A 72,089-nucleotide genomic window follows, 5' to 3' on the forward strand; every position below is an offset into this window, starting at 1 on the left:
CTTAGTGCATACTAGTTCGTAGGCGTGTTAGTCACTTAGCAAGTTGTGCTAGTGCAGATTGTAACAACCGTTGATTAGTGGATTACCTTCATTCGAAGAAGGAACAAATCACCTTGACGGCTGGACTGGACGTAGCTTGACGTTTTTCAAGTGAACCAGGATAAAATCATTGTGTCATTCTATCTTTTATCCTTTGCACCTTCTATCCTAAGAAACCGAAAGATTTTCTTGAAATCTTAAAGGGAAACGTTTTATTTGTGAAACCCTATTTAAACCCCCCCCCCCTTCTAGAGTTATTCATACCTTCAAGTTCTTCCGCTGATATTTCACCATCACTTGATTCATTGTCAGAATCACATTTCACATTAAGACTCATGACTTGAGGTTCTTCTTCTTCTTCTAAATCATCATTTGACCAGGTTGTCAGCATTCCTTTCCCTTGTTTCTTCAAATATGTTGGACATTCAGCCTTGATGTGACAATACCCCTCACACTCGTGACATTGATCTCCTTTGCTTTTGTTAGGTTTATCTTCTTCCTTCTTTCAACGAGCATATCGAGAGTTCTTGACAATGTCAGGCCGTTTGTCTGGCCCATTTGGTCTAGGTCTTCTATCAAATCTTCTCATGACTTTGTTAAACTTTCTTCCTAGCAATGTTATTGCTTCAGACATATTTTCATCAGAATCCTTCTCATTTTGATCATCATCTTCTGTATTTGACATAAAAGTTATGCTCTTATTCTTCTTGTCTGATCTCTCATTGAAAGACATTCCAAAAATTTGTATAGAGCCAATAAGTTCATCTACCTTGATACTGCCAATATCCTGAGCCTCCTCAAAAGTGTAACCTTCATATCAAATCTTTTAGGCAGTGACCTGAGAATCTTCCTGAAAGCTTTTCTTCTGATATCTGCTCTCCCAAGGCAAAAGATGCATTTTCCATATCACGCACTCTCATGTGAAAATCAGATATTGTTTTGTCCTCCTTCATCTTCAGGTTCTCCAATTGTGTAGTAAGGAGTTGGAGCCTTGACAATCGTACTCTAGTGGTTCCTTCATGAGCAACCCTCAGAATTTCCCAGGCATCTTTAGCAACCGTGCAAGTATTGACCAATCTGAACATGTTTTTTTTAACTTCATTAAAAATTGCATTCGGTGCTTTTGAGTTACCCAGTGCTTCCTCATCCTCTTCTTTGGTCCATTCTTCCTCAGGCTTTAGCTCAGTAGTTGAGGTTTCTTCTTTATTACTTTTCACAAGGTGCTTCCAGCCTTTGACAATTGATTTCCATATCTTGTTATCAATTAATCTCATAAACGCAATCATACGTGTCTTCCAGTAATCATAGTTGGTGTCATATAAGATTGGTGGCATATGAACAGATCCTCCCTCCTTGTCGTTGTCCATAATACTAGAATATTAATTTCCTAGATCTCACCCAAGCAAAACAGGGTGCCTACTCTGATACCAATTGAAATTCTAGCAACCGTATGAAAAATGTTCTACCAGATGTCTAAGACATCTTGTACAACATAACACAGATAACAGTGTTCAGATATGCAAGTTAATGAGCAGAAATAACAAAATCAACACAAGAGATTGGTAACTCAGTTCGGTGCAATATCACCTACGTCTGGAGGGTTTTCACCCGAGAAAGATAATCCACTATTATAGAGAACACAAGTAGGTCTTAACTGAACAGGGTTCACTGTCTTTTCTACCTAACTCTACCTATGGTTATTACTTAGACCTCTGCCTAAGTATGAGAGCCCCTCTCACTTTCTCACACACAATCATTGCCACACTGTTTGATCTCTTACACCAAAGAGCAAAGACAGATCTCAAGATCACACATCTGACACAAACAACCCTCAGCTAAAAGAACAACATAAAACTACTGAGAGAACAATCAGTATGAACTCATAATGAAACCCTAATAACACACACGAAGCACACCTAGCAACTGGGTCTTGGTTCTTCATAAGTAGCAATCATTCAGGGCCTTGTCTTCGATGGGCTTGAAAGATCAAAGAATCCATACACAAAACAGGACGTTGCTTCACTAAAATCAGTAACAAATATGCAACAAATCTTTTTACAAAAGATTTGAATCACAGATAACAACTTCCACATTTAACTTCAAATCAAATCCTCTCTGGACACGGTTTGATTACACTTGATATATTTCATGAGCGGCGCACAGAAGCTTCTTGAATAACCCTAAGTTGATTATCACGAAATCAACCCAAAGGTTCTAGAACAAAACAGCCAAGCACACAGCACGTTCTCAAGGACAAAAGTCACAGCACGATTGGACCGGGCGGGATATAAGCTATTTTATGCCCACCCATGACACCAACAGATTAGGGAGAGACATTGATTTTGTAGAGGCACGGGCGATGATGAACGGATTGTGGTTCATCGTCTTACCGGTGGTCCCTCTTGCCATTTGGCAGATTCTTTTGGGTTTGTCTAATTTGCATAGGAATTTGGGCCTTGATTGTAAAGGCCCAAATATAGGAGTCATCTAGATGAAGACCACACCTACTATAAAAGGGGGGGTCCTTACCTTGTTTCTGACACCTTTTTACAATTAATGAGAATATTTCCTTATAATTACATCATATCTATATTTGTGCTCTGCTAGGGTTTAGTCACTGTGTCTTTATGCTTAAGTAAGCCCTAGTATGGAACATTGGCGCCGTCTGTGACTCTGACCTAGAACTACTTCTGACGTAGAGAGGTGGGGTTGTCGCTGATGGAAACTCTATCGTATGGTGTCGGTCGTCGTGATTACCGCCTTCGTGGTGGTGGTCGTCATGGCGGACGTGGTGGCGATCAGATTGAACATCGGGTGGTACATTCCGAGCTAGAACAGGAGCCTTCCTCGGAGGATGCTCAGTCAGTGGCGCGCTTGCGCCCCTCTCCGGCATCTGGGCCTCCTCCGGGTAAACCCTCAGATCTGGTTGCTAAGTCTGATCCCCGTCTCCGGCGACGTCAGCCGGAGCCTGTACACATCAATTTGGACGATGTGAAGGCGAAAGATCTTGTGAAAGAAAACGAGGTCATAACAGGCATCACGCCAGTAGCTTTGAAACACATGTTGGATACCTTGCAAAACGTTCAACGCCAAAATGAACATTTACAAACTCAGGTCGAATACTTAAATCAGATGAAAGACGTTAGGCGGGGACTGCGCGTGGACGCTGAAGACATAGTTGAGTTCCAACCTTTTGTGCCCGCCGTTACGGTCATAGAGATACCAGAACATCTACAGATAGTGACTTTAGACGCCTATTCTAGCGATTCTGACCCCATGGAGCACTTAAGGTATTTCAATACCAAGATAGTTATTGGGGGGCGACTGATGCAGTGAAATGTCGGTTATTGCCATCAACATTCAAGGGTATGGCGATGACTTGGTTTATAAAGCAGCCACCATTTTCAATAGATAATTTCACTGATTTTTCTACAAAATTCTTGACCCAATTCTCGGCCAATCAAACTACTAAGACAACCATCTCTGATTTGATCAATATACATCAACAATCATGCGAGAAACTGAAGACTTGCATGGCGCGATTCAGCAAGATGGCGGTCCAGCTAGAGGAGGACAGTCCTGACGTATGCGTGGCGGCCTTCAAAAACGGGCTCAGGGTCGGGGCGTTAAATCGAGAATTGACCAGACGCCCAGCTCGCGACATGATGGATTTAAGGGCGAGAGTTCAAGAATTTATTCTGATCGAGCAGGATGATCAAAATAAAAAGGAAAGAGAGGATTGGAGGAAGAACATTCAGCCAGAAGCAATTCCGTTGGAAAAACCTAAGGCGGGAAAAGTTCAAGGTCGGCGTCTACCCCTCGCCAGCCTAGACCTGGACCTTACCAACATGCTAAGTCAGGATTTCAAAGTAATACTTGGCATAGGAACAATCAGGGAATTTCATCAGGACAAGCGGCTCAACCAGCTTCATCGCCAAATACAACACCATTGACAAAGCTGAATGCCCCACGAAGTACGATTCTACGAGCGGTTGGGCAAACAAACGTGGTACAATATCCACCGCCTCCTAGGCGGCCCCCGACTAATGTGGATGCTAACAGGTGGTGTGAATTTCACAAAGCTCTGGGGCACACTACTGACAATTGCTGGACTTTACGACGAGAAATTGATCGCTTAATTAAGGCAGGACACTTGGCCAATTTTATCAAGGATGCCTCTGTTCAGGAACCCGCCAAGGCGGCTCAGGGTGACAAGAAAAAGGGCAAAGAAGTGGTAGAGGAATTAGGTGATCCTATTGGGGAGTGTTCATCCATTGCAGGGGGATTTGGCGGAGGAGAACTGTCAAGCAAAGCTAGGAAGAGGCATGTTGCAACGGTACATTCAGTACATAAGGCGTCTGAGGGAGCATGCTGGTTAAATCATTCCCCAATCATATTTACTCCACAAGATTTTGCGCATGTGATTCTGCATGATAATGATCCCATTGTGGTCACCATCAGGATCAACAACTACAAAACCAAAAAGGTGTTCCTTGACCAAGGGTCCCCGGCGGACATCATTTATGGCGACGCATTTGATCGTTTGGGACTCAAAGAGTCAGATTTAAACCCTTACCCAGGAACCCTTGTTGGTTTCACGGGTGATCGTGTAAATGTGCGAGGCTATGTGGAAATTCCAACCGTTTTTTGCGAGGGAGATTTTGTAAAAAAATTCCAAGTAAAATACCTTGTCCTTGATTGCTGAGCAAACTATAATTCTTTGCTCGGCCGGGATACGCTTAACAAGTTATGTGCGGTAATTTCCACCGCCCACCTAACCATCAAATAACTGGCGTGCAATGGTTAAGTTGGAATTTTACGTGTAGACCAATAGGCAGCCAGAGAGTGCTACCTCAAATGTGTGGCTCTTTATGGAAGGGAGGCCGCTAAGGAAAGCCACAGAATCACCGAGATCTTTCCGCAAGAAGGATTTACTTTGGACCCAAGAGATGACATTGACGATTTCCACTCTCAGCCTCTGGAAGAAACTAAATCAGCAAAAGTCAAAGACAAGATATTGAAGATTGGCAGTGGGTTGTCAAAGGACCAAGAAGAAAGGTTAATCGCCCTGTTGGGTGATAATTTGGATTTATTTGCTTGGACAATCAAAGATGTACTTGGAATCGATCCCAATATAATCACCCACAAGTTGGTGAAGGTATGAAAAACGGTAGAAAGGGGGGGTTTGAATAACGTTTTCAGAACAAAGCTTCCACCTTAAAGATTTTGACAAATCTTTCGAGAACTTAAGTGCTAAAGATAAGAGATAGAAAAGCACACAAGGATTTTATCCTGGTTCACTTGATAAATCACTCAAGCTACTCCAGTCCACCCGTTAAGGTGATTTCTTCCTTCTTAGAATGAAGGCAATCCACTAATCAGGTAAGAGTTACAACTGCACTTGAAACCTACAAGTGACTAACAATTACACTGACTTAGCTCACACTAAGATTCACTCTCTTAGTCTTCTCTAGGATCCGATCAACCTTGATCTCCTAAAGGAACTAAACAAACTGTTTATCAAAGAATTGTTTACAAGAGATTTGCTTCTAAAAAGCTAATAGTAAACACAATGAATTTCAGATGAAAGAAAGCTTAGAATATTTTGAATATGTCTTGCGCGTATATGTGTTTTTTTTCTTCTTCTTCTCGCCGCTTCTTTCAATCTTCAGCCTCTATATATACTCCAAGGATTAGGGTTGAGCGTTGCATGGGAAATGCTACCGTTGGAGGGCAGTTCTGGAAAATCCAGCTTCTGCTGTGGCTGAGAACGTTAGGTAGGTCGTCAGGAAGGTACACTTGCTTTTGTACTTGGATAGCGACTTGACCTTTTAACCTAGGAGACTTCTGATCAGGGGAATACTTCATATTGGAACTTGTGAAGCCGGTTGATCAGAGTCAGAGGGAAAGCACAGATCCTCTGACCATTGTATCTTCTGATTCTGAACTCAGAGGGAAGAACATGGCCTTCAGAGTTTCTTGCTTCTGGACTTCAGAGTTTCCACTATTCAGCTTCTGGATCTTCAGAGTCTTCTACACCATCAGAACATCTGAACCTTCAGTGTTTCTTGGTTATCAGAACTTCTGGATCTTCAGAGTCTTCTACACCATCAGAACATCTGAACCTTCAGTGTTTCTTGGTTATCAGAACTTCTGGATCTTCAGAGCTTCTAGCGACTGAGTCCACATCAGAGTTTGTATAGCTTCAGAACTTCTGAAGCTTTTCCACTGTTCATACTGAACATGGTGAATGCGAAAGCGTTGCTTGGGTTACCCTTTATACACAGTGCTTCTGATTTGTGTGAGATTGAGTTGAGGTCAGAGCCTGTAAATAGCACACTCAGAAAAACACGTTAGAGTACCACAATTGTTCATATCAAAAGGTTAACTTGTAATCATCAAAACATAGAGTTGTACTACTAGATCAAAACTTGATCTTACAATCTCCCCCTTTTTGATGATGACAAAACTAAGATTTTTGATGAACAATTCTTAAACATTAAACTGAATTCACTCAGAGTTTAGAGATATAGAATAAGACTTATCCTGATGTGAATAGTTTATCTTGCTCATTCTGAATTCAAGTCACTGCTTGATTCTGAGCTTAGCTTTGCCCAGTGACACATCTATGGTCATGAAGGTGGAACTCTTAAAATCTCCAAAAGGAAAATGAATCACACTAACACATCTTACACATCAAAAACTGGGTTTACTCCCCCTTTTTGTCATAAGCAAAAAGCTTGGGGTGTGAAAAACTTAGCTTGAAGTACAAGGTACTCCCCCTTAGAGAAGGTCTAAGTTTAAAAGAAAATGAAAATGATGGAAGAATTAGAGTTAGGCGAAAATAAATAGAAGAGTTAATGCAAGGGATGAACGTTTACCACCGGTCAAGTGAGTAAATAGAAGGGTCAGTTACCAAGAACTTAACCTCGAGAAACTGTAAGAGCATTAACTTTCAGAGAGAAAGTGAAGCCTATAAAAAGCGTTGGAGAGAAAGGTAAGCTTCACACCTCGAATAATTTTCAGTAAAAAAAATGGCATCATACAACGTAGCACTAGAAGAGCTGAGGAAGAAGGCCTTTGAAGAGGACTTGTTCCTGAACATCAGGCATCCAGAGGGTGCAACTACCATCGCGGAGCTGACACGGACACTGCTGGAAGAGGACCTGCGTCCAGAGTTGGAGAGAGACCTGAAGGAATTTCTTGCCTTCGTGGAGGAGGTGCAAGAACGCAGCCGGCTTGAACTCAAGCTGCTGGAAGAAAAAGAAATCTTGGAAGAGAAGCTCAGGACTTCAGAAGAGATTCTGGAGAAAGATGAGCTAAAGGTCAGACTCAACAACATCCAGCATGTACTGGAGCGTCTGGAGAAGAATAGGTCAGAGCAGCGCCAGGAGTGCAGAAGAATGAGGAGAGATCCTCCATTCTAGATTATATGATGAAAAGAAATATGATGTAAACACAAAACCATTATGAATAAAACGAGTTTAGCAAACATATGTGACATAAGTATATAGTTATGCATATATAATCACAAACGAACAAAAGAGAACAAATAAATAAAAAAGAAACACAGTTTAAATAAAACAACGTTAGATAAAAGGAAAGAAAAAGAAGAGATCCTAAAACTAAGGTTTGTCAGTGCGGCGCAGAAGTTCCATCATCATTTGCTTCATCTCAATCAGCATGGATTCATGAGTGTCAAGACGTTGTTCCATGATGTCGAGTCTGGATGAGCTTGTCTGAGTAGAACTGGAAGGAACATTCTGAGCAGCTTGAGGATCTGGAATGGAAGCAGAAGCAGCAGGAGTAAACACAACTGGTGCAAGTCGCTCTGCCTCAGCCTCAGCTTCAAGACGCTCTGCCTCAAGTCTGGCTTGTTCAGCCTGAGCTGCTGCTTGACGTGCAGCTTCTTCTGCTTGTTCTTTCTTTCTCTTGGCTTCTTCAATAGCTTCAAGAAGCTTATTTCTCTGTTCTAGTTCGTGAAGAGCCACCCTCCTAGCAAGCCTTTGCTTTGCAGCCTCAATGCTCTGACTGCCCTCTGCATGCAGGAGCTGCATCATAATTGGAACTTGAGCCACTAGCCAAGTGCTCAGATTGTTCCACTCATCAGCCACATTTTCAGCATTCTCACTGAGATCAGTCTGACCGTGCACATTGCGGAGCCTCAAAGAGGCTTCATGATAGAAGATATTGATGCACTCAGAGAGAGATGTGGGTTGAAGGTGAGTATAGGGAATTATGGAGAGGTTGGGTGCAGGAGAGGCGGGGTGATTGCTGCTATGAGCTTCAGAGGCACCTTGTGGAGAACCAATGTTAATCATGGGAGCATTGGGTTCAGAGGTTCCAAGGTGAGGGTCTGAAGTTTCAACCAGAGGGTGAGGTGATCTAACCGAGGATTGGTTAGACACTGATTGTTCGGGTTCAGGGTCTGGTTGAATGGGCTCTTGTTGGTAAGGGACAGGGTGAGCTTGTTGAACTAAGGGATCTGCCTCTTGGATAGGATTGGCCAAGATAGGTTCATCTGGGTCAACTAGACGTTCAGGTCTAGGGCCAGGATATCTCCTAGGGCTTGGACAGGTAAGGTAATACTCTTCCAAGGCAGACACCTTCTCTTTTCTAACCTCCATGAATTTTCTAATTGATTCAGAGGTATTGGAGGGAGGAGAGTCAATAACATTGATTGGGAAGGATACAGGTGTGAAGGCTGTTGAAGAGTCTGTATCCGTGGTTCTGGCAGCAGGACGTGATGATGCTCTGGGAGCAGAGTGATCAGACGTTCTGGGTTGTGGTTCTGTTTGGTTGGGCTCTGGTTGGTCATGGATGATGGGTTCAGAGGATAATGGGTCGTATGGAATGGTAAGGAGAGAGGTTGGATCTTCTGACCTAGAGGTTGGGTTCTGAAGCAAATTCCAGAGTGGTGCTTCAGTAGGAGAAGGTTGAAAGAAGGAGGATCGTGGGGAATGTGGTGGAGAGGTGGTTTGTGCGGCTGGTTGGGATTCAGGAATAGGAGTGAGGGGATTTGAGGAGTGTTGAAGCAAGGCAGAAATAGGAAGTGCATCAAATAAATTCAAATCATCATCAGAAGCAAGTGCAGGCTTACTTGAATGTGCTGATGATCGAGTCACTCTGGCAGGAGGTTCAGTCCTTCTGACCACTGCAGCAGCTGGTTCCACCCGAGTAGGCTTCACCACGATTCTGACCTTCTTCTGCTTCTTCTTTGGAGGACCATCCTCACTATCATCATCATCACCATCATCAGGCTTGCTCTTCGTCTTCTTGACCAGAGGGACATCAGATTCTTCAGAGGATTCTTCCAGAACCATCTTCCTCTGAGCTTTCTTCTTGGGAGGAGAAGGAAACTCTGGAGCTGGTGGAAGTCTGCTGACGAAATCATCAAGGTCAATCTCGAATCCTTGAGCCCTGAGGTCTTCAACATAGCATCTGATGGCTTCAGGATTGTCTGCTTGAGTCCACAGTGGGTAGTCATTCAGAGGCATCCTTCTTCCTCTGATCTCAGAAGATGTGTCTTCATGAGCAGGAGCAATCTTCTTCTGGACCAAACCCATCTTCTTCAGAGAGTTGGCAGTGAAGACATCGCTGACAATTGTGCTCAAGTCCTCTGTGCAACCAGCATTGATCAAATCTTGCACCAAGTTGCTTTCAATGAGAAAGTCTGAGAGCAGCCTCCCAAAAGGGATATATTTGATTGCAGACTTGATGGAGGCAGTGGTGCGAGACTTCCGGATGCATTCCTTTAAGTAGGAGAACAGGAAGTAGGGAAGGCAAATCTTCTCCTTGTCTTGAATGAAGAACAACATCGCCTTCTGGTTGAAGTTGATGTAATCTGGGGAACTGCCCTTCGGTCTCTGATTGATGCAATTGAGCAGGATCTTGTGCCAGATTCTGAGTTTGGGATGAAGATCCATCACCTTGTAACTCGTCTTGCCCGGTTTGAAGGTGGTGTACAGAGCCTGGTTGACTATGTCCTTGGTGCTGGGTTTCAGCTTCGATTCCGTCAGTTGGAACCGATACCCATAAGCAGTTTCTGCACCTAGCAGATTCACGAATGACTTCTCAGTGATGATGATCTTCCTTCCAAGAATGTGAGAGACCACCTGAGTATCATCGCAGTCGGCGTGCTTCCAGAATTCCTTTACCAATTTCTCATACACCGGTCCTCGAAGTCGGTTGAAATAATTTCCCCAACCTTGAGCTTGGACTTCAGGACGAAGATCAAACCCATTTGCAGCCAAGTTGTCGAGGTTGAATCTCCATTCTGCCAGGACTTGGAGTTCCTCAGGAGGATAAACACAGTGAACGGCACAGCCCCGTTCTGCAATTGGAACAAACTGCTCTTGAGCTTGAACTTGTTCTTGTGCCGGGTTCTCAGAGCCCCTTTGACCCGTTGCCAAACCAACTTCCATGTGAGGGAACTGAGGTGCATCTGCAGTAGATCTTCTGGTTTGTCTCACCATTTTGAAGAGGTTGAAGGTTTGAGGTAGAAGATGAAGTTTGAAGGATGAAGAGAGATCGAGAGAGAAATCAAGAAAGAGGCGGTTTTGAAAAGCAGAGAGTGCGAGAGTGAAAACCGGAAGTGAACGAGAATCGTGTGTGTATAGTGGGTTTTATCAAATAACCGTTGTTGATTCAAAAAGCACTTTAAGATCAACGGTTGAAAATTAAAGATAGATAGTAACAGTAAAATACACAATCACACACAGGAGATAAGCATATCAACACGCAATCATAACAAACTGTCACACGGGCACAAGGAACTATGCATCAGAAATTCTAACGCACGTGTTGTTGTCTCAGCTTCAGAGTCAGTACCAGTGGACACACACGCTCTGATTGAGTTACCTTCTGGACTAGACATCTTCTGATCAAGAAGTATCATAGTCAGAGGTTCTGATCCATCTTCACTCTGGACAAAAGTCCATGTTTAGATTTTTCAGAATAAAATTAAATCTATCCTCTGCTAAGGGCTTTGTAAAGATATCTGCCCATTGATGGTCAGTATCAACAAACTTCAGAAGAAGTACGCCCTTCTGTACATAATCTCTAATAAAGTGATACTTTACCTCAATGTGCTTTGCCCTTGAATGCAAGATAGGATTCTTACTCAATGAGATTGCAGCAGTGTTATCACAATAGATTGGGATATTGCTCTCAAGGATCTGATAATCCTCCAGCTGATGTTTCATCCAGAGCATCTGAGTGCTGCATATTGCTGCTGAGATATATTCTGCCTCTGCAGTTGATAGTGCAATGGTTGATTGCCTCTTGCTTGCCCATGAGACTAGATTGCTTCCCAGAAATTGACAATTTCCAGAAGTACTTTTTCTCTCTGTTCTATCTCCAGCATAATCAGCATCACAATAACCTGAAAGCTTATACTCTGATGTTTTCTTATACATCAAGCCAAGGTTAGTGGTGCCTTTCAGATACCTTAGGATCCTCTTAACAGCAGTTAAGTGGGTTTCCCTTGGATCTGATTGGAAACGAGCACATAAGTGAACACTAAATAATATGTCTGGCCTAGATGCAGTTAAGTATAGAAGTGAACCTATCATTCCACGATAGAGCTTCTGACATACTTTACCACTTTTATCTTCTTTCTCCAAAATGCATGTAGGATGCATTGGAGTCTTGGCCACTGTAGATTCCAGCATATTGAACTTCTTCAGAAGTTCTTTAGTGTACTTGCTCTGATGGATATATGTTCCTTCTGGTGTTTGATCAACTTGTATTCCCAGAAAGTACTTTAATTCTCCCATCATACTCATCTCAAATTCAGCCTGCATCATCTCAGAAAATTCTTTGCATAGAGATTGATTAGCAGAACCAAATATAATATCATCAACATAAATTTGCACAATTAAGATATCATCTTTATAAGTCTTGCAAAAAAGAGTTGTATCTACTTTACCCCTTACAAACTCATTCTCCAGAAGGAATGAGCTAAGTCTCTCATACCATGCTCTGGGAGCTTGCTTCAGACCGTAGAGTGATTTCTTCAATTTGAACACATGGTCTGGTTTCTTTTCATCTTCAAAACCTGGGGGTTGATGAACATAGACTTCCTCTGAGATATAACCATTTAGGAAGGCACTCTTTACGTCCATCTGATGTAGAACTATGTTGTGATTTACTGAGAAGGAGATCAACAGTCTGATTGCCTCCAGTCTTGCTACCGGAGCAAATGTTTCAGTGTAGTCTATTCCTTCCTGCTGGCTGTAGCCTTGAGCAACTAGCCTTGCCTTGTTTCTGACTACATCTCCTTTCTCATTTAGCTTGTTTCTGAATACCCATTTCGTTCCAATAACATGGACATTCTCAGGCTTCTTCACTAAGCTCCAAACATCGTTCTTGGAGAATTGATTTAATTCTTCTTCCATGGCCAGAATCCAATCCTTGTCCTGAAGAGCTTCATCTATGGACTTGGGTTCAATTAAGGACACCAATCCTTTCAGACTCAGCAAGGTCTCTTCAGAGGGTCTGAAGGCAGATCTGGTTCTGACTGGTTCATCTTTGTTGCCCAGAATCAATTCCTTAGGGTGAGCTGCAGTGATTCTGCTCTTCTTCAGAGTTTGTGAGTTAGAGGGACCAGCTTCTTCCTCTGGTTCATCTTCCTCTGGCTCAACTTCCTCTGGAGCTTTGCCTTTGTCAGAAACATTAATGCTTAAATCTGCAAACTTTTCAACTAGCTTTGACTGGTCAGAGTCAAGCTTATCATCAAATCTAACATGAATAGATTCTTCAATAGTCTTAGCATCAGTATTATAAAATCTAAAACCTTTAGATCTATCAGAATAACCAAGTAATAGACACTTAGAAGACTTAGCATCAAATTTATGCAATCTATCCTTAGTATTGAGAACATAACAAACACAGTCAAAAGGATGAAAATAAGAAATGTTGGGTTTTATGTTCTTCCACAATTCATAAGGAGTCTTATTCAGAATTGGTCTCACAGAGATTCTGTTCTGAATGTAACATGCTGTATTTACTGCCTCTGCCCAAAAATGCTTAGCCATGCCAGTTTCTTGGAGCATGGTTCTAGCCATCTCCTGAAGAGTTCTGTTCTTCCTCTCAACAACACCATTTTGTTGAGGAGTTCTGGGACAAGAGAAATCATGTGCAATTCCATAGGAATCAAACAGACTCTCAAACTTGTCATTCTCAAACTCTCCACCATGGTCACTTCTGACACGCACAATCCTACAAGCCTTCTCGTTTTGCACTTGAGCAATGAAGGTAGAGAACACAGCATGAGACTCATCCTTGCGGGTTCGAAACTTTACCCATGTCCAGCGGCTATAGTCATCAACGATAACCATCCCATATCTCTTGCCACCTATAGACTCAGTTTTCACTGGTCCAAAAAGGTCTATATGCAGAAGTTCCAACGGCCTTGAGGTTGAGACAACATTCTTTGCCTTGAAAGGGACTTTTGTGAATTTGCCTTTCTGACATGCTTCACAAAGAGCGTCTGAAGCGAACTTCAGATTGGGTAAGCCCCTGACAAGATTTAGCTTGCTCAGCTGAGAAATCTTTCTCATACTGGCATGCCCTAACCGTCTATGCCATACCCACTGCTCTTCATCAACAGACAGAAGGCACTTCACATTCTGAGCCTCCAACTCAGATAATCTGATCTTATAAATGTTGTTCTTCCTCTTGCTGTTAAACAGAACAGAGCCATCAATCTGACTTACAGCCTGGCAGGACTTTTGATTGAATATAACATCATAACCCTTGTCAGCTAATTGACTTATAGACAATAAGTTATGTGTTAAGCCGTCTACCAATAAAACATTATCAATGCATGGACTACTATCTACACAAATAGTACCAGTACCAACAATTTTACCCTTTTCATTTCCTCCGAAGCCAACTTCGCCTCCAGGCTTAAGTTTCAGCTCTCGGAACATACGCTTTTCTCCCGTCATGTGACGCGAGCATCCACTGTCCAGATACCATGATTGGTGTTTCAGTGGAGCTATCAAGGATATCTGCAACATAGATAATCTTGTCCTTAGGTACCCACTTTCTGGGTCCTCTTTTGTTAGTTACCCCAGAGGTTCTGATCACCTTGGGTGTCTCAACATAATATTTTAAAGGAATATTTGCATGATATTTAGTCATAGAGAAAGATCCCTTTTTAAGAGGGTTTTTAGCAATTTTAGCAAGTACAGGATCAGGCAATATGGTACCAGAGGGAACAAAGCATTCATACAAGGATTTAGCTTTAGACACAGAAGGCTCATTTCTAATTGGTTTAGAATAGCCAATGCCATGCATTCCATTTCTGCTTACGCCATAGATCATTGAAGCCATTAAGCTTCTATCCACGCTTTTAGCTAGGAATCTTTGAAAAGACTTTTCATACTTAGATTCATTTCTACAATCAGAGGCATCACAGGCAACAATTTCTTCTAACTTAGCAATCTGGTTCTTAAGCACAGAGTTAGAATTTACCAAAGCATGATTTTCATTTTTCAAATCAGAAATAATTTTCTCATGTTCAGAAGGAGTCTTGGAGACAGCAGATAAGTTCTTTTTCAACTTTTTATGCTTAGACAATAAAGAGTTATACTTATCCATGATATCAGACAAAGCATGTTTCAGTTCAGAGGTAGAGAAAGAAGCAAATACCTCATTTTCATCGTCTGAGTTAGGATCTCCTTCTGATTCTGAGTCAGAGTCAACAGCTTCCTTTGACTCTGCTTCCTTGTCTTTGACAATTGCCATGAGTCCTTGGACTTCACCATCAGAGTCAACATCCTCTGACTCTGATTCATCAAATGTCACCATCAGACTCTTCTTCGTCTTGAAGTGCTTCTTTGGCTTCTTGTCTTTCTTCAACTTTGGACAATCACTTTTGTAGTGCCCAGATTCTTTGCACTCAAAACATGTGACTTCCTTGATTGAAGACTTCTTCTGGCCTGAGGACTCATACTTTCCTTTTGCCTTTCCAGAGCCTTTGAACTTGCTCTGCCTGTGCTTCCAGATGCGGTTGAGTCTCTTGGAGATCAGAGTCAGCTCATCTTCATCAGAATCTTCTGATGCTTCTTCAGATTCTTCTTCTTCAGCTTGAAGAGCCTTTGACTTCTCAACCTTAGCCTTTTCAGATTTGGATTTCAAGGCTATGGACTTTTTCCTCAGATCTTGCATCTCTGAGCGTTTCAGCTCATGGCATTTCAAAATGCTGATGAGTTCTTCTAAACTCATATTCTCAACGTCTCTCGTGAGCTCTATTGAAGTCACCAAAGGCATCCAACTTTCAGGAAGACACCTGATGACCCTTATGACATGATCTTTTGTTGTGTAGCTCTTGTTGAGAGGTCGTATGCCAGCTACAAGCAATTGAAATCTGGAGAACATTTCTTCAATGGACTCATTTGGCTCCATGATGAAGGATTCATACTTTTGGATCAAAGACAATGCCTTTGATTCTTTGACTTTCTTGTTTCCTTCATGAGACATCTTCAGAGATTCAAAAATGCCTTTAGCAAACTCACGATCTGTAATCTTCTGGTACTCCTCATAGGAAATAGCACTTAGAAGAATTGCTCTTGCTTTGTGATGTTGTGAGTACAGCTTCTTTTGATCTGCAGTCATCTCTGACCTTGGGATCTTCTTGCCATCTGCATCAACTGGACGCTCATAGCCATCCACAATAATATCCCAGAGATCTACATCGAAACCCAGAAAGAAACTTTCCAGTCTATCTTTCCAATATTCGAACCTTTGACCATCGAACATAGGAGGCTTTGCGTTGTAACCATCTCTTTGAGTTTCACTGGTGGTGGCAGCCATTGTTTTTCACACCGGCCCGGATCACTGAACACTGTTAGGTGTGGTAATCAGAACTTGCGCTCTGATACCAATTGAAGGTATGAAAAACGGTAGAAAGGGGGGGTTTGAATAACGTTTTCAGAACAAAGCTTCCACCTTAAAGATTTTGACAAATCTTTCGAGAACTTAAGTGCTAAAGATAAGAGATAGAAAAGCACACAAGGATTTTATCCTGGTTCACTTGATAAATCACTCAAGCTACTCCAGTCCACCCGTTAAGGTGATTTCTTCCTTCTTAGAATGAAGGCAATCCACTAATCAGGTAAGAGTTACAACTGCACTTGAAACCTACAAGTGACTAACAATTACACTGACTTAGCTCACACTAAGATTCACTCTCTTAGTCTTCTCTAGGATCCGATCAACAGTGATCTCCTAAAGGAACTAAACAAACTGTTTATCAAAGAATTGTTTACAAGAGATTTGCTTCTAAAAAGCTAATAGTAAACACAATGAATTTCAGATGAAAGAAAGCTTAGAATATTTTGAATATGTCTTGCGCGTATATGTGTTTTTTTTCTTCTTCTTCTCGCCGCTTCTTTCAATCTTCAGCCTCTATATATACTCCAAGGATTAGGGTTGAGCGTTGCATGGGAAATGCTACCGTTGGAGGGCAGTTCTGGAAAATCCAGCTTCTGCTGTGGCTGAGAACGTTAGGTAGGTCGTCAGGAAGGTACACTTGCTTTTGTACTTGGATAGCGACTTGACCTTTTAACCTAGGAGACTTCTGATCAGGGGAATACTTCATATTGGAACTTGTGAAGCCGGTTGATCAGAGTCAGAGGGAAAGCACAGATCCTCTGACCATTGTATCTTCTGATTCTGAACTCAGAGGGAAGAACATGGCCTTCAGAGTTTCTTGCTTCTGGACTTCAGAGTTTCCACTATTCAGCTTCTGGATCTTCAGAGTCTTCTACACCATCAGAACATCTGAACCTTCAGTGTTTCTTGGTTATCAGAACTTCTGGATCTTCAGAGTCTTCTACACCATCAGAACATCTGAACCTTCAGTGTTTCTTGGTTATCAGAACTTCTGGATCTTCAGAGCTTCTAGCGACTGAGTCCACATCAGAGTTTGTATAGCTTCAGAACTTCTGAAGCTTTTCCACTGTTCATACTGAACATGGTGAATGCGAAAGCGTTGCTTGGGTTACCCTTTATACACAGTGCTTCTGATTTGTGTGAGATTGAGTTGAGGTCAGAGCCTGTAAATAGCACACTCAGAAAAACACGTTAGAGTACCACAATTGTTCATATCAAAAGGTTAACTTGTAATCATCAAAACATAGAGTTGTACTACTAGATCAAAACTTGATCTTACAGTTGGCTATACGGCCAGGGGCAAAACCGGTCATACAGACAAGGCGTCGAATGAGCGAAGAAAAGGATAAGGCGGTGCAAGTGGAGACCAGTAAATTAATCAAAGCTCAGTTTATTTGTGAAGTACAATATCCAACATGGCTCGCCAATGTTGTGATGATCAGAAAAGCTAATGGAAAGTGGAGAATGTGTACGGATAACACGAGTTTGAACAAAGTATGTCCAAAAGATTCTTATCCATTGCCCAATGTTGATAAATTGGTAGATGGGGCGTCTGACAATGAACTTTTAAGCCTCATGGACGCCTATTCAGGGTATAATTAGATCATGATGCATCCCCCAGATGAGGAAAGTACGGCGTTCATGACCAATAAGGTTAATTACTGTTACAAAACCATGCCCTTTGGCTTAAAAAATGCAGGCGCCACTTATCAGCGCCTATTGGACAAAAATTTTGCAAATCAAGTTGGGAGGAACATGGAAGTATATGTTGATGACATGATTGTCAAGTCTCCTAAGGCGGGCGAGCGTGGTGAAGATCTAAAAGAAGCTTTCGCTCAATTAAGAAAATACAGCATGAAATTGAATCCAGAAAAATGTTCCTTTGGAATTCAAGGAGGAAAATATTTAGGGTTCATGATAACATCAAGAGGAATTGAAGTAAACCCAGACAAATGCAAGGTGATTCTGGAAATGAAAAGTCCAGCCAATGTCAAGGAAGTGCAGCGATTAACAGGACGTTTGGTTGCTTTAGCTCGCTTTCTGCCCATGGCGGGAGACAAAGCAGCTCCATTCTTTACATGCTTAAGGAAGGACTCAACATTTCAATGGACTGAATCATGCGAGCAAGCCTTTACCAAGTTAAAAGAATTATTGGCAACACCGCCTGTGTTATCCAAGCCAACTCTGGATGTCCCTTTAATTCTTTACCTGGCGGTCACCGACAGAGCCGTTAGGACAGTATTGCTTCAAGAAGAGAAGAAAAAGTACAAGATTGTTTACTTTGTTAGTCATACTTTACATGGCGCTGAATTGCGGTACCAAAAAATTGAAAAGGAGGCTTTGACAATTTTGAAAACAGCAAGACGCCTCAGACCATACTTTCAAAGTTTCCAGGTGAAGGTTAAGACCAATATTCCACTGAGACAAGTATTACAAAAGCCTGACCTCTCAGGATGATTAGTCAGTTAGTCGGTAGAGCTATCTAAGTATGGCATTCAGTATGAGCCAAGGGGGACTGTCACAATCCAGAGTTTGGTTGACTTTGTGGCGGAAATGACGCCCACTGAAGGCGAGGGGGTAATCGGTGAATGGATCTTATCTGTGGACGAGTCTTCAAACGACAAAGGAAGTGGGGCGGGTATAACTATTGAAAGCCCAGACAGGATGACCATTGAACAATCGTTGAAATTTGAGTTCAGGGCGAGCAACAATCAAGCAGAATATGAAGCATTAATAGCTGGATTAAGACTCGTCGTTGAGTTGGGAGTTCAGAAGCTATTCATCAAAGGCGATTCACAGTTTGTGGTTAAACAAGTAAAAGGGGAATATCAGGTGAAGGACCCACAACTTTCCAAATACTTGGAAATTTTGCACAGGTTAATGATGGAGATTGAAAAAGTCAGGATAGAACATATTCCAAGAAGTCAAAATGAGCGGGCAGACGTATTGGCAAAATTGGCTAGCATGGGTCGATTAGGCAATTATCAGACAATCATACAAGAAACTCTTCCTCACCCAAGTATTGACCTTGTCGAGATAAAAATAAAGGTGGTAAAGGCCATAACAGATGGGGAACCCTCTTGGATGGAGCCAATCAAAAATTTCCTCCAAAATCCCCCACCAGAAGACAATTTGAATACAAGAGAAAGGCGTAGGGAGGCCAGCTTCTACACACTAGTGGGTGACGAACTATACAGGCGTGGAATAATGTCACTATTACTCAAATGCGTGGACATTAGTGACGCCCAGAGTATCATGACAGAAGTTCACGAAGGTGTATGCTTCAGCCATATAGGAGGGCAATCTTTAGCAGTGAAAGTACTGAGAGCAGGAATTTACTGGCCAACAATAAAGAAAGATTGTCTAGAGTATGTTAAAAAATGCGTCAAGTGCCAAGTCTTTTCTGATTTACATAAAGCCCCGCCATAACACTTAACAACCATGATGGCACCATGGCCATTTGCTATGTGGGGGACGAACATTCTAGGTCCATTCCCAGTAGTAAAGGCGCAAATGAAATACATCATAGTGGAGGTGGATTATTTCACTAAATGGATAGAAGCTGAAGCATTGGCAACCATTACAGCCGCCAAGATCAGAAATTTCCTATGGCGAAGGATAGTATGCAGATTTGGTGTTCCTATGGTCCTAGTGATGGACAATGGGACTAGGTTTACTAGTAATTTGACAAGAGATTTTTGTGCAGATCTTGGGATCGAGATGAGGTTTGCGTCAGTAGAATATCCTCAGACCAATGGGCAAGCTGAATCAGCTAACAAAGTAATCTCGAATGGTTTAAAGAAAAAGCTAGACGATGCGAAGGGCCTCAGGGCGGAAGAGCTTCCAGGCGTCCTATGGGCGTACAACACTACTGAACAAACAGGTACTAGAGAAACGCCATACCGGTTGACTTACGGGACTGATGCCATGTTACCCGTGGAAGTTGAGAATCAAAGCTGGCAAGTATCTAGATTTAATGAAGTTGAGAATGGAGAAAATTTGATAGCTAATTTAATCATGTTACCTGAAGAACAAAGGGAGGCGCATCTAAGGAATGACGCTGGAAAAGGAAGAATCGCCCGAAAGTTTGCAACAAAGGTAGTGCCAAGAACGATGAAGGCGGGAGATTTGGTGCTTCGGAAAAGAACACTACCCACCAAACACAACAAACTCTCGCCAAATTGGGATGGACCTTTCAGGGTGATTGGAGACATAGGGAACAGAGCTTACAAATTGGAACAATTGGATGGAAAAAGGGTTCCTCGAACATGGAACGCCTCGCACTTGAAGCAATACTTCAGTTAAAAGAAACAACAAAGAAGTCGCACTCTTTTTTCCTTAGTAAGGTTTTTAATGAGGTGACAAATGTAAATGAAGGGACGATAGTTCCCATATCCAAAAATCAATGAAATTTCCTTTTTTAAGCTTGAAGAGTACTTCAATTACACAAGTTTATGTTTTAAAGGCATTAAATCGCGTCAAGGTACAACATTACCACGAGTAAGTATCTTAAGATAAGAGAGCCTCGCCACTGAGAAAACAAAGCCTTGGCAATTCTAGTGGCCACTAGAAACCAAGCTCCGTCCGTAAAATGACTAGGGCTATGAAAATATGCCTAAGCCTTGAGATAATTCAAGCCACTAAAATCTCAGTAAGCAAAAACAACAAAAGAAACTTAAACAAATGGAAAATAAATTTCATTAAGATAAAGAGGGCGCGGCCCATACATAGAAAGAAAATCGGGCGAGGCCCATTACAAAACAAAAGCGAGAAGGGGCGCAGCCCAAACACAAAAACAAAAAGCAACATTAAAATAACTTAAGCAAGGTTTTCATCATTGGTGGTGCGATCTTGGTTCACAGAGGCATTGGGGTCCCTCCCTTCTTCCTCGCCATTATTATCCTCACTATTGCCATTCCCATCATCTTCTCCCTTACTCTCAAAGTCAAACTTGGGAAGAAGGTCCAGATCAACATCATCATCGCCAACCACTTGGCCACCCTGAATTTCCTTCATAAAACCAATGCGGGAAAGATCAAACCCAGGCTCCACAACCTTTATCTCCGAGGAAATAGGCCTTCAGGCGCTCGTACTTCTTTGCCGCCTTTTGACACTCCAACTAAGCAACAGTGTGTTTGGCGTCAATCGTGTCCTTCAAAGACTTAGTCTTCTGAAGGAGCAATTCAGAGGTCGCCAATTCTTCAGCGGTCTTGGTGCATTTTTCTTCAGCCAACTTCAAACGTTTGTTGGCAGCTTCAGCATCATCTTTTGCGCGTTCACAAGCGGACTTCCATTCATTCACCTTCTTCTCAAGGCGGTGCTTAGACGAATGAAGGTCCTTCACATACTGAACCATTCCCGCCACATTACTGGCGGCCAAAAGAGCATGATGGATGGCCACAGAAGCAATGTTGGGGGGACCTTGGCCAACGACATCCTTATGAAGCCGATTATCAAAAGTTCGGTTCATAAAGTCCAAGTCGTCAAAGCGTGGGTCAGATAAACTTAGCAAGACAGGAGGAGCATCGCCTCCAACGGCTGAACTAGAGCCAGCATGAACGAAGGGAGTCCTTGAGCGATCAATCAAGGCGTTTGGATTCTGGTGGGGCGGCGGGAGATTGGCATCTCCCTTCTTTTTTCTCAATAATCGGTTTGGCCTTTGGAGTCAGACCGGATTGGTTCAAGTTCGCCTGGTGTAAAACCGTGTCTACAGCACCAGAAGTTCTTTAACGTTTGGGATCCTTATCGTTACCCACGTCAGAATTACCCTCAAGGTGGGAATCCTGCTTTCTTTTCTTTTCAATCTCAGCAGCAGCCTTCTTTTTCTCGGCTTCAGCAGCAGCCCGGGTGAGATACTCCTTCATTTTTAAAGGGCTAGTGTCAACCTTGCCTTTACCCATCTTAGCTGCACACGTAAAAAATTGATAAATGTAAATAGGTGATAAATGTAAGCTACACACAGGATCATTAACTTACTAAAAAATTGATCCAAAGTCCCAGTTTTGGACGCCTCAATCAAGTCATGACCAGAGAATACGGGCAACGATTGGAGGTAGGCGGCGATCCCTCGCTCGGAATCCTCCAAAGCCTCAGAAGGAACATAAATTTTCCGGCGAGGATTTTTGGTCCAGTAAAAGGGAAAAAGAGGAGAATTATTGGAATCACGAAATAAATTGCTTATTTCTAGCGACTCAACAATCTTAAAGAACTTTTTCTGCCATACCCACTTGATCGAAGTAGGTTTTTTGGTGATAGACTTATAGAAAAGAAAGAATAAAGGGTAAGTTGGTGTGAAGCTCAGATGCTCACACAGAATTTCAAAACAACGAATAAAGCCCCAAGCATTGGGCTGAAGTTGGCAAGGCGCCACATTTAAAAATGAAAGAACGTGACATATGAAAGAAGAAAAGGAAGTTTAATATTAAGATCAGTAAAGAGGTAACCATATAAATAGAAAAAGTCGGGCGACTCATCTAACGTCTCCTTTCGTAAAGTAACACAGTCATCATCGCCACAGGGAAGGATGTTTAACTGCAAGTCGTCGTTACAAGAAGTGGCGGGGTTCACTTTGGTAAAACCCTGGGCTGCTATTCGGTGGGAGTTGATACTCCTAACACTACCCCAAATGGAGCGCCATAGGCACTTATCTTCAATTAAATGCACATTCGTTCGCCATAACATTTTGAATATCAAATATCAAGTATATCATTGTATTACACAAAAGAACTTAACATAACATTTTGAAAAGTTTTCATTTTTTTTCACGTGCAATGTTTCTTTAGTGTTGGAAATATTTTGTTGTTGTTTGTTTTGTCACTTGGTGGTTTAAAAAATATTTTGATCTGATCTTGAGTTTATTTTGTTGTTTGTCTCTATTAGTGCTCCATGTTTTTCTTGAATAATGCTGGTATATGAACTTTTGAAGCTTCTTTTTGTATCTATAGCTGCTCTGTTTTAGCATTTCTCTTCCTGGCTGTTTTTCTATTCTATTTCTGGGCCTTTCACGTTAAATTTCATTGCCCTTTATCTCTTGTAATATTATTTGTTGGTTCTTTTTCAGCCTTTTTAATATTTTTCATTTTTCTCTCAAAAAAACAGAATAAAAATTGCTCCTTTTTTTTCTATTTGATATGAATGAAATATTGCTTTCTTCATTCTTTGGATCTGGTATTTGGTGAATGATTATCTTGGGATGAAACAGGATTTAAGTGCTTTTTCATAAATAAAGTTGCTTTCTTGTTAATTTTTTCCTCTTTATTGCTCATCTCATGAATGAAATAAGTTTTCCCTTTGTCTTTATACGAAATACTGCTGACTGAGTTACCTTGGCTGCAAATTGGACAATTAGTTGGATGATGGTTTGATGTGGGATAGTTGGATAGTGACTCTTATTCTTGTCATGTTTCTGTTTTCATAACCTTATTATGCTTGTCATGCTTCTGTTTTCATAACCTTGCTCATGCTCATGATCAATTTATATTTGTAAATGTTTCATACTTAAATATTGGTCTCTATCTTCTAATTGTTTTGTTTCATTGACTCAGAAATGGACCCCCCACCACCTGAAACACCTATTGAAACTGCTAGTGAAAGGGTTGTTGCACCTCCAGTCAATACTACTGCATTAGAAGGAGGTGGTAATGGTGGAAGTTTGCCTGCTAATCAAAACCAACCACCGGATGCTACTGAAGCAGCTACTGAAGTTCTTGCTGATGCTGCAGTGATTTACCTTCTGCCTAAAACATTAAGAAGCGGAAGCCAAATGCAAGTGGACCTCGAAGAACATCATCTATTTGGGAACACTTCACTGAATTATCTAAAGATGAGGTCAGTGACCCTACTGCATCTTGCAACTACTGTGGTAAGAGGTACTTATGTGATAGCAAAACTCATGGGACCACAAATTTGTGGACACACTTGAAAACTTGTCCGAAATATCCATATGCAATCACTACTGACTCTTCCCAAACTGTCCTAACATTTCCTCCTAGTAAAAGCGGAGACCTAACCGCAGCAAGCCTTAGATTTAATGCGGAAGCATGTAGGAGGGCTCTTGCTATGTTTGTTATTCTAGATGAATACCCTTTTAGGATAGTTGAGGGAGCTGGTTTTAAACATCTCATGATTGTATTGCAGCCACAATTTACTGTCCCCTCTAGATTTACTGTCACTAGGGATTGTTTCCAGTTGTACCTAGATGAAAAGGTGAGGTTGAGAGCCTTTTTTAGATCCAACTGCAATAGGGTCTCACTCACTACAGATTGCTGGACCTCTATTCAAAACCTCAGTTATCTAACTATCACTGCTCACTTCATAGATAATGAGTGGAAGTACCAAAAGAGAATTATTAGTTTTTCTGTAGTTCCAAACCATAAAGGTGAAACCATTGGTAGACATGTAGAGGAGGTATTGAGGGAATGAGGACTAAGGAAGGTGTCTACAATAACTGTTGATAACGCATCACCCAATGATATGGCCCTAACTTATCTGAAAAAGAGAGTGAAGAATATGAATGGGTTGGTGTTAGATGGGGAGTACTTTCACATGAGATGTTCTGCCCACATCTTGAATCTGGTTGTTAATGATGGCTTGAAAGACCTAAACAGTTCTATTTCTGGAATTAGAGATGCTATTAGGTTTGTGAGGTCTTCCTCTCAAAGACATGCTAAGTTCAAAGAGTGTATTGAATTTTCAAATATTTCTTCAAAAAAATTAGTATGTCTTGATGTTCCTACTCGATGGAACTCCACTTTCATGATGTTAGAAGCAGCTGAGAAATTTCAAGTAGCTTTTGAGAAACTTGAATATGAAGATGCAAAATATGTTGTATATTTTGGTGTCGATGGCCCTCCTACTGCTGTGGATTGGAAGTGTTCAAGGGTGTTTGTTAAATTTCTTAGAATTTTCTATGAGGCAACAAAACTATTTCTGCATCATTGCATGTGACTATACATTCTGCTTTTCATCAACTGGCTTTAATTCACTGTGAGCTTAAAGAGTCTTGTCTGAGCTCAAACTCTCTTTTGAGAAAGATGGGTATGGAGATGAAGCTAAAATATGACAAGTATTGGGGAAAAGTTGCTGGCATGAATAAACTGTTGTACTTTGGGGTTATCTTTGACCCTCGTTACAAGTTCAGCTATGTAGAATGGTCTTTTCAACAAATATATGGAGAAGACCCGGATTTCTTAAAAGAAATCTCAACTAGTGTAGTTGAGAGTTTGTCTACAATGTATAACTGGTATGCTGCTACCCTTGAGGAACATGATAGGACTGGACAAACATCTCATGGCCCATTGGAGGATGTTAGGCATGGGGTAACATCTGCCCCTACTGAAGTTCCAACATATTTAGCTCGGGCAGATGCTTTTAAGAAGCATTTGATGGAAAAGAGTTCCATTGATAGAAAAAATGAGCTGGAGAGATACTTAGATGAAGCTTGTGTTGTTGGAAATGACAAATTTGAATTGTTGGTATGGTGGAGGCAAAATTCCAGCAGATTCCCCATATTATCTGCTATGGTCAAAGATGTTCTAGCCACACCTGTTTCAACTGTGGCTTCTGAGAGTGCATTTAGCACTGGTGGCAGAATTTTGGATAGCTTTAGAAGCTGTCTAAGTCCAGAAGTGACAGAGGGTTTGATTTGCACCCAAAACTGGTTGACTCCCGCTTTGTACCAATTCAAAGATGTCAACCTCAATGAAGAGTTGGAGAATACTGAAAAGATTGTGCAAGGTACTGACTTCTTCCTTTTTCTCTTTTCATTGTGTTTTAATATTTTAATATGGTAAATGTTAACCATTTTATTTTTGTTGTCTTTTCATATCATCAAGAGATACATGGAAGATCAGCAGGAGCTGGAACATCTTCTCAGCCACCTGCTGGCTGAAATTACTCATGTCATGCAGTAGTAGTAGTACTTTTTTGGAACCATTGCATGAACTTCCTTGATGAACACATGTGATATTTTGAAGCTATTTGCCATGATGGTAATTCTGGACTTTTGGAGGGTTGAAATCCAGTGTTGGTATGACTTTTGGGTGATAATAGCAACAGTGAAGAAATCTGTGCAGCCAAGAAAGGTAAATAGTTAACATATTGATGGTTTTTCTTTTAGCATTATCATTTTAAGTTTATTATTCTTAACTGATGATTGAGCATCATAAGGTTCTGGTTATGCAAGGATGTTGATGCTAGCTTGTTGTTGTTGTTGTTGATTTGAGAAAGTGTTGATCTACTTTCTTGGGAAGTCACAAGGTAGTTTCCTAATGTTGGTGCAGCTTCTTTTTTGTCCTTTAATGATCACTGAATCTGTTTTTAATATAACAAATAAAGATGTATGCTCATTTTCATCTCTCTTGTGTAGATGAATGAACAAGAATGTTGTCATGTGAAGGTTTTGGGCTACTTCCTATTTTCTGTTTTGCTGTCATGTGAAGGTAGAAAAATTGAAATTATTTAGTTATGGTACTGAAGGAATTTAATAAGGATATTGTACTCATATTTGTTTACCTTGTGTGTAGATGAAACTAGGAAAGGTGGTGATATATGGCAATGGCTGTTTAAAAGCTTGAAGAGGAGATGATGCAATGGTGTTTATATTTGACAGTGGCTTATAGCCCTTTTATTGTTTAATTATCTTAATGTACTATTTGAACTCAATCATGTAATATTTCTAACTTGTTGCACTCTGTTGCATACTTGCATTCAACACTTTTATGGTACTTCAAGAGTAAATGCAATGATGCATTATTCATGTTTATTTGTGGTTGCACAAGTCTTTGAATTTTTTAATTACAGATGAATGTGGTTTTATATGATTAAAATCGTGAAAATCATGTAGAAATATTATTTGATTTTTTTTTATGAGCAGAAATATCATTTGATAATTTGGGTCTTTCAAGTATTTTTTTTTCCAAAAATGATTGAATGTTTGTTTACATAAAAAAACAGCCAGGCCCAAAAAAAATAGTCAGGCCCAAAAAAAACATTCAGGCCACTTCCTTAGCCCAACCCGCTCCAACCCACCCGCTGACCCGTTCTAACCGTGTTAACCCAAACCGAGTTACCCGAAAGAGTAATAGGGCGGAAATGGGCCCAATGTCTTCTCAATTTCAGTCATTTTGGGCTAATTGGACTCGTAACCGACCGAGCCCGACCCGTGCTCAGCCCTAGGTACAAGGGTGAAGATGAAGGGGACGGGTAGGTTTTTTTTTGTTGTATGAGGATGAATTATCTTATTTTTTTCAAAGTTGAAGCTTTTTTTTCTTTTTGTTGGCAGAGGCTGACGTTGGAGAGGCCAAATGCTATTTTTAGAGTTTAGGGACCACTCTTGCACATTTTTGAATCCCGTGGGACAAAAAGTGCTAATAAGCCAATAAATATTCAGCATAAAACTGATGTATTTTATATTACACCCAAAATAATCCAGCATGGTTTTTAACAATGTAACTATCGATGGCACAAGTAAAATTTGCTGGTAATACATATTTTAACTACTAACATCTTTATTTTAGCTTTACCAATTCCTGTAACCAGCACTGAATATTGAAAAGAAAACAGGTTTCGAATTTTAGTAATACGTTGAACCTGTTGCTGAGAGCTTATGAGAGAGAAACAATGACGCAAATCAAAGACGCTCCAGTCTCATCTACTGCTTTCTTTTTCCGTATGTTAAATAGCCAAATTTAGTGATAGACCCTCATAATACTTCTCGAAGTTCATAAACTAAAAATGCCTATCATCTGCATGAAGAAGTCTTGCTTCTCTCCAGCATCATGGTGAAATGCAACAGAAGCAACATTATTTACAAGTTGTGATACATAGCATAAAATCAGTGAAGCCCCAGTAAAGAAATGATCCAGTCAATGTTGCTGTCCTACTTGAATTTAAAAGACAAACCAGCCCATGAACTCCCAACATCAACGTACCCGCAGCAGGGACATTGACAAGAACACAGTAGTGTGTCTAGCCTCTCAACCAAGTGTTTCTATAAGATGAATTGTCACGCAGAGAAGCATCATGGGGCTTGTACTCCATAACATAGCTGTGAGGAAGCTTCAAGTGACGCTTGATTGAATCTCTCAGAGCCATTACAGCCTTTAGTGAGAAAGCAGAAATGTTCAGGAAAACCATGAATGTATATTTGAACATGTGCACACACAAATAGAAACAGTAATAATGCCAACCTGATGATCAGATGCATTGCGATTCCAGACACTCAATATATCCTCATTGAAACGAATGCTTAGTACTGCACCACATATGTTATCCCCATAATCCAATTGGTCACCAACTAAGGCAAGAACCTGCAATTATCCGTGTAAAACATTCCAAATTTCAAGCCTCAAACAACAGATTGTGAAATCAAGTTCACGAAGCAAGAGAGATTCCAAATGGTAATTTGGCTGGTCTGCAACTTGCCATCATAAATAAACTTAGAACAGTACAGCAAACACTTTAGATCAACAAAATTAGGCAGAGACAAAACAGAAAATTTCATTAATTGCAATTACATTTGCATTAACATCACAAGAATCAGCACTATTCAACCATATAACATCATGCTACACAGAGTACAAATCATAGCTATATATCCCAGTAAGCAGTGAGTTGGCATTATCCACTATAAGGTTTATGATAAATTGATTGAGTGCGAAGTGGTTTAAACAAAGGAAAGGGACCTCAGGATTCAAAGCAATTCATATAGAATTGACATTGGAGAATAGAATTACTTTCTTAATCTATTTTAAAAATGCTTCCTTCCACCTCAAAATATCAGGAAAACCTGAACAGATAATTATTCATTAATTAGTTCATATTACGTAGTTTGCACGAATTCAAAGATGATAGAAACTGAAAACAGAATAGTATTTCTATTATCACACTCTGAGGTATTAGGGAATTACAGAGAAACTAGAGAACAGAAAAGAAATCAGACAAATGTTATGTTCTCTACCCTTAGCCTGAGCCACCTCAATTACCAATGATGGCCTAACCTCTCTCTCACCCTCCCGTTCCTCATATGCATCCTCCCTCCCCATGGCTCCTGTATCATCCTCACCAATCTCTCTCCTACATGTGTTCATTCTGTAAGCAGCCCTCCAAACAAACTGAATTCCACCTTTTCCTTCAACATTTCCTGTCCTATCCTTACTCTTATTTTTCCTTCTATATACCCTCAAAGGAGTGGCGCGGGTCCAACAGAAGACAAGTACAATATATAGAAGCCTAGCAACTCAAATAATTATACTGAAGGACAAAAAATATGACAGCAACAAAACCAAACCCATTATCATGTGGCGTTCCTAGATGGATAGGAGGTAAGAGTAGTTCTCTCTTAAGGGCAAAAAATCATTGATTGCTTGAGTTAATCTTGTCCTCCAAGTAGGGTTACACTAAAGATCAATGTCTGACAGTTTAGGTTGTCCACTTCATATCAGGGCTGAGCAGCGTGCGGGTTCAGTCAGATTCGGGCCCAAAACACCCAATCCGACTACAACATATTCTGGACCGTTCCCGACCTTTTCTACGTTCAGATTGATCGGGTGCGGGTCAAGCCGGTGAATGGATTGTTCGGGTGGGTTAGCACGGTTGTGAAGTCATATCATTCCATAGATCAAAAAAAAAACTTCACGGTACAAATTGAGAAAAAAAAAAATTAAAAAAGGGAAGAAGAACCTTAAGGTAAAATTTGGTCACATCTCTCCGTGACACATGCAAGAAGCATCCTGAGAAAATACAAGAGATGAAATGTTGATGGCACAAAGAGGAGCTTGATGGCGATCAGATGAAGGCAGAAGCTCAATGGTCGCTTTGATCGCCCTTCCGGTGGTCTTCATCTCCCTTGCAAGCGATGCTGGCGGCATGTGTGGGGCGTCGTAGGTAGCTTCTTCCCCTTTCTGGTTTCATTTGTCTATAGGTCATCATTTGGTTGGTGGATGTGTGGGGGCATGCAATGGAATATGGGGGAGATTGTGTTGCAGTGATGAAGAGGTTTGTAAAGAAATGAAGGGTTCATAGACTATAATCTTTGTTTTGATGAGGGAGACGGAGAGACAATAGACATAGAAGGGTAGGAAGTAAAATTATTAATGAGGAAGATTAGAGATAGGTGACCCTTAACTTGTTCTCGAGGATAAGAGGAGAGAAAAAGACTCAAGTGAGCTTCACGCTAGTATAGCCTGCCTCGTGCAGAATGCAAGATATCATATCTTGGTAAAAGGATAGTGTGAAAAGTAACTTTTAATATTATTAAATATTTTTCTACCTTACTTTATCAATGTATAGAAACAAGGAAGAAAGAGAATAATTGCAACGTTGCAAAGCCATTAGCTTCATTCACTACATAGAAATAATTAATTGCCATTTACTTTTCTAGCCTTTGCTCTGACCATGATAAGACATAGGAGACAAGTGCAACTCTATTTTTTAAACAATACATGCACTACTACATGGTCGGGTTCGGGTACCGATGATATAAAAAATTCAAATCCGGACCCGCCCGCATCTAACCGTTGCAACTTGTTTCTTCCAATTTTCCACCCGTTTCCCTTTTTCACTTTTCGGATATATCGGGTTCAGGTCGAAATGGGTTATATGCTCACCCCTACTTCATTTTACATATTACACAACAAATGTTACACCCCGGGAATTCAGTAGCAGGTCTGATCTGGGGATGGGCCCGAAGGGTGACACTTTGGGGCATCATAGGCTGAATGGGCCTAAGGTTTGGAGGGTTATTCTAGAAAGGGTAAAAAGGGGAATACTTAGTAACTCCCTAACAGAAAGGTGAGAGAGGGAAAGGATTGTAATCACCAAGTATAAGAAGGCAAATCAGTAAGGTTGAGAGGTTATCTTAGATCATAGTTTGTTGAGAGAATGAGTAGGAAGCAATAGCTTCCTATAGGAGCCTAGCTTTGGTCAGATTAGGATACATTTCCCTATCTGTGTATTGCCAATGTCATATCTATAAACAATCTTCGTTCCAGTCCTTGCTTTACTTACAGTGTTTCAATTGTTAGGCACTTGGGTTCTTAACAAAATGGTCCGACCTGCCGGATGATCTTCGCCGGAACCAGCAAACCAAGACCCAGATGGAGGCGAGAGTTGGCGCGATGGCGAATGAGCTCGCGGAGATGTGCACATCGCTGGCTGCAGTGGCAATGGCTGTCAAGGATCTTCCTGCGACGATTGCTGCAATGCTGGAAGCTGCGCCGGAGAAAGATTCAGCGATGGAAGAAGTGATTCCGAACCTCACCTTTGAATCAGAGGGAAGAATTTTGCTGCAAACGAAGGGGCTGAGTACTGGTCTTCGGAAAGAATTACAGAAAATAGGGAAAGGAGCCGAAATTGGTTCCCAATTTGTCGATTTAGGGCTCGAAGGTTCGAGAAATCCAGAATCAGGGAAGAAGGGAAGCAAGATCTTACTTTTCCCAAGCGAAGGAGCAACTGCAAATGAGGCAGTACCGGAAGCCACCATGCGACCGCCACAAAAACCGCCAGATTCAGATCTGCACACGGCGGCGTACCTAGCGCATGTGGCGGCGAGATTAGAGGCCCACGGCGCACCGGTGGCGGAGGCGCGAGAGGACGCAGCTGTTGGAGGCTCACAACATTTCAATGCTAGAGGTTTGGAACGTCAGGAGCAAATCAAAGCTGGGACTCACCTTTCTCATGGGCCAAGCCCAACTTTCAAACTGGTGGAAGTGGGCCAAGCAAAGGATTGGGCCCAAATGGCAAAGAAGACACATGGGCATAACCATGAAGGGAAAACAGAGTCTTCTACTCCTGCGTTAATCTCTGGTTTCCCCATAGTTCAAGCAACAAGTGCTGAATTCAATGAAGGATTCTTGACTCCTTCATCATCTTCGCTGGCTTCACCATCTTCACCGACGGAATTTGAGGCTGATACATCTTTTTCTTCGCCAATTTCTGATTCGGTGGACATGGATATGGTGCAAGAATCAAGTGTTGAGATTGAAGGCGTGGTCGCTGTAGATTCATCCTCACCGCCATACCTTGATGCCGCTACTCTTGATTCGACTTCTCTTTCATCAATTTGTGATTCACACACGATGCAAGCTTCATCTCTCTCGTTCTTTGCTGACCAAGAACTCGAATTTCCGGAGTGGAAACCAAAGGTTGAGGCTTTCAATTTTGGTACCTTCGACAATGGTTTCTCTGATTTCGACAAGGAGGGAACACCTATCGTGAAGGTTGTTGATTCAGACTTTGTGTTGCATTCGCATCTCCTTGTTTCCTTTGCTGTAGATGAAAGGGTTTATGAGAAGACCTATGATAACCTGCATTTCTCTTTCTTCGCCGATCGACGTCTTCATGTTCCGCCAGGGAAACCAGCAACAAATCCTTTCATCTTTGGCACTTTCAACACGGACTTCTTGGACCCTTCTCCATTCTCTGCACTTCAGCCACTTGAGTTTGTCGCGATTCATACTTGTGCTCCTATCAAAGTGATGAGCATAGACCTTCAATTAAGAAGGTGTATGAGAGAAGAAACAAGAGGAAAGTCACAACTTAGTGTGACTGTTATTGTTAGTTGATTTGTCAATAAACAGCTGGCATGGTTAGTTGTTTCTGTTAGAGTACAGCTGGCTAATTCTGTTAATAGTTGTGATTCTGTTAGAACTACTGAGTAGTATAAATAAGGGAAAGGGGGAAGTTACAGGTAGTTATTCAGTTGGTTAGGATTTGGGAGATTCTGGATCTCGAATTCCAGAGGCTAGGGTTCTTGTTAGTGTTCTTGATTCTTCTGTGTAATTCCTGAGAATTCAACCTCAGTACTTGAGGATTGAGTCTCTGTGTTCTTCAATAAACCAGTAGCATTTCTGTGAGTTCATCAATTGGTATCAGAGCTCCATCCAGGAGCTGTGGTATCGATTTGTCTATGGTAGCGAGCAGAATGGAAGCCAGAGTGGAAGCGATTGAGAGATTCATTGAGGTTCTGAATCGCGATCGCGAGGAAGAACGCAGGAATCGCGAAGAAGACAGGAGGATTCGCGACGAAGAACGGAGAGAGCGTGCGATCGAGCATGAACGCATGGAGCAGAGGTTTCGCAATCTGGAAGCGATTGTCGAGACGATGACGCGCCGGCGAGTCGGCGAGCACGGCGACAGCGACGGCGAGCAAGAACGCCGACGAATGGAGGAGGAGCGCACCGTGAACGGAGGACAACCGGGAAGCGTAAGAGATGAAGCTGATGCGCGAGAGAATCTTCAGCGCACTGCAAATGCACAAACAGAGCGTTGGAGGAAGCTTGACATTCCAGTTTTCCAGGGTGAAGAAGATGCGTACAGTTGGATTCAGAAATTGGAACGCTACTTCCGACTGAAGGGAGCGACTGAGGAAGAGAAGGTACAAGCGATTATGGTGGCCTTGGATGGAAAGGCATTGAGCTGGTACCAATGGTGGGAAACCTGCAACCAGGTGACTACTTGGACCAAGTTCAAGGAAGCCATGCTGGAACGATTTCAACTCACCTCGAATTCTAGTCCATTTGCGGCTTTGCTGGCTTTGAAGCTAGAAGGTACTGTTGAAGAGTTTGTAGGACAATTTGAGAGATTTGCAGGAATGCTCAAGGGAATTGATGAAGAGCATTACATGGATAATTTTGTTAATGGACTCAAGGAGGAAATTGCAGCAGAAATCAAGCTCTATGAGCCCAAATCTCTAACAATCATGGTCAAGAAAGCCTTGATGGTGGAACAGAAGAACCTGGCTGTGAGCAAGGCTGGAATTGGCAGTACTAGCAGGTATAATTCCTCTTTCAAACCACCTTTTAGATCCACAACTTTTCAGAAATCTGTGCAAATTGATACTGGACAGAAGAGTGGTAGTGGTAGTGTAACTCAGGGCACAGTGCAATCATCTAGTGGTAGTGTTAATGAGAGAGTAGGAGGTAAGCCAGCCAGGGGAGGAGTTTACAGAAAACTCACTGGGGAAGAGATGAAGGAAAAGTTGAGAAAGGGGGAGTGTTTCAGATGTGATGAAAAGTTTGGACCAAACCATATCTGTAAGAATAAGCAATTCAGGGTAATGTTGCTGAGGGATGATGGTGAGGAAGAAGAGATTGAGACACTAGAGCCTCTCACTGAAGAAATTGAGGAAGCTATGGAGTTAAAGCACTTGTCACTAAACAGTATACAGGGAATTTCTTCAAGGAAATCTCTCAAGGTTTGGGGAAAATTGAAAGGAACTGCCATAGTGGTGCTGGTAGATTGTGGAGCAACACATAATTTCATTTCTCAATCCTTGGCAAGAGAAATGGAGTTACAAATTACAGAAACTCCAGCTTACACAGTAGAAGTAGGGGATGGACATGTAGTGAAAAGCAAGGGGGTGTGTAAGAATCTCAGTGTGCAGATTCAAGGATTTGTGGTAACTCAAGATTTCTTTTTGTTTGGATTAAGAGGAGTGGATGTTGTGCTTGGTCTAGAATGGCTAGCAGGATTGGGGGACATCAAAGCCAATTTTGAAGAGCTGACCTTGAAGTTCAAACTGGGAAATAAAAAGGTAGTCCTCAAAGGGGAGCCTGAATTGCTGAAGAAGAGAGCTTCCATGAATGCATTGGTTAAAGCCATTCAACAGCAGGGAGAGGGATATGTGCTTCAATATCAAATGTTAGAAAAAGAGGTGGCTCAAGCAGAGGAAACTCCAGAGTTGTTGAAGGCAGTTTTGTCAGATTTTCCAGCACTGTTTGCAGCACCTACTGAATTGCCCCCTCAGAGAAGACATGACCATGCCATTCATCTGAAAGAAGGTGCATCCATTCCCAACATTCGGCCTTACAGGTATCCCCATTACCAAAAAAATGAAATAGAAAAGTTAGTGGCTGAAATGCTCAATGCTGGAATCATTAGACCTAGTATTAGTCCATATTCAAGTCCAGTGATTTTGGTTAGGAAGAAAGATGGTAGCTGGAGATTTTGTGTAGACTATAGGGCTTTGAACAAAATCACAGTCCCTAATAAATTTCCTATTCCAGTCATTGATGAACTCTTAGATGAGATTGGTCCAGCTAGAGTGTTTTCTAAAATTGATCTGAAATCAGGATATCATCAAATTATGATGAAGGCAGAGGATGTGGAAAAGACAGCATTCAGGACCCATGAGGGCCACTATGAGTTTTTGGTGATGCCCTTTGGCCTCACCAATGCTCCTTCCACTTTTCAGTCTCTGATGAATGAGGTGCTGAGACCAGTTTTGAGAAAGTGTGCTCTAGTTTTTTTTGATGATATTTTGATTTACAGTTTGACCATGGAGGAACATGTTGTTCACTTGACACAAGTTCTGCAATTGATGGACCAACATGATCTTAAAATCAATGGTAAGAAGAGTGTGTTTGGAAGGGGCCAGATTGAATATCTAGGACATGTGTTATCTGCTGGAACTGTGGCAGCTGATCCAAAGAAATTGGAAGCTATGTGGTTGTGGCCAGTCCCTAAAGACTTGAAGAGCTTAAGGGGATTTCTAGGTCTTACTGGATACTATAGAAGGTTTGTCAAGGATTATGGCAAGATAGCTAGGCCTTTGACACAGCTACTGAAAAAAGATAGTTTTCAGTGGGGACCTAGTCCCCAACAGGCTTTTGAAGCTCTTAAGCACACTTTGACAGAGATACCTACTTTGGCTGTTCCAGATTTTTCCAAGGTCTTTGTTCTGGAAACAGATGCTTCGGGTACTGGTCTAGGAGCAGTTTTGACTCAGGAAGGGAAGCCTCTGGCTTTCTGGAGTGCTACACTCTCAGATAGAAGTCAAGCTAAATCAGTTTATGAAAGAGAGTTAATGGCAGTGGTCAGAGCTGTCCAAAGGTGGCGGCATTATCTCTTAGGAAGGCATTTCATAATTAGAATAGATCAAAAGAGTTTGAAGTTCCTTACTGAGCAACAGGTTGTGGGAGAGGGGCAGTTCAAATGGATTTCCAAACTCTCAGGTTATGACTTTGAGATACAATATAAGCCTGGGAAGGACAATTCAGTTGCTGATGCCATGTCCAGGAGAAGCTCATATTGTGCATTGTCAGTTCTTAAGGTGAATGACTTTGAGGAGTGGCAAACTGAGATGTTGCAAGATCCCAAGCTACAGGCCATTGTACAAGATCTGATTGTGGATCCTGAGGCTCATAAAGGGTATACCTTGAAGGATCACAGGTTGTTTTATAAAGGAAAGTTGGTTCTGTCCAAGCAATCTTCTAGGATTCCAATTCTTTGCAAAGAGTTTCATGCTTCTTTGTTGGGAGGACATTCAGGGTTCTTTAGAACCTATAGAAGGTTGGCTGCAGTGGTGTATTGGGAAGGGATGAAGTGACATAAGAGATTTTGTGGCAGAATGTGACACATGTCAAAGAAACAAATTTGACAATCTCTCCCCTGCAGGGCTGCTTCAGCCATTACCTGTACCTACTCAGGTTTGGACAGATGTGTCCATGGACTTTATTGGTGGTTTGCCTAAATCTAATGGCAAGGATACAATCTTAGTGGTGGTGGATAGGCTGACAAAATATGCTCATGACCTATGCAAATAAGAAGAGGAGGGATGTGGATTATCAAATTGGTGATGAGGTTTTTCTCAAGTTACAACCTTATAGAAGGAGGTCTTTGGCCAAGAAAATGAATGAAAAATTGAGTCCTAGGTATTATGGACCCTATCCTATTGTAGCAAAGATTGGGGCTGTGGCTTATCGACTTGAGCTACCAGCTCACAGTAGAGTGCATCCTGTCTTTCATGTCTCTCTCCTCAAGAAGGCTGTGGGGACTAATTTTCAGCCTCAACCTCTCCCAGCAGCCTTGAATGAAGATCATGAGCTCTTGGTGGAACCTGAATCAGTGCTGGCTGTTAGGGAAACCACAATGGGCCAGATTGAGGTGCTAATTCAGTGGCACTCTTTACCTGCTTGTGAGAACAGTTGGGAATCTGCTGCCCAGCTCCATGAAGCTTTTCCTGATTTTCCCCTTGAGGACAAGGTGAAACTTTTAGGGGGGGGTATTGATGAGCATAGACCTTCAATTAAGAAGGTTTATGAGAGAAGAAACAAGAGGAAAGTCACAACTTAGTGTGACTGTTATTGTTAGTTGATTTGTCAATAAACAGCTGGCATGGTTAGTTGTTTCTGTTAGAGTACAGCTGGCTAATTCTGTTAATAGTTGTGATTCTGTTAGAACTACTGAGTAGTATAAATAAGGGAAAGGGGGAAGTTACAGGTAGTTATTCAGTTGGTTAGGATTTGGGAGATTCTGGATCTCGAATTCCAGAGGCTAGGGTTCTTGTTAGTGTTCTTGATTCTTCTGTGTAATTCCTGAGAATTCAACCTCAGTACTTGAGGATTGAGTCTCTGTGTTCTTCAATAAACCAGTAGCATTTCTGTGAGTTCATCACAAAGACACACAAGTCATGGAGGCTGGTGGTGAACTATCTTTAAGGACAGAAAGTTTTTTCATGAAAAATTTGGTGGTGTATAGTGTTTGTTGTGCAATCGCTAGTTTGTTTTCATCACCAGTTTTAGCAACTGAGTTCTGTCAAGAACAGCTGAGGGTGCAGCCTTGTGGTAAGGAAAGAAGTACCACAGAATATCAGATTGTGACTCTAGTCATTGATTTTTCACCAATAGATAATGGGTTGGTATTAAAGAGGGAGACTACTTCACAATATGTTTAGAAGATCATATGACTGAGATTGTTCTTCCGCCTTTTCCAATGGATACCTTGAAGATGGAAAAGCATGATGGTGTGTCCCTTAAGGATGTGGAATTTTTCTGGAATACTCGTGTTTCTCACCATTCAATCCCTTGTGAGGTAACTAAGATATCATCCACGGGGAGCGTAATGGAAGCAGTAGATGGAGGTTCAATGCTACTTCAACCACTTTGCTTAAACTGGATTTGTCCCCATGATGAAGAAAGTTCGCCCAACACTTTATGCATATGGTACTTTTTCCAGTTGCCACAATGGGATCCAGGTAGAAACAGTGTTGATCACCGTTGGTTTGGTGGCAGATCTGTCGATAAAGCTACTTGGGAGGACATCATCACTTTCAAGAGTCAATCCCCATCTTTCAACCTTGAGGACAAGGTTGCAGTTGCAGCAGCGGGTATTGTTAGACGCCGGGAATTCAGTAGCAGGTCTGATCTGGGGATGGGTCTGAAGGGTGACACTTAGGGGCATCATAGGCTGAATGGGCCTAAGGTTTGGAGGGTTATTCTAGAAGGGGTAAAAAGGGGAATACTTAGTAACTCCCTAACAGAAAGGTGAGAGAGGGAAAGGATTGTAATCACCAAGTATAAGAAGGCAAATCAGTAAGGTTGAGAGGTTATCTTAGATCATAGTTTGTTGAGAGAATGAGTAGGAAGCAATAGCTTCCTATAGGAGCCTAGCTCTGGTCAGATTAGGATACATTTCCCTATCTGTGTATTGCCAATGCCATATCTATAAACAATCTTCGTTCCAGTCCTTGCTTTACTTACAGTGTTTCAATTGTTAGGCACTTGGGTTCTTAACAACAAATGGGAGAAAAAAACCTTATTGAGGGGAACCTATTGGTAAATTATTTTCGTATACTGTGAAATCAGAAATAAGTTAATTTAATATTGCACAAATCTTCTAGGAAAGAAATGTAGGTCCAATATATATCGTTCACACTAGTCTTCCACCCAAACATCAGCAATTGCAAGAACAAGAAGAATTCATTCTTTGACTTGAAGAAACATGCTTTTCATTTCATTTAATGCTTACAGAGGCTTCTGAAACATTTCCCCAACCCAAACTTAATGCCAAAACTGCCCAGTTGAAACCTTATCAACATAAAATGGATGGGCAGTTAAGAACTAAGTGGTAAATAGAGATCATACTCTATAAATAAAGCAATTAAGAGAATTTCTAAATAATTTATTGGAACTTCAAAATAGGCTTTTTGTCTTCAGTTTCAATTATGTTGAACATCATCAACAAAAGCCTTTGAGGCCCATAGAGAATCTCAATTACTTGAATATAGGCCCCGTTTGGAAAAACAGCTTAATTAAGCACTTATGGTCATAAGCGCTTATGTCATAAGCGCTTATTCATAAGCTATTTTTGAAAATTTATTGAAATAAATTAAAAATAAGCTGTATATAAGCATAAGCTGTTTTTCATAAGCTATCCTGAGTAGCTTATGAAAATAAGCTGAAAATAGCTTATGGCAGGTCATAAGCTGTTTGCATAAGCCCTCCCAAACACTGGCATAAGAGCTTATGCTGTCAGATAAGCTCAAATAAGCTCTTCCAAACTGGGCCATAGTACAATTTTAATGGCAAATATATACAGCAATAAGAACAACTAATACTTGTCAAGCATAGTGGAATCAACGACGGGCAATAATTCATGTCATCGAGAAATTGGTTTTGGGTGTATAAAAAATTAAGTAAAACTATTTAGTGCAAGTACAAAATTAAATAACAACACAACTGAATTAAAGTACTTGCATTTTCCATAATCATACCAATTCATCATGGAAGAGACAAAAAAGCTCAGAAGAAAATATTGTCACTTACCAGGTCTTCCCAAAAACGACCTGAGACAACCTTTTTGAATCGTATAATCCATTTACCACCATTGCAGTTAGCAGAGTCCTTCAAAACAAGTCATGCAGTGGGTCATAAAAAATTAGAAAACATCTAAAGGACACACCATCATTTTCCCTCTAAAAACAGAACTACTCATAAATTCTTCAGAAAATAAAAATGCAACTTAAGCTGCTAAGGCTATTAATGTATCAACCTCCCATAGAGGACGAATTCCTTCTTTGAAAAGGTGCAGATCTGTTGGACTAGGCAAAGTAGAAGGACGAGCAAGATGGCAATAGCAAACCCAAAATCCTTCAACCTACAACACAAACAACTGCAAAGTAAAAACAAATGGCAATGGACTTATATCCAGCTACAATCTGAAGGAGTTTCAAAAAAAAAAGCTACAACCTGAAGCATAGCAAAGATCTTACCGTACTGAAATCAACAATTTTCTTTATGTTGTCCTCATATGATGTTTGAGTTCGAACTCCTGGACTTCGCCGCGTGTACCAAAATACAAATTTGTGCTGCTCATAGAAATCAACAACACATAATAAAGCAACCGAAATGTCAAATTCCACCAACAAGAACCTCTAGGAAGGGGAAGAGAGACAGGAAAATAAACATAACCACCTGGCTCAATCAACAAGAATGTCAAACCATTAATATCCTGAATCTACACAACATTGCATAACCATATCTCATATATCAGCTTAAAAGAAGTACAACCTAATACAGCAAATCCAACATAGCTTTCAATAAACCATTTCAGAGTGAAAAATCAATATTCTGGAACTGTAGTCACACACACACACACATATATATCAAAAGAGCTTCTCTTAATCAAAAACCTCAATAAAACAATCTAAACTTTAATTTCTTTACCCACCCATCCTCCCCAGAAATAACATGCCCACAACCAAATCTTTCAATAGGTTAATGTCGATTACAACACAGCATGTCTAGTGGTTAATATTTTGGGAAAGAGTTCATTAACATATTAATCAATGGTGAAAGGAACTGTACATTGGATCTAAAATCACCGGCATATATATTCTTATCACACACAGAAGTAGTAGGTAGATCTTCTATTACATTGTACCAAAAAAAAAAAAAAAAGATCTTCTATTACACCATTAAACCTCGTATGAAGTTACAAAAATTAAAATAAAACAGGCGTCAATCACCACCCTTTTCATTTCATGAACTGCATACTTTTTATTAGCAGAAGGAAAATGAAAAAGAAAAGGCTAGATTGGGATTTAAGTAAAAATTGCCCTAAATTCGAAGGAGTACAAGTAATAATAATTTGGCTTTGTAGTGTTTGAGCGATTAAACAGTGAAGAAACAGAACCTTTAAGGGGTGAAGGCCAGCTTTGAGGTCACGTGCTTGTCGCTCTTCGGCTTCTTCGTTACAGTAGTTGTTGGCATCAGGTGCAAGCTGAGAGGGAGAGTCTGCGATTTCGGAGTTATGGTTCATGTTGCTCTCTGATTCCTTCTTCTCCGCTGTCAAATCCATTAGCGCTTCCTACAACCCTAATCCCCTTTTCTCTTTCCACGTTCAGTGTCGAGGTTCAAAGAGAGTAAAATTTAGTGGTTTTGCTTTATATACATGTACTTGAACCTTTCTTTCACTCGACGAAGCAATAAAATTAGAGTAAAGGGTCATCTTGATCTCTGGCTGTGTTCACTTATGACAAATCTGTCCTCATACTTTAGAAATTATCTTTTTCTCGTCCCTGAATGTGTTACCGTCGGTTAAATTAGTCCTTGGTTGAGTTTTCCGTTAGTCCCTGAGACGGAAAACTCCAAGTGTCATCATTTTTCCCACATTGGCATCCTACGTGGCTCTCCAACGGTCAGAATACAAGATTCGAAACCCGTCAATTTAGTCCTTGTCCCTAATCTACAAAATCACCCCAATTCTTAACCCTGGAGCCCCAAATCAGAAACCCTAGTAAAAATTAACACAATCCTCAATTTTCACAATTCTCAAAACTAAAGTCTAGATTAACACAATCTATTATAAAACCTAAACACCAAAACTAAAGTAAAAATTATAAATTTACCCCAATTGTCAGAATTCTTAGAATCCATCCTAAATCAAACACACTCTTCATTAAAACTCATCCTTTATTAACTTTACATGAGAAACAAATCCCATGAATCTAATAAAGAGAAAATAGAAAAAAGAAAAGCACTCAGTTGCTAGTATAAATAGTAGAGCAAGGCTAACAAAAATATTCTCAACCCAACAAAGAATAAACAACCCCACCCATAGACAAGTACAGAAATGATGATAACCCATCAATGGAGCCAAAAGATACCAATCTTGTTGTGAAGAAACAACATTAGCTTAAACAAATATGTCTCTTGATACATATAATGGATAAACCTCTTGTTAATTTCAGAATAGTACTTCACCTTGCAAATAAAAGGAAAAATGAATCACACAACATCCATCCCCTTCAATCGAACCCAGAAGCCTCCGTTGATGATGTCGTTCGACCCAACCGTCGTGTCCACCACCACGCCATGTCGTTGCCATGGCCTCCATCTCCTTCATTTCCGAGTTCCACCGTAAGGCAATCCAGCTACCACCGTGAGTTCTCCACGTCTCGCCGCACCTAACCACTTCAAGCTCCATTGTGAACCCAGAGAGAGGAACCTCTGTCAGCGCACCAGATTTGACCACCACGCCACGCGTCGCCGCTTGCCTTCACTGTAGGAACCCACCGTCGAAGCCATTGCTTCACTCCACCCCGTGAACCATCTCCTTCTCCACCACATTACTCCACCATAAAGACCCTTCGATTGCTCTTCATCTCTCTCCGGTTCTCTCATTTGAGGAAGTGATAGCAAATTTGGATCTGCCATCAACATTCATCACTGATCGACACTGCTGCTCCAGAACACTCTTTGTTGTTTACTTCAGAATCGGTTTTGCAAGACACTGAAAGGCAAAAAAAATTAAGGAAGTGGTGAGGTTGATGAAGGGGGTATTTTTGTGTTGGTTCTGGAGAATGGAAAGAAGAATGATGATTTTGGTTTTTCTGGGTTTATGTTCTTCTTAGAGGAAGAGATTAATGTAAAATTTCATAATTTGGGGATTTAGGGTTCCGAGGGACTAAATTGACTAAGGTGACATAATAAGATCTTGGTTAAAAAGCACTTTTGGCCCCTGATATTTTAAGTTTGTGCAAATTCTGCCCCTACTTTATTTTTGTCGATGTTTTTACCCCTCATGTTTTCAAACAGTGTACTGTCTACCCCTCCGTCAGTCAGACGTTAAAAAACTAACAGAATGAGTTGATTTGACTTTTCTTTTATATATTTTTTTGACCTGCCACATGGAAATTACAAGTGAAATTGGAAAAAGGGGGCTTGGGAAATTCAAACTCAAGACCTGTAAGTAGCAAAACATGCATTTAACCAGTTCAATTACATACATAATTGATATATACATCAAGCAAATTTAATTTATATCATTTCCTTGATCATCATCAACTTCATATACTCCTCTTCATCTCTCCAATCCACTCAGGAACCTCTTGTGAGAAAGCCTGACTGACGGAGGGGTAGATGGTGCACTGTTTGAAAACATGAGGGGTAGAAACGTCGACAAAAATAGAGTAGGGGCAGAATTTGCACAAACTTGAAACATCAGGGGTCAAAAGTGCTTTTTAGCCTAAGATCTTAGTCATTGATCACGTGGCGTGTAAAAAACGGTGCCATTTGGCATTTTCCGTCTCAGGGACGAACGGAAAACACAACCAAGGACGAACTTGACCGACGACAACAGATTCAGGGACGAAAAAATATCATTTCCAAAGTATGAGGACTGGTCCGTCATAAGTAAACACAGTCAGGGACCAAAATGACCCTTTACTATCAATAAAATTAAGTTGGCGATTGCACTTTTGATCCATAATTTATACCTTTTTGTTTGAAAGTCGTCCCTAATAAAAAATAGGGTTTATAGTCGAATTAGTCCCTAAGTTTGTAAGCGATTTTAATTTTAGTCATCTAACGAAAAATGATGTTTGTGGCAGTGATTTTTATAATTTATGGCGGTTTTTAACCACCACTAAATGTCACTTTTCATTCGAGGTACTAAAATCAAACTTGCTTACAAACTTAAGGACTAATTTGACATTAATCCTAAAAATAATTACAGTTTTATCCCCACTAAAATCTCGGTTTGTAGATTTGATTTTCCGTCTCATTTCTGTCCGGAAACTAACATAATGTTTGGTTGGAGGAGAATGAGGGGAGAGGAGCAGAGGGTTTTTCTTAAACATAACTTGTTTGATTCAATTTTAAGGAGGAAATGAGAATGAAGGGGACCTAAACCCCCTCATACCTCAATTTTATGACCCCTCCTGACATGGAGAGAAGAGGAGGGAAAAATTCTAAGGCTCGTTTGGTACGTCGTATTAAGCATGATTGTAAGACCCGGATTTTCGGAACAAGTTAATTTCCGACTCACGCGTGGAATCAGTGTAAGCGTGACAGGAGTTTGATATTTGAGAAAGATTAATGAAGAAGAAAGTTCAGGAATTGCTCGAGGAATGTGGCGTTGTTTCTTTCGGAGCTAGTGCGAGTCGTCTGCACACCTGCCTTATGGCGAGCATGTCCAGAATAGGCTATTTCGCTCTTAAAGCAACGTTTTAAGTGAGATTTCGAACTCTTGGAAAATTTAAAGTTTCTCTTTATTTTTCCATCGACCAGCGTTTCATTTCGGAACTCTGGACTGTACGCACGATAGGTTTAACTTTTCGGATGTCCGCCGACGCTAATTTCTTTGCTTCGAAACCTTAGTTTTGAGCGAAGGATGAAGACTTTTTCTATTCGGGACATCTAACGAAGATTCCGTCCGCGTTGCCAGACTTGTTTCGACATTTCCAATCTTTCTTCTGTTGGAAGTTTTGTCGTCTGAGCATCACAGCAAAAAGTAGTTTTTCGGGACAGACTAACTTACACCGCTTTTGGCGTTTTGGATATCGTTTTTCCCAAATCTTAGATATTTGTTTTGAGTTCTGGAATTCTGACGCCAGAATCTCTCTTAGAATTCCACGTTGATCGTGCTGCAAAAATCGGAATCGCGAAATTTTCATTTTCCCGCGATTTCGCCTGCCTATAAATAGCTCAAAAAGAAAAAATTCCTTCATTTTCCTCCATTAGTGGCCCAAATTCGTGGAGAGCAAGGGGGGAGGAGATTTTCGCGAAAACTTGACCAATCTTCGTGCAGTTCGTCCCTACTTCTAGGTATCAAGGTAACTAACACGATTCCTACCTCTGATTGTTGTTTCTGTTGCGTTTCTGAAGTCGTTTCTGTGCTCTAAGTTTTGAGCTTTTTCTAAAATTATCCGATTTCTCTGATTTCTCGCTTGGGTTATGTTCCTTACGTTCCCCTGAGTCTAAAACCTCTGTCAGTAAACGCTGATTGTGATCCAGTTGTCCAGGATCTGAAAAACTGTTTCAAAACCCTTTTTGTCTCACATTTCGAAACTTTATTGTCGAAAAGACTTAATCTGACTTCGTGCCTTTAGGATTTGTTGTCACGGATGTCATGAGGATCATTGCTGTCAAATTTGTTTTCAGAACTGATAACTTTGAAGTTTTGAGCCTTTATTTTGGACCAAAATGCCCCTGGATAGTCGTATTTCGGCCCGATTGTCCGAAAATTGTTCTGACAGTTTCTTTGCCTTAGTTTTACCCTAAAACTACCTTGTGAATTGATTTGATCAAAGAAAAAGAGCCGAAGCCCTTTTTCCTTTGAGGCCGTGGACTATTTCCTTTAGGGGGGAGTTTTTCGGTTTCGAAAACTTGTCTTTTCGTACCTGATTGTCCTATTCTGAAGCTTTAATGCTTTGTCTATCGTTTATGTATTGTTTTGCGATCGAACTAATCGATTTTGTTTGGTTTCTGCTTTGTTTTTCTCCGAGGTTCAGTTGAGGGAACTTTGGAAGACTCAGAGCAATTGTTTGAGGAGAACTTTGTTTGCGAAGCTGGAACAGCTCGAGGTTAGGGCAACTTACTATATCAGCTATGATTGCATGATAGGCGTCGATAAATTCGACCTATGCTTTATCTGATGTTGTATATGATGATGATTTCTTGTTATGATTGTTTCATAACTTATGATATTGATGATGTGTTGAATTGAGCGTTTTGACGCAACTTCGGAGTGGAGGTTCATTGATCCGGTGATCTTTGACATTTCGGGTTGGATGAACAAACCTAGGCAAGTCCAAATGTGGGGTTTGAGACTTAGCCATTTGTTGGGATTCGTTGGAATTCCTAGACTTTCCCCGGGAAATGTATTTTGGGTGGTTGATTTTTGGAAACTTAGAATGATAGAGCTTTCGAAAAATAAAGACTTGAGAAACTTAGACTTTGAGAAATAAACTCATAATTCGACTAATTTGAATTGAAATCATTTTTATTAACGTTTAAGCATAGGAGAACTGAAGGGGAAAAATATTTACGAAAGGCGGGGGAAAAGTCGACCTTTGTTGTGGGTTTGGAGAGTTATCGGAATTGGGAAAGCCACTAAGGTGAGCTATGGTGATGATTGAAAGTCACCGAGTACGTTAGTACTCTTGGGGAAGTGTTATGGAGCCGTGTTGTATTGACCGACACCTAGTGCTCTTGTTGTTTGGGCTGTGTTGTATTGACCGACACTAGACCCTTGTGTAATCTTGTTGGTGGAGTTGTGTTGTATTGACCGACACTAACTCTTGGGTTGTTTTGAGTTTGGGTCGGAGCAGTTTGTTATTTAGCCATCCAAAGGATGAGCCGGGAAGCTTCACTGAGGCGTGAGACTTCGTGAAAGCATGGAACTTCACTGAAGCGTGAGACTTCGTGAAAGTGAGTAAGCTTCACTGAGGCGTGAGACTTCGTGAAAGCAGAAACTTCACTGAGGCGGGAGACCTCGTGGAGACGGGAACCTTCGCTGAAACGGGAGACTTTGCGGAGGCGTGCACCTTTGCTGAAGCGGGAGACTTTGCGGAGGCGTGCAACTTCACTGAAGCGTGAGACTTCGTGAATGTGTGAGATTTCACTGAAGCGTGAGACTTCGTGAAAGCGTAAGACCCCATTGAAGCGTGAGACTTCATGGAAGCGTGAGATTTCATCGTCGTTTACCCTAGGGCAACGACAGGGAACATTGGTTTAGTTGGATACGTGTGTGTTGGGAGGACGATACATTGTTTGACTAACCTTATCACCTAACTTCATATGTTGAGATTATGATGATTTGATGTTGATGAACATCGTTAGGTATTAATGATTGAACTGTGTAGGAGATTCGAGAACATGCTATGTATATACCTTAGAGTAGGCAATACATAACTTATATGTATATATATACAACATATGTATATATCCCCTTTATCACAAGTTGATTGTATATCTATTGTATTCTGTAAGTTGACCCTAGCGCCTTGGCTTTGTTTGTATGTTTGTGTTTGGGCGGTCGGCCTGCTGCCAGATGTCGATGGCCGACTGGTTCTCGGTGGTCTCTCCCTCGGGGGGGGATCAGATATGAGCTGCAGGATCGGGATGCCCCACCGCTTGGGTGATCGATGTTGCTGGTCACCGGGCGACGTATCGGGGAAGGGTCATGGAGGACCGGACTGACGAGCGTGGACGTCTGACGAAAGGAGTTCTATGGCGCATGGAGTTGAGCTTCAACTTGCCGACTTCAGATCGTTGTGGGTTTGGCACTGGGAGGTTAGGTTTGGGCAGGCGTCATGTTTTGTGTAGAGCTCTGATTCGTTTTGCTTTTGGGATCGGGTAGGCTTCCGACGCATGACTTTTCGTGTGGTTCTCTTACTGAGGGATCACAGTGAGTCAGTTGGACCATAGGGGTCTTTGCTTAGGCCATATTGAGGCCGACTTTCTCCTAGTGGTTTGTAATTATAATTTTCTCACTTACACTTCTGGGTCTGTATATATTTGCCTACGGGCACACTACTTTGGAGTCACTGCGAGTGTGTGTGACGTGGAAGTGCAGCTGAGGCTGTACATGTTTATATTTGATGTATATCGGTTAGTTTAGTAGTTGGGTTTTGTCTTTACTTCCTTATCGTTTTGATTTAAAGGAAAGAAAACGAAAAAAAATTACCTGTTTTCCGCGTAAAGATTATTTTTGGTTACTAAAGTGACACCTGGAAATCGGGGTGTTACAATGATAGTATAATCTTATACAATACATGGACTTATTCATTGTTTCGTGCTCATAATGTATTATATAAGTTTAGACATCAATCTCCTCTTATACATTAAAAGGGTTAAGCTGTAAGATCAAGTTTTGATCGAGTAGTACAACTCTATGTTTTGATGATTACAAGTTAACATTTTAGTATGAACAATTATGGTACTCTAACGTGTTTTCTGAGTGTGCTCTTAACAGGCTTTGACCTTAACACAATCTCACACAAATCAGAAGCATTGTGCTTAAAGAGTGACTCAAGCAACGCTTTCGAAATCTCTATGTTCAATCTGAACAGTAGAAAAGCTTCAGAAGATCTGAAGTCAATCAAGCTCTGATATGGACTCAGCTCACTTGATGTTCTGAAGATCCAGACGTTCTGACAACCCAGACACTCTGAAGGTTCAGATGTTCTGATGGTGTAGAAGACTCTGAAGATCCAGAAACTGAAAAGTGAAGACTCTGAAGTCCAGAAGCAAAATGGCTCTGAAGACCAAGTACTTCTCCTCTGAGTTCAGAATCAGAAGATACAACGGTAAGAGGATCCATGCTTTTCTCTGACTCTGATCAACAAGCTTCACAAGTTCCAACACGAAGCATTCCTCTGATCAGAAGTCTACTAGGTTAAAGGTCAAGTCACTATCCAAAGTACAAAAGCAAATGTACTATCCTGACGACCTAACCTAACATTCTCAGGCACATCAGAAGCTGGAAATTCCAGATCTGCCCTCCAACGGTAGCATTCCCAAGCAATGTTCAAACCCTAATCCTTGGAGTATATATAGAGGCTGAAGATTGAAAGATGCGGTTGGAAGAATCTCATTCGCGCAAGCTATATAAAAATCTTCTAAGCATTCTTTCTTCATTGAATTCATTGTGTTTACTACAAGCTTTTTAGAAGCAATATCTTTGTAAACAATATTTCCTAAACAATTGTTTAGTTTACCTTTAGGAGATCAAGGTTGATCGGATCCTAGAGAAGACTAAGAGAGTGAATCTTAGTATGAGCTAAGTCAGTGTATTGTTAGTCACTTGTAGGTTTCAAGTGCAGTTGTAACAATTCTCTGATTAGCGGATTGCCTTCATTCTAAGAAGGAAGAAATCACCTTCACGGGTGGACTGGACTAGCTTGAGTGATTCATCAAGTGAACCAGGATAAAATTCTTGTATGCTTTTCTAATCTCTTATCTTAAGCACTTTACTTGTGTCTCGAAAGATTTGCTAAAATCTTAAGGTGGAAGTTTTATTCTGAAAACGCTATTCAAAGCCCCCCTTTCTACCTTTTTTCATACCTTCAATTGGTATCAGAGCGCAAGTTCTGATTACCACGCCTAACAGTGTTCAGTGATCCGGGCCGGTGCGAAAAACAAATGGCTACCACCAGTGAGATGCAAAAAGATTGTTACAATGCAAAGCCTCCCATGTTCGATGGTCAAAGGTTCGAATATTGGAAAGACATTTCTTTCTGGGCTTCGATGCAGATCTTTGGGATATCATTGTTGATGGCTATGAGCGTCCAGTTGATGCAGATGGCAAAAAGATCTCCAGATCAGAGATGACTGCTGAGCAAAAGAAGCTTTACTCACAGCACCACAAAGCTAGAGCTATTCTTCTTAGTGCTATTTCCTATGAAGAGTACCAGAAGATTACAGATCGTGAGTTTGCTAAGGGCGTCTTTGAATCCTTGAAGATGTCTCGTGAAGGAAACAAGAAAGTGAAAGAATCAAAGGCGTTGTCTTTGATCCAGAAGTATGAATCCTTTATCATGGAACCCAACGAGTCCATTGAGGATATGTTTTCCAGATTTCAGTTGCTTGTAGCTGGAATAAGACCTCTCAACAAAAGCTACACTACAAAAGATCATGTCATAAGGGTCATCAGATGTCTTCCTGAAAGTTGGATGCCTTTAGTGACTTCAATAGAGCTTACAAGAGATGTTGAGCATATGAGTCTAGAAGAACTCACCAGCATACTGAAATGTCATGAGCTGAAGCGCTCAGAGATGCAGGATCTGAGGAAGAAGTCTATAGCCTTGAAATCCAAATCTGAGAAGGCTAAATCTGAGAAGTCAAAAGCTCTCCAAGCTGAAGCAGAAGAATCTGAATAAGCATCAGAAGATTCTGATGAAGATGAGCTGACTCTGATCTCCAAAAGACTCAATCGCATCTGGAAGCACAGGCAGAGCAAGTACAGAGGCCCTGGAAAGGCCAAAGGAAAGTATGTATCCTCATCAGGCCAGAAGAAGTCCTCAATCAAGGAAGTCACATGTTTCGAGTGCAAAGAATCAGGGCACTACAAGAGTGACTGTCCAAAGTTGAAAAAGGACAAAAAGCCAAAGAAGCACTTCAAGACAAAGAAAAGTCTGATGGTGACTTTTGACGAATCAGAGTCAGAGGATGTTGACTCTGATGGTGAAGTTGAAGGACTCATGGCTATTGTCAAAGACAAAGAAGCAGAGTCAAAAGAAGCAATTGACTCTGACTCAGCATCATAAGAAGATCCTAACTCAGACGATGAAAATGAGGTATTCGCTTCTTTCTCAACCTCTGAACTAAAACATGCTTTGTCTGATATCATGGATAAGTATAACTCTTTATTGACTAAGCATAAAAAGTTGAAAAAGGATTTCTCTGCTGCTTCTAAGACTCCTTCTGAACATGAGAAAATTATTTCTGAGTTGAAAAATGATAATCATGCTCTAATGAATTCTAACTCTGTGCTTAAGAACCAGATTGCTAAGTTAGAAGAAATAGTTGCTTGTGATGCCTCTGATAGTAAGAACGAATCTAAATATGAAAAATCATTTCAAAGATTCCTGGCTAAAAGCGTAGACAGAAGCTTAATGGCTTCAATGATCTATGGCGTAAGCAGAAATGGAATGCATAGCATTGGCTATTCTAGACCCAATAGAAATGAGCCTCCTATGTCTAAGGCTAAATCTTTATATGAATGTTTTGTGCCCTCTGGTACTATATTGCCTGAACCATTACCTGTTAAAGTTGCTAACCCCCCTCTCAAAAAGGGAACCATCTCCATGTCTAAATATCATGCAAAAATTCCTTTACACTATCATGTTGAGAAACCCAAGGTGATCAGAACATCTGAGGTAACTGACAAGAGAGGACCTAGAAAGTGGGTACCTAAGGATAAGATCATCTATGTTGCAGATATCCTTGATGGCTCCACTGAAACACCAATCATGGTATCTGGACAGTGGATGCTCGCGTCACATGATGGGAGAAAGACGTATGTTCCAAGAGCTAAAACTTAAGCCTGGAGGCGAAGTTGGCTTTGGTGGCAATGAGAAGGGTAAAATTGTTGGTACTGGTACTATTTGTGTTGATAGTAGTCCATGCATTGATAATGTTTTATTGGTAGACGACTTAACTCATAACTTATTGTCTATAAGTCAATTAGCTGACAAGGGTTATGATGTTATTTTCAATCAAAAGTCCTGCCGGGCTGTAAGTCAGATCCATGGCTTTGTTCTGTTTAACAGCAAGAGGAAGAACAACATTTATAAGATCAGATTTTCTGAGTTGGAATCTCAGAATGTGAAGTGCCTTCTTTCTGTTAATGAGGAGCAATGGGTATGGCATAGACGGTTAGGGCATGCCAGTATGAGAAAGATTTCTCAGCTGAGTAAGCTCAACCTTGTCAGGGGCTTACCCACTCTGAAGTTCTCTTCAGATGCTCTTTGTGAAGCATGTCAGAAAGGCGAATTCAAAAAAGTCCCTTTCAAGGCAAAGAATGTTGTCTCTACCTCAAGGCCGTTGGAACTTCTGCATATCGACCTGTTTGGACCAGTGAAAACTGAGTCTATAGGTGGCAAGAGATATGGGATGGTCATTGTTGACGACTATAGCCGCTGGACATGGGTAAAATTTCTATCCCGCAAGGATGAGTCTCATTATGTGTTATCTACCTTCATAGCCCAAGTGCAAAACGAGAAGGCTTTTAGGATTGTGCGTGTCAGAAGTGACCATGGTGGAGAGTTTGAGAATGACAAGTTTGAGAGTCTGTTTGATTCTTATGGAATTGCACATGATTTCTCTTGTCCCAGAACTCCTCAACAAAATGGGGTTGTTGAGAGGAAGAACATAACTCTTCAGGAGATGGCTAGAACCATGCTCCAAGAAACTGGCATGGCTAAGCACTTTTGGGCAGAGGCAGTAAACACAGCATGTTACATTCAGAACAAAATCTCTGTGAGACCAATTCTGAATAAGACTCCTTATGAATTGTGGAAGAAAATAAAACCCAACATTTCTTATTTTCATCCTTTTGGTTGTGTTTGTTATGTTCTTAACACTAAGGATAGATTGCATAAGTTTGATGCTAAGTCTTCTAAATGTCTATTACTTGGTTACTCTGATCGATCCAAAGGTTTCAGATTTTATAATACTCATGCTAAAACAATTGAAGAATCTATTCATGTTAGATTTGATGATAAGCTTGACTCTGATCAGTCAAAGCTAGTTGAGAAGTTTGCAGATTTAAGTATAAATGTTCCTGACAAAGGCAAAGCTCCAGAGGAAGCTGAGCCAGAGGAAGATGAACCAGAAGAAGCTGGTCCCTCTGATTCACAATCTCAGAAGAAGAGCAGAATCACTGCGGCTCATCCTAAGGAATTGATTCTGGGTAACAAAGATGAACCAGTCAGAACCAGATCAGCCTTCAGACCCTCTAAAGAGACCTTGCTCGGTCTGAAAGGATTGGTGTCCTTAATTGAACCCAAGTCAATTGATGAAGCCCTTCTAGACAAGGACTGGATTCTGGCTATGGAAGAAGAGCTGAATCAGTTTTCCAAGAATGATGTTTGGAGCCTAGTGAAGAAACCTTAAAGCGTTTGTAACGCCCCGATTTCTCGGGTGTCACACAGTAACCAATTAACCAATTTTCGTAAAGAATTTTCGCCAATTCATTTATTACTCTTGATTAGGTGATAAAGGTCATATTTACTTTTGAAAGCTCTTGAATACCATTGATAGAAATCACTTTAATGTTTTCCGATTCATAACATAACCATAAACAGCGGGTCAAAGAAATACGTTTTGCATTAAACTCATAAAAGGATAAAACATCAACCGTTATAAAATCAACTGTAAGTAAATAAAGAAAACCGTGTCCACACCCACGTATGGAAAAACCACGGCGGAAGTAAATAGTTTACATCAGTTACTCAAGTTCTCATAAAACTCAACAGAATAAAATGAAGTTCCAAAAGAACGCTCGCTCATAGGGCTCCCAATCCAGCCATCAGTGTCACGGTCACTCGGCAGGTTCATCCTTTGGTTTCTCATCTTCTACCACCTGTCTTCTCTTTCTGGGTCTCGGTCCAACCAAGTTGTTGTGAATCCACCGTGCGCCTCCTCCATAGCGTCGTTGTCCTGTAACCGAAGCGTCAGACCTGTAAGGCCCGAGTTTTAGGCTTATGTTAAGTGAATAAACTTTTTATTCACGATTAGGGTTGATGTAATGTGAAGGGAAACCTGAACGAAAGTTTATTAAATGAAATATATTTATGAAGGAGAAAGTTCAGGAAAAGTTCAAGGATTTCATTATGATCGATAAAAGTTATAGCACGAACGTTTTACGCTTAAACCTAGGTCAGAAACCCTAGTATATAGCTAATTTTCACTTTTAGGCACGCTGGCAGTTAATTCCAAAAATCTTCAGAGAAATGTTAGAATTTCTCTTCTTCCATATATAACAATCGTTTCGAGGCGAAACTCTAGGATCTACGAACGTCCGATTCCAATCATCGGAAGTTTGCCGAAACCGAATCCCTGGTATTTCAAAACCCTAGAATTTCCCGACTTTGAGGACTTTATCTATTCAGAGCTTCAAATGAATATTCCACACGCGTACACCCATTTCTCTTGATGATTTCAATCTTTCTTCAGAAGGAAGTTTTCCATTCCGACATTCGAGGCAAAAAGCAACTTATCGGGTAAAATAGTTTTACACCGACTTTGCACCGACTTTGCATTAGTTGCCAAAAATACAAGGAGACATCTTCTTAGCTTGGGAATTCCTTTGCCAAAACCTATCTTAGAATTCATGGTGAATGACGCCGGAAAAATCGGATTCGCGGAACTTTCATTTTCCCGCGAATTTCCACCTTCTATATATAGCAAACAAAGGAAGAAAAAACACAATTTTCCTCCATTTTCTCTCCTCTAAACCGCGGCCAAGAACAAGGAAGAAGGAAGAAGAGTTTTTCTTCATCGTTTGCTTGATCGTCGATCAATCAGTTGCTACTTCAAGGTTTCGAGGTATAGTCGCTAATCCTTACCTCCGATCGCTTTTTCCATAGCTTTTCTGTAGAGTTTTCTGAGCGGATAGTTTATGGGTTTTTGCAAAACTATCCTGAATCTTTCATTTCTGATTCTAAACCTCTTCTATGTATGCCCAAGATCACTTCTGCCGGATTAGATTTTCCGTTATGTCGCCGGAATTCCGCCGGAATCAATTTGAACCTAAAATACCCATTTTATGTAGTTTTTGAGTAAAGTTCCAACCTCTAGGCTGAAAACTATCGCCTTAGCTTAGTGCTAGTAGGATTAGTTGTCATAAACGTCGTTGGTGACGTCCCTGCAAAATTTTATTTTTGGGATTTCAGTTTTGAAAATCCTAAGTTAAAAATCATGACCAAAATACCCCTGCGACAGTTTTTGATCCGATAATTTTTCCGAGTTCAGAATACCCTTAGTTACGGCTTATGAAAGCATAGGAACCAAGTTTGATCGAAGAAAAATCGAACCCTACAATTACCTATAGTGGCCGAGAGCTATAAGGGGGGAGGAGGAAATTTCCTTTTCCGAAAACTTGTCTTTTCGCGCTAGATTATCGTACCTTAGAGTATAGATTACTTCGAGTAACCTTAGTAAGTATCGATAGCTTAGTTTCCGATAGATTCTGATTGATTTTTGTGGTTTTGTTCTAAAGGTGATTTTGAGGAATTTCCTGAGGATCAACACCTTGCTTGTGAAGAAGAGTTTGAAGTTTTTGCTGGAGAACCTTCAGGTGAGGGCTTCTCACTGAATCTCTAGTTAATGCTTAGGGTCGATGTTTCGACATTGTTTACTGTTTATGCACTGGGATTGTGTGTGATTGAAAATGTTTTCTGAGGCTTCGGCTGACAATGTAGATGATTCATCTACTGAATGTTTTTGAAGATTGACTTACATGCTATGTGCTATGTGGGTAATCTAGGATGTGTGGTGCATGCTTTATATGCTAAGTGCTAAGTGTTTATGATGCGATTTATTGATATATGACATGTTGTTGATTGTGATGATTTAAATATGCTTTACACTGAAAATCTGAGATTCTGAATGGTGAGAATAGCGGGCAGGTCATGCCGATTTTATTTTGAGAGTTTTGAGAAAGTTTGATAGGACGAACGAGGTTCGGGCCTTGTATAGGGTTTATGGATCGAGACATTCTCTGGAGTCATTTGGGGATTCGAAGATCCCGAGAACTTATAGGAATTGCGATAAGACTAAAAAGGATATTATTTTGAAAAGAAAATTCATAAGACATTAAACAACCTCTAAATCTTTAAGTATGGGTAATAATCTCGAAAGGAGGCTTTGGATGAAAATCATAGTATGGAAAACGAGAAGTGTCGTTGGATCCAAGTGTTGAGTCTGTTGTTGTTGTGCTGTTGGAGCAGCGTTGGTTGTTGTGCTGTTGGAGCAGCGTTGGTTGTTGTGCTGTTGGAGCAGCAATGTTGTTGGGCTATCCTGGGGATAAGTCCGGGGAACCGTTAGTTCCCGAGTATGTGATACTCTTGTGCTGTTGGAGCAGCGATGTTGTTGGGCTATCCTGGGGATAAGTCCGGGGAACCGTTAGTTCCCGAGTATGTAATACTCTTGTGCTGTTGGAGCAGCGATGTGTGTTGTGAAGTGTGTCTTTTGTCGCAGAATCGACTTTGCCTTAGGGTAAGATTTTAGAGACTTTAATTTACCTAGAACACGTGGCGACGTGTCGAGTGAGATCGGAGACGTTGGTTGACTAATCATCCTGCATTCATGCAACATTAATGGGGTATTAACACAGGACGTACTCTGGACCTCGTCGGATTCCAAAATGGTCATAAGACCCGGATTTCCGTGATAGAGCGTCTGTAGACGTCTCTTGTAGCAAACCGAAATGGCAGACCTACGGGTTACGGCTGATCTGACTACCGTTGTTGTTGGAGTAAGAGGCACGCGGGCCGAAATGGCACCACCATGGCTGGTGAAGGGCTGATCCGTTGATGTCCATCCGTTCCGGATTGCATATTGGTTGACTGGGTTAACCTGCATACATATCATGCAACATGCATACTAATTTAGTTGTTGAGTGTGATTGCTATTTGATTATCTTACTTGTAACATGCTAAGTGTTATTATTGCGTTCATGTTATTGTGGAACATGCAACCCTAGGAATGATATCTTTAGCTATAAGCCTAAGTGGCTATCTATTATTTGTACCTATTGGGTTTATTATCTACATAGTTCTTTAGAGTTGACCCTCGCGTCTTCTGTGTGTGTTTTGGCGGACAACGCCTTTTGTCAGATGAACATTGCGGATTGGTTCGCAATGGTCCACCCTTCGGGGGGGATTAGGTACGAGATGATCGACCAGGACGACCCCGGGTCGTGGGTGGTTGACCCCGCGTGCCACCGAGCGACGTATTCGGGGCGTATCATGGAGGACCACGTGGATAGTGGAGGACTCTTGAGGTCAGGAGTGTTGAGGCGATGCTCTATCAGCTTCAACTTGCCACCGGGCGTTCACTGTGGACCAGGTCTTGGAGGAGCACCGCCGCCACCGTCATCTTCAGAGGAGGAGGATCCCTCAGAGGAGATTCCAGTGGGAGTGCCTTCGGCAGGGTCTAGTGCACCCTCCGTTGCGATCATTGATGATCAGGGTTCGGGCCCTAAGCCCGTGAGTCCAGCATCGGAGAGCGTTGCAGGAGCGAGGGGAGGACGGATAGGGTTGATAGACTTGGTCGTTCTGGATTCTGATTCAGACGACGATCATGCTAGCACATAGTTTTGAGTGTTGGTATGAGCTCCTCGAGTTAGGATTAGTGTAGGAGTAGAGTTTTAGCTCTGACAGTCTTGCTTCATTTGTTACTTAGGGGACAGGGTAGATCCGCCTATAGCTTTTTGTGTGGTTTCCTTACGGGAATCACAGAGAGTTGGTTGGACTTAGGAGGTCTTATTTTCAGGCCATTGGGTCAGCTGATTCTCAGTTTTGAGGGATGGTGTTGCGGGCACTTCACCCTTTTCATTTTGTTTGTATATATTGCCTACGGGCATTGCACTTTTCTTTCCGTCACTGGAGGTTACTCGTGACGAGGTTGTTACTTACAGCGGGGGCTGTTTATATATTGTATATTAGTTTTATTACTTTTCGCATTTGGGTTTTATTTAATTCAGTCTTGTCTTAGTTATTATCAAAAAAAAAAAATTCACGTTTTTCCGCATTAAGTTTACTTTTGGTTACTAAAGTGACGCCACCGAAATCGGGGTGTTACACTAAGTGTTTGGGTTCAGATCTGACTTTGGATCACTTAAGAGTTCTAAAATAAGTGTGTAGAGAATAAAGAGATTTGACTCTTTTAAGGTACTAGGTTCTCTCTTTCACTTGCAGAAGTAATGGCTTGTGTTTGACACTTAAGAGTTTCTACTTGAGCTTTGAATGCTTTTGAGAAAGTTTGGAATGAATGCTTGAATGCTTGTATTCTATAAATTAATTCTTCTTTTCTTCATATCTTCAAGAGTGTCTTAAATACTCGCTTGCTAGTGTTGTAGCCGTTGTGAGATGAGATCCAACCGTTGCATTAGCTGTTGTGAAGTAAGATCAAACCGTTGATTCAAATGACTTTGGTTGGTAGCTTCATTTAATGCGGATTCAGAAGCAAGTCTATCCTTTAGCTATAAAGATGATATTTGTCATCTAGTAGGTGGTGATAGACTTTGGGCTACTTTTCAGACATGAGACAATTTGGAAATTCTGACTGGGCCAATCTACGCCAAGCTAGTCAAAGAATTCTGGAAACATGCTGAGTGTGACAACTATCATGTTGTCTCACACGTTATGGGTAGAAAGATCGTCATCTCAGAGAAATCAATTTCTCAACTTCTAGGAATGGAGTTTGGCGTTGGAAGACGGTTTCAGAATGTGAGCAATGGGATTCGCGAGATGAAACCTATAGTTAACAAGGAACTCTTTGTCAACTAGGAGCCGAAGAAGACTGAGTACAAATCTATTGATCTTCGTCCTGAACTGAGAGTTTGGCACAAGATCATCCTCTCTTCCATCAACCCAAGAACTCTATCCAACTCTTCTGACTACATCAATGCTACCCAGAAGTTAATGATCTTTTCCATCAAGAACAAAAAGAAGTTGTGCCTACCTTTCTTCATCTTCACATATCTCATGGAGTGCATCAAGAAATCAAGAACCACCTCCGGTGAAAAGAAGACCGCGATCTATTACATTCCTTTTGGAAAGATTCTCTCTGACATCTTTGTGGAGAGCAAGCTGGTAGAAGATCTGACCTCTGCGGGCTGTACAGAAGATCTGAGCACTGATTCTGGAGAAGCCTTCAATGTGTAGAATCTGAAGAAGATGAGAATTGTAGAAGAGATTGTTGTTCCTCCACCTGATGAGCTTCAAGAAGAGATTATCCAGCAGAGGATTGATGTTGATAATTTTCCTCTTTGGACAAAACTGGACTCTCCAGATGCAATTCAGGAGTATGTCAATGATCTGAAGGAACAAGGAGTTAAAGTGGATTTTGAAGACTTCTTCAACTCTCTTCCAGATTGTCCTCCAGACTTGTCTAGACCTTCCAGGAAAAGGCATCAGGAGCCAGACTCTGATGATGAAAGGAAATCAAAGAAGAAAAAAGCCAAGAAGGTCAAGACTGAAACAAAAGCTGCCAAGCTTCAATCAACTCAGAGCAGAGTTCCACGGATCACCAGATCCTCTGCCAAGGAGACAAGTAAGTCTCAAGTTGATGTTTCCTCTGCTCCTGTTATTAATGTTAATGTTATTCCTTCCTCTTCTTCTTCATCCCAAACACTTACTCCTTTTCCAGCCCCTCTCATCCCAAAATACCAATCTCTCACAACCCCTCTAACCTCAACTTCTGCAATTTCGACATCTGCAATCGTTATCACTACTACTCAAGAACACCACACTCCTCCTCCTATCCAACCAGATCTTCTTGATCAAATTCGCCAAGCATCCTCTGCCCCAACTCCTCCTGTTGTCCACCTTCCATTCCCAAATCATCCAGAATTACCACAACCATCCTCACCAAAGAACACATCTTCCACAGAACGAGAATTTCATAAAGTTATGAAAGAAAGAACTTCTGGCCCTCTAGATGAAATCTTTGATCCAATCCCACCATCTTCCTCTCTCTTCAACCCCACACCCTTAGCTGTGGTGTTTCCACCTTTCTCTTCCCCGGATTCCTCACAAATCTCTTTGTCTAACTACTCCCCAGTTATTTCAAAGGATTTTGTATTATCCAATTCTGATCCTCAACCCATTCCAGATCAGACCACTTCTGATCAGGTGACTCAATTTCTGCCCCCAACTTCTGAAGCAGAAACCTCTGCTCAAGAAACCACTAGCTCTAACCAAGTTGTTGCTCAACCCAAACAGCTCCCAATCCTTCCCTATACCTATCCAGATCCTACCAACCTTATGGAATGCATTAACATCTTTAATGGTAAGGCAACAACACAATTGAGAAATCTCTATGCTATCACTTCCCTAAGTGAAAAGCCAAATATGGTTAATGCTCAATGGGAAAGTTTTGTTAGCTGGATGCAAAGACAGATTGAGGACATGCATGCATTCACTCATCATGAGCGATCTGCTAGAGTTGAGGCTGCCAAGGTAACGAAAAGGACTCTGACTGAACGAAGACAAGTTCTTCGTGAATCCAAGATCTTCATTAAGCTGAGAGAAGCAATTCAGAATACGAAGAATAAGGAAGAACATTCAGAGGAAGCCAAGGCTAAAAGAGCTGAAGCTGAAGCCAGAGAAGCTGAATTGGAACAATTAGTTGCTGAAGCTGACGAATTGGCCAGAGCCGCTGGTGCACGTCTTAAAGCTGCAAAGGTTGAAGCCGCTCAGAAAGAGGCTGCTCGCTTAGACGCTCTGGAAACAAGCTGCTAAGTTGGAAGCTGAAGCTGCCGCCCTGAAGGCCAAAGCTCTTGCTTCTGCATCTGCTTTTACATCTGCTCCAGATCCGTCTGCAACTTCTGCTATGGTTGTTAGCTCTGCTCCTACTCCTTCATCAGTTCCTGCAGCTCCACCTGCTTCTGCTCCACCTGATCTCACTGCAATTGTGCAAACACTACTACAGAAAAGGCTTATCGCCACGGTTAAACCCACCCTTTTGCCACGGTTGAACCGTGGCAATAGCTCCCGTGGCAATTGCTCAATTGCCACGGTTGAACTTCGAACCGTGACAATTGATTCGCTGTTGCCACAGTTGGAAAAGGGAAACCGTGGCAATATGTGGCATCTGTTGCCACGGTCCAAGGAGGAACCGTGGCAATAGATGACCTCTATTGCCACGGGCCAGGGAGGAACCGTGGCAATAGATGGCCTCTATTGCCACGGTCCAGGTAGGAACAGTGGCAATATGTGTCTCTATTTTGGCAAATATTGTATACAAAATATGCCCTTTTCGGATTTTTTTTTATTTGATATGGTATGTACATAAATTGCAGTGCATTTTAAATAGGAGGGGAGGGGTGTTTGAACCCATAAGCAAGAAAAAATACAAGAAAAATAAACTTGCAAAAAATCACATGTTGAGAACAACAACATTCACATATTACAGCCAAGAGAACCTACATTCAAATATTCCAGCCAAGAGAATAACAATACTGAACCCACTTCACTAATTTGTCCAAAACAATACTAATAATATTAATAACTAATTGTTCTTGAGAACATACTCTCTCAAGTGAGCTATAAAAACTACTCTAGGGCCAATATCATGGAAAGTCCTGGCCAAATATGAGAATGCAATGAAGTAGACAAAAAATCACCTCTTCATATAAGAAGCTTCAAGCCAGTTAAAAAATCACCTCTTCATATAAGAAGCTTCAAAGCCAGTTTGTTATATATCCTTCTTCAATCAAGATGAGTGGATGCAATTTAGTCTTTCTAATCAAGATGTAACTGAATTTCATCTAATTAGAAACCAAATCATGTGACTGAATTTAGTAGAGTACCAAGTAAGGGCTTCCCTGAAACATATACAAAACAAGTAGAGTGAAGGTGAAATTTCAGGTTGAGCCAGAGATAAGATATTAAAAGAGTTGAAATCCTTCCCTTAAATTTTGCAAGCTACTTCTATATGCATCTAGTAGAGTACCAAGTAAGGGCTTCCCTGAAACATATACAAAACAAGTAGAGTGAAGGTGAAATTTCAGGTTGGAGATTATGACAAAGAAGTTTCTATTCTAAACTATTTTGAACTATTTACTTATGCATCGCATGAGATAAGATGTTAAAAGAGTTGAAATCCTTCCCTTAAATTTTGCAAACACAGCTAAAGGTTGGATCAAGGTGATAGTATATACAAGGTAGTAGCAACAAAAGAAACAAGAAGTGCAACATATGACTAGGGAAGTAGAATAGCCTAAAATGTAGTGTTGTTGAGTTCAATCAACCCTGAAAATCCTCCAATTCCTTTCCATCACTGTTTAAAAAAGCCCAGGCAGACAACAATGATCCTATTATTAGTAGTAACTTAACATCTCCTTGTAACCAACGTTGACATTGATTGGATTGCAAAAGATGATTTGGAAAATTAGTAGTTGATTAATATTATGAAGTAGAAAAATAAAAGGAATTAGTATGATGCAGATTGCATAAAGTGAAGAAGAGATGAGGGAAGAAAGAAATAAAATACCTTCCTAAGAAAATGAAACCATTGAGGAGGAAACACTGGCCGGTTCGCACCAAAAGCATGTTCGCACCATGCTACTGCTTCATAAGAGCCAAAGCAGTTCCTAGACTACAAGTGTTAGTGTGGTAATTGAAGTCAATTCTGAGGTGGGAAAACAACAAAGAAGAGCCATACAGATTGCAGCTCAAAATTTCAATAATCATTCAAAGACTCAGAACATTACCCTTTTATTCCATGACTCTGTCTGCAGGAAACCCTTTACAAGCAGCTTCAACGGGTGATTATCATAAACTTGATTATGATCCTATTGTCATTATCTCTTAAATCCAATCCAGTGAGAGAATCAAAGAAACTATCTCGATAGAAAAGAAGCAAGCAATAAACAGTAAAAGCAGAATCATAAATTACGGGATACTGAAAAGAAGCAAGCGATAAAAGTTTTGGCCAGTGGGATAGCCTATGTGGCTTCCTTTATCTTATCTTCTACAAGCTCAATGCACCGGTACGACACCAACTCAAGTGGATTTATTGTGCATAAAGTGTCAACTGCAAGCTGATCATAATCATTCTTGTTCTCTGCCAATATACCTGTCACTAAGGTCCGCAAAGGAAGCAACCATTCATTGAAGGCCTTCAACAAAGTGTTCCTTGATAGGACACCAGTGCAGTTTGTCTTTCCTGTTATAAAAGCAATTGCAAAACCTTCATAAATAGACTTTAATTTAGATTATGTTTAGCAACTACCAATTATTAAACCACTACAAAGATGTAACTAGTTCAAACTTTTCAGGGACACTCACAAAAGAAAATTCTAGGTAAACATGTTTCTGTTCAGGAACACAGCTAGTCATTCAAGAGGATCATTAACACAAAAGCTTGTTTTTCATCTTCCAAATCCTTGAAATTTAATATAAGAAGTCCTATTATGTAATTTTTCCCAATTCTTTTTGTTATAAATATAATATAAAATCATTCATGTGTCTTCTTCACCCAAAAGCTTAAGCTTTGGGATATTTGATTCATGGCATAGTATCATAACCTCTATGAATAAGTGGTCTAGAGTTCAATCCTTGTTACCCATTATTCTAATAAAAAGTTTGAATTTCAGCATAAGCTAGGTGAGGTTGTATATTGTCCATGCTTCAAACCCAATAAGCTCTTGAGTGAGAGGGCATGTGTTAGAACTAGTAATGCAAGAGAGAAAGAAGAACACTGATTCAGAAGAAAAGAATTGCCCAGAATCAATGTGATTCTGAATTGAGAGATGTATTATCTATTGAAAGAGAGAATAAGTTTATGTGAAAGATGTAACTGATTCCTGATGAATCAGTGCCTCCAACTACCAACTTCCCAAAAACTAACTTCAGCAGCACACCTCTAATTTTATTTATACTAAAAGAGTATTCCTAAATCCTAACTAACAACAAAAACAAAAAGTACTAACTAACAATTAGTTGGCCATTTTACTTATTCTGGTGCCTAACATACACCTTATGTCTATCTTTAAGACTCAACCTATCAGCATGTTTTAAATATAATCTAAAATCACTCATGTGTCTTCACCCAACAGCTTTAAGTTTTTGAAATATTTGTTTCATGGCACTTTTTATTGCTTTATTTGAGATTTCATTGATTTTACATACCTGAAGATTCTGTCATCAATACAAATCTGTATAGGTTGAGAGCAGACAACACCTGTAGGTAATAATTCAGTCAGAGCATAACCCAAAAAATAGATGAGAAAAATGCAGAATGCTTCTTCCAATAGATACACTCAAGATACCAGGATTTCGTAAATTACAAAAGCACATGAAACAGCAAAAGAAACTAGGGTTCTCAGAGACGCGGTGATGGCTGCACGGAACCAGGGCTCGATGAAGAGAGACGGCGCGGACTAGGGTTCCCTCACTCTGCGTGAAAGATGAGTGAATCTTAAAATAAACCCAGATCATTCAACATCTCACAATTTAAATAAAGTAACACTCAATAAGAGCACACAAGTTAGAAATCAATAACATTCAACCTGAAAAACCCAAATTTAAGAACCAAGAATCTTCAAACCCAACAAATCAAAGTTGAAAGATAGAAGAACCCAGATCTTCAAACCCACACCCATTCTGTCTCCTCCTTCCTGTATCCTCTCCTCAAACCCTCTTCACTGACCTTCAAACCCCCAAATCACCATTGACCTTCGAAACCCAAACCCCAAACACCACTGCCGCCACTCTTCCTCTCCCTAAACGCCACCACAACCACTTTCCCTTCTCAATCTGAAGCTGGGCTCCACTTCCCCTCCTCCATTCGTACCACCATCACCCAAATCGCTCCTCCATTCACACCACCATCACCCAAATAGCCATCACCACAGTCGTTCGAAACCCAAACCCCAAACACCACTGCCGCCACTCTTTCTCTCGCTCGAAGAAGAAGCGTCGCCGAAGCCTGAAGCGGTTCCCGAGACGGTCGATGTTCCTGTTTGACGCGTCCATGGAGGATTCGCTGATGCGAGAGTGCGAGAACAGTAGAGACTGAGAGGGAAAAGGGAAAAGATTGGCGCAGCTAGGGTTAGTGAGAGAAAAAAAATTAAAATTTGGGTAGCGTATAACCCCTATTGCCACGGTCCCTCCAAAAAATAATAAAATATTTCCCCCTTTTGCCACGGTTCCGCCTATAACCGTGGCAATTGAGCTATTGCCACGGTTCCGCCTATAACCATGGCAATTGGGGCGTGGCCATAGGCCATTTCTGTAGTAGTGAAAGGCTTCAATTTGTGTTTGTGGCCCATCCTTGATTAGCACCCATTTATCACCCATGTAGTAAAAATATTAGAGTGCTCGGGGTTGGTTTCATGTGTCAAAAATTCACCCAAGAGGCTATACAGTTTGAAGTGCTTTGAACAAAGTTGTCGAGTCAAAACTCACCCATTCAGGGAAAACTCTTCCATTCGTGCTTAGATGTTGTACTCTGAAGCTTTTAAAGTTTTTTATGACGTTAGTTAGCATTGTTTGGATCAAATTAACTTATAGTGACTAAGCAATGTTATCTTTTGCATGAGGTTTAGACTTGGGAAACTTGGAAGCAAGTGCAAAAGCAGGTCAGCAAACCTTACGCTGCAAAGCTGGACAACACCGAGGTGAGGGCAACTTACTTACTAGATAATGCTTTAGGCGCCGATAACTTCGACTTGTTTTTTGCTTATGTTGATTGTTACTAAGTTGAATGGAAAATGTTTTCTGAGGCTTCGGCCATTGTTAAACCTTGAGACTTGTGTCTCCGTTTTCTGGGGCTTCGGCCATTGTTTATTGTTGAGGCTTCGACCATTGTTATGATTTATGTTGTACTGAATTGCATGTAATTGTTCATGTTAAATTCCTTATATTTGTGCATATGTTCTGTTGGATTGTGCTGACTTGAACTATTGCCTGTGTATGTCAATTGCGGAGTTTTGGGAAACGTGAAGTTAGGTCATGCTAGAGATTGGGTTTTGGGAATGTTGTGTAGGTTCTGACCTGAGGTTTGAGTCATTATTGTATTTAGGATCGAGACCTTCTCGCGGAAATTCTTGGGAGTATCAGGATCTTTTGACTTATAGAGTTTTGGAACAAAAGAGAAATGGAACTTGACTTCATAAACGAAATTCATAATGCATTAACCAAAGATAGAACACCTTCATATAGTAATAACAATTTCTTGGAAAAGACTTAGGATTTGAAATGAGTTTGGAAAACGGGAAGGGTCGACGATCTAAGTGTGAGGAAAATCCTTGACTACGATAGCAGCTCTTGCTCTTGAGCAGTGCATCTAGTCATCCAAAGGAGGAGTCGAGGGAAACTTCACTGAAGCGGGCGACTTCGTGAAAGCGGGAAACTTCATTGAAGCGTGAGACTTCGTGAAAGCGTCAAACTCCATTGAAGCGTGAGACTTCATGGAAGCGTGAGATTTCATCGACGTTTACCCTAGGGCAAACGACAGGGACAATATTCTTAGCTATATATTATATATATATATATATATATATATATATATATATCTTTTGAGAAATATCTTATTATGTTTGAAAGGAATGAATAATTATGATTATTAGATCTAATTATGAATAATCGATTAAAAGTTGTTCAGTGCTCAAACGAATATGTCATGTGTCTTTTTAAAAGATAATATGATTTAAGGTTTTAATATTGACAACTCTTGATTAGATCAAACGCCCATAATTTATTTATTTTATTCTCACATAAGAAAACATTTATCATAAATATAAGGTAACCCCATCCCTAATTAGCATGAGAGAAGGGTAAAACCATTTATTTTTTACTTGCCACTTTTACATGTCCTGATTTGCAAGTTCTAGTAAAGCTTCTGCCGCCTCTAATTCCATTATGGTCATTTTCACAGAATCACGTAAATAAATCAATAAAGTCTTTGCTCCTCTAAATTTGGATTATTTCCTTCAAGTGGATCCTTGTTTTTCAAATCATTGCGAACCACCTCCATTTTCTCCGCGGCCACCTGAATCTGGTCCTTCAAATACTCAAGTTCTTGATTGATCTGGTAAACCACATAATTTTGGGAAGGCTCATCTATATCTTGTTCTTCATCCCTCAGATAAAAGAAATTGTTGACCACAACCTCCATATTTGGAGAACCAAAAGTGAAAGGGTTACCACCAGGAGAGAATAGAATGATGGCAAGCTGAATGCCCCACAGAATTGACAACGCCTTCTTAAAAATACCACTCTTGCGCTTGGAGAAAGTGACCATTCTTGTCTCCTTTTTTTTCACGAGTTTGATTTTAATTTTTCTACGACCCTTCACTCCTTCCCCGACACACTCTCCTGCTTTTTCAATACAAATGGGTGAAGAAAAATGATCGAGTTGATTGTGAATTTATAGAGGCGATGATGGTAGCTTCAAAAATCCTAAATTAATATCACGCGGAAACAAATAAATTTTATAAAATAAATTTTTAAAATATTAAACGGATTACTATAAATTTAATAATGACTACTTCATTTTTTTATTTTATTTTTATTTTTACTTAATTCACTTGTTAAAGCATGCTAGATAAATAATATTTAATAATTAAATAATTAAATGTCTAATGCTCATATTCCCCACCAATTTAATAATTTTGAAGAAAATTAATGAACACAAATTTAATATAATATTATATGAAATTATAATTTAAGAGTATTAATACAAGATATAATAAAAAAATGTAGCAAAGCAATATTGTAATGTATATGAAATCAAATAGGTAATGTATATTGTCAATGAGTTAAATATCTAATAAAGTAATTTTTTACTTCCCCAAAATGTTCTTATAAATATATAAAATTAGTAATATATCTTCGAATTCATAAATACATTAAATTTTGATATATAAAATAAAATCATAGTATAAAAAGAAATTAGAACTTTATTTATACTATTGAGAAATATTCTTATCATTTATGAATATCTCAATTTATTTAATGTTAACTAAAGAAAGAAAATTAATACTAATAATTTGGATATATTGGATAAAGATTTTTTTTATCATTACTAAATAACTTAATGAGAAGCTTTGGTTGAATATATATTTTAATAAATATTATTGAACTTTTGATTAATATGAAAGTTTATGTAACGTGACTTTATAAGAAATATGGCTTCATGAGATTCAAGATTGAATAATCAAAATTAATATAGTGGATACACAAACAGACATATGCCATTAACTTTTGGCTTAAAAGCATTTCATACCTCTAATGTATTTAGTTCGTGCAAATATCGTCCCTACTCTTTTTTCTTCTACGCTTGTAATCTCCATGATTTTCAAAAGTGCAACGAATGCCCGTCCGTCACTCTGACGTTAAAAAATGGATGACGTGGCGGCCACGTTAGCATCCTATGTGGCATGACACGTCATTAAATGAAAATAAGAACTCAAAAAAGGGGGTGGGAGATTCGATTCAAGACCTTGATGTGGCAAAACACACAAATAACCAGTTGAGCTACAAAGAGAATTGTTGAGTTTAGCAACAACATATTATTTATATCATCTATCTTCTTCATCTTCTCCCATTTTTTCTTCCTCTTCTTCCCTCACCATCACCATGGAACAACCAGCGCAACTGCTCAAACGATGAATTTCAAGTTCAAACAGACTTCTACTGAGGTTGAATATCAAACTCAATTTGAGAGAGTTTCTGAACAGGTTGTGGGACTTTCCCCTGAGGTGATGTTAATTTTTATCAGGTCTACACCATGATATTAATCGTGAATTGTCTATTTTAAATCATAATTATGTTTCACAAGCAATTAGGCTAGCAAAATTGACTGTCTATCTACTCATGTTACACCTCAAAGCCAAGAACATATGAATTCATTAAAACTTGTACGATTTGGTGGCTGCCAATGAAAAGGTTTCCCCCCAACTTATGAGCCATCTCTTTTAATTTATCTTGGGATGCCTGGAACAACAACCAGTGCATGGTTGTTCCATGGTGATGGTGAGGGAAGAAGAGGAAGAAAAAAGGGAAGAAGATGAAGAAGACAAATGATATAATTAATATTATGTTGTCAAATATAACAATTCTTTATGTAGCTCAACTGGTCAAGTGTGTGTTTTGCATAATTAAGGTCTTGGGTTCAAATCCCCCACCCCTTTTTTTGAGTTCTTATTTTCATTTAATGATGTGTCATGCCACGTAGGATGTTGACGTGACATTTAACGTCCATGTCATCCATTTTTTAACGTCAGAATGACGGAGGGGCATTCGTTGCACTTTTGAGAAACATTAAGGATAGAAACGTAGACGAAAAAAGAGTAGGGACGACATTTGAACAAACTTAATATATCAGGGGCATGAAATGCTTTTTAGCCTTACCTTTTCTCATACATCAGCCCATGTAGTGAGCATCGTTAACTAAGGGATGGTGCGTGGACATTTTACATCAATATTGATCCCTCTAAAATGTTATAGTCACTTTGGGTCTCACTCCTTCCCCCTTCTTCCTCTTCCTCCATAGCCACATGACGGCAAACAAACCAAAACTCCCAAATATTGTCTACAAAACTCATTTCACTTAAAATCCCTTTAACCTTATAACATGTCATATCATACACCTGATTATTTTGATGATTTGATATTGATGAATATTGGTATCTGCGACATGATGACGTGATAATCATATGCTTATGATAAGCCTTATCAAACATATATATATATCTATCCCCCTAATCTGTAACTGTTGCTTGTATTATTCTTTATTCTGTGAGTTGACCCTCGAACCTGCCTTGTTTGTCTGTTTGTGTTTGAGCGGTCGACAAACTGCCAGACAAAAGCTGGTTCGAGATGATTCACCGCTCGAGGAGGATCCGGAGCGAAATGACTACTATTGAGCCTTACGACGAGGACCCGGACTACATGCGTCATCAGATGAGGGTCGATGTTAGTGGTGTAGGTTATGGGGTGTTGTTGTCATAGCTCTGATTCGTTATCTGTATTTTGGGGCAGGGTAGGTCCCCGACACATTACTTTTCGTGTGGTTCTTTGTAATGGGAACCATAGGGAGTAGTCGGACGTAGGAAGTCTAGAGGAGACAGTTTTGGGATGACTCTCCCACTTTTGAGGACATGTACTTATAACCTTGTCACTCTAATCACTGGATCTGTACGTATTGCCTTCAGCCTTACTTTCTGTCACTTTCTGCAACTTATGGTTACAACGGGGTTGTATATCTATATTACACATTAGTTATATTGTGCAATCTTGGGTTGAGTCTTTAGTTTGAAAAAAGTCTTTTACTTTACAAAGAAAACAAAAAAAAATTACCTACATTTTCCGCTTTTTTTTGAGTTACTAAGTGACACCCGAAAATAGAGATGTTACACAAATTTTCAATCAGATTTTAAAACACTCATCTTACACTAGAAAAAAGTAGTTTTTTAATGAATATCAGGGAAGGAATATTAAACCAATTTTTAAATACATTCCAAGTTTAAGAAACCAAATAGGTGCTGATTTTAAGTGTTGAAATCAATCAACCATAAATAGCCAAAGTTTTTTAAATTATTTAAAGCTATATTAAACAAGAAATAATCAATCAGTGCGAATCCAATAAAAACTAAAAATAATACCCGTGCGTTGCACGAGTTTATTTACACAATTTTTTTAATATAGTATAAAAATTATTAAAGTGTAATTAAATTACCAAATATTAAAAATATTTTTTTACTATAAAAAAATAAAAAAACTGTGTTGAGACATCAAAATAATAATTTCGGTGTATTAACTTGCTCGTACTAAAGTTTCTTTATGTAAATAATTAATATAACTCAAAATTAGTAATTGATATATAATAATTAACATTGAATTAATTTTAAAAACATTGGTTGTAACATATTCAATTGATTTGGGTTCTCTGTTGTTTGGTTTATTATTGTGGTTTCAATTGCAGAGGGGTTGATTTATCATATATCTGGCTGTAAACATTGATTCCCAGTTAAGGGGAATATTGCCCTTAGATGTTATTCTATTTTTTAATCATAACTAATCCTTAAAAAAAATTTAAATAATTTATTTATTAAAATAATTTGAAAAAACCTTAAGTATATTTGAAATATTTTAAATCAAGTAATAAGCTTTTAATATAAGTTATAATAACATATTTCTTTAATTATACTATTCTATCAACAATGAAATAATTTTAACTTTAAAAATTATAATAAATTATATATATTTTTAATATCGTAAAATATTATTTATTAAATTTAATTTTTTTTTCAACTTTTGTTATAATTATTTTTCTCTATTATGCTTCCTCAAGTTATTGTTACTTCTATATAATAGATAAAAAATCATATTTAAAGAATATTTTTCAAATTATGCATACATTCAATATAGTAATAATAAATATCTTATAGAGAATTTTTTTTAAATTTTCAGCTATTTTTTCGACATTATTTATGAATAAATATTTTTTATAAGTAAAAAATAGTAATACGTTTTATTTCTTATTTTCTTTAAACTTCTCAACTTATGATTGATAAGTAAAATTAAAATAATTTTTAACTAAAATTATTATTAGGGTAAATGGTCAAATTAGTCCCTTTCTTTGTAGTGAGTTTTGATTTTAGTCCCTCCCCGGAAAATATTTAGCGATATCTCCCCGCGATTGCATGCGTTTTGGTATTAGTCCTCGCCGGAGGACGGAGCTCCGACGAGAACCCACGTGGCACGCTTACGTGTTTAATGAGTCCTACGTGTTTACTACTTAAAATTTAAAAATTAAATATTATGAAAAACCTAAATGCCCTTAATTAATACCCAAATCACTAAATTTATGTTCCCCCAAAATTCCTAAATCCCTAAATCAGATTCCCATCCCCCCGCCCCTTTTTTTTTCCTTCTTCTTCTTGCAGAAGTTCATAAATCAAAAGCTTCTTCCTCCCTTCAACAATCTCATCAAAGAAAGCATGCAATAATGTTCTCTGCCCCAGATATGAGAACCCAAAGATACTCTCATATTCTTCGTTCTGTATCCCAATCCATAACCACTCCTCTTCTCTCTAATTCCCCTCTGAGATCCTCCACGGAGATTGAATCAGGAGAAGACTTGTTGCGGTTGCTCTCGTTCCAAGGATTGTGGTATGTTGTTTTCGGTCCTTTCCTGGTTTCCTTCTCCTTGTGATGGTTGTGTGTTCCTTGTTCTGGTTTCTATGGTTCTGCTCTGTGCCCAGCAGCTAGCGGTCTAGTTTGCTTCGTTTCTGCTACTTCTTTCCTACCCCTGTAGTTTTTGTTTTTCCCCTGTTTCTTGCTGTGTTGTTTATTTGTTGTTTTCGTTTCTAGTTGTTTGGGTTTTTCTACACTGTTACACTTTTCATATATATAATTTGGTTTGATTCTCAAATAAAAAACACTCTGTATTAAACGCTTTGGGGATTATGTCGGTTTTGAAAGTTTGTGGTTTTTGTGGGGTTTGAAAGTTTGGGGATCTTGTGGGGTTTGAGTTTGGTGTTATGGGTTCTAGTGGTTGTGGGGGTTTGATGTTGGAAATCTGATTTCTAGAGGTGAATGATGATGAAGATTGAAGATGAAAGGATGAAGGGAAGATGGATGATGAAGATGATGGAAGGTTTAATTTAGTGATTAGGTTATTAGGTGATTTAATTTAGTGACTAAGGTGGTTTTTGTAATTTTAATTTTTTAATCATAAAATTAAATTATTAATTGAATATATGGAAATTAAATTTAATTAAAAATGATGTGGATTATGCCACGTAAGCATTGACCTGCCATTAGGCAATCTCGCCAGAGCTCCGCCCCCTAGCGATAAGGGTGGGAATAGGTCAGGCCGTTCGTAGGGGCCTATGGCCTAGCATACCACAGGCCCAGGCCAGACCAGGTCAAATTGGTAAATAGGCAAGGCTTAGGCTTT

The 72,089-nt window shown here is 40.2% G+C and overlaps 3 protein-coding genes and 1 long non-coding RNA gene across 5 annotated transcripts; 1 reads left to right on the forward strand and 3 right to left on the reverse strand.

Moving 5' to 3' along the window:
- Positions 1–27,562: 27,562 nt before the first annotated feature.
- Positions 27,563–41,115, reverse strand: LOC130737983 (eukaryotic translation initiation factor NCBP). Its single transcript, XM_057589855.1, has 6 exons — positions 40,855–41,115; positions 39,932–40,027; positions 39,712–39,816; positions 39,486–39,563; positions 28,131–28,250; positions 27,563–28,041 (listed from the first exon to the last, which is right to left on the reverse strand). Exons 1-6 carry the CDS (start codon positions 41,017–41,019, stop codon positions 27,910–27,912), a joined length of 696 nt encoding a protein of 231 aa, XP_057445838.1. The 5' UTR covers positions 41,020–41,115; the 3' UTR covers positions 27,563–27,909.
- Positions 41,116–58,351: 17,236 nt separating this feature from the next.
- LOC130736410 (flocculation protein FLO11-like) lies at positions 58,352–59,917 on the forward strand. The gene has a single exon (XM_057588246.1). It carries the CDS (start codon positions 58,352–58,354, stop codon positions 59,915–59,917), a length of 1,566 nt encoding a protein of 521 aa, XP_057444229.1.
- Positions 59,918–60,991: 1,074 nt separating this feature from the next.
- LOC130737984 (uncharacterized) lies at positions 60,992–64,236 on the reverse strand. 2 transcript variants are annotated; one of them, XR_009019068.1, is made up of 6 exons: positions 63,691–64,236; positions 63,469–63,577; positions 63,311–63,362; positions 61,891–62,345; positions 61,671–61,775; positions 60,992–61,145 (listed from the first exon to the last, which is right to left on the reverse strand). It is a non-coding gene; the product is annotated as an uncharacterized LOC130737984 (long non-coding RNA). The 2 variants fall into 2 exon arrangements; XR_009019067.1 differs by having other exon boundaries at positions 63,451–63,577.
- A 1,838-nt stretch (positions 64,237–66,074) lies between these two features.
- On the reverse strand, positions 66,075–66,425 carry LOC130736411 (agamous-like MADS-box protein AGL29). Its single transcript, XM_057588247.1, has one exon. The coding sequence runs from the start codon at positions 66,423–66,425 to the stop codon at positions 66,075–66,077; it is 351 nt and encodes a 116-aa protein (XP_057444230.1).
- Between the last annotated feature and the right edge of the window lie 5,664 nt (positions 66,426–72,089).

Source organism: Lotus japonicus, chromosome 2 (genome assembly GCF_012489685.1).
Source record: "Lotus japonicus ecotype B-129 chromosome 2, LjGifu_v1.2".
Classification (NCBI taxonomy): Eukaryota; Viridiplantae; Streptophyta; class Magnoliopsida; order Fabales; family Fabaceae; genus Lotus; species Lotus japonicus.

Coding starts and splice junctions, on each gene's coding strand:
- LOC130736410 (XM_057588246.1), top strand. CDS start 58,352: ATGAGAATTGTAGAAGAGATTGTTGTTCCTCCACCTGATGAGCTTCAA.
- LOC130736411 (XM_057588247.1), bottom strand. CDS start 66,425: ATGGTCACTTTCTCCAAGCGCAAGAGTGGTATTTTTAAGAAGGCGTTG.
- LOC130737983 (XM_057589855.1), bottom strand. CDS start 41,019: ATGGATTTGACAGCGGAGAAGAAGGAATCAGAGAGCAACATGAACCAT. Junction 39,564..39,711: donor GAATTCGTCCTCTATGGGAG/GTTGATACATTA, acceptor CTTGTTTTGAAG/GACTCTGCTAACTGCAATGG. Junction 28,042..28,130: donor GCAATGCATCTGATCATCAG/GTTGGCATTATT, acceptor TTCTCACTAAAG/GCTGTAATGGCTCTGAGAGA.